The sequence below is a fragment of the Mus musculus genome, chromosome 7, assembly GCF_000001635.26.
Source record: "Mus musculus strain C57BL/6J chromosome 7, GRCm38.p6 C57BL/6J".
Lineage (NCBI taxonomy): Eukaryota > Metazoa > Chordata > Mammalia > Rodentia > Muridae > Mus > Mus musculus.
In genome coordinates, this window is record NC_000073.6 from 103,152,610 (window position 1) to 103,224,698 (window position 72,089).

General features: G+C 36.9%; 5 protein-coding genes and 1 pseudogene across 5 annotated transcripts; 4 read left to right on the forward strand and 2 right to left on the reverse strand.

The window, feature by feature from the left end:
- Window positions 1–2,182: 2,182 nt before the first annotated feature.
- Window positions 2,183–3,136, reverse strand: Olfr589 (olfactory receptor 589). The gene has a single exon (NM_147052.1). The coding sequence runs from the start codon at window positions 3,134–3,136 to the stop codon at window positions 2,183–2,185; it is 954 nt and encodes a 317-aa protein (NP_667263.1).
- Olfr590-ps1 (olfactory receptor 590, pseudogene 1) lies at window positions 13,277–14,138 on the forward strand (annotated as a pseudogene).
- Olfr591 (olfactory receptor 591) lies at window positions 20,082–21,026 on the reverse strand. Its single transcript, NM_001011847.1, has one exon. It carries the CDS (start codon window positions 21,024–21,026, stop codon window positions 20,082–20,084), a length of 945 nt encoding a protein of 314 aa, NP_001011847.1.
- A 12,967-nt stretch (window positions 21,027–33,993) lies between these two features.
- Window positions 33,994–34,932, forward strand: Olfr592 (olfactory receptor 592). The gene has a single exon (NM_207556.2). It carries the CDS (start codon window positions 33,994–33,996, stop codon window positions 34,930–34,932), a length of 939 nt encoding a protein of 312 aa, NP_997439.2.
- A 24,320-nt stretch (window positions 34,933–59,252) lies between these two features.
- On the forward strand, window positions 59,253–60,236 carry Olfr593 (olfactory receptor 593). Its single transcript, NM_146380.1, has one exon. The coding sequence runs from the start codon at window positions 59,253–59,255 to the stop codon at window positions 60,234–60,236; it is 984 nt and encodes a 327-aa protein (NP_666492.1).
- A 6,874-nt stretch (window positions 60,237–67,110) lies between these two features.
- On the forward strand, window positions 67,111–68,046 carry Olfr594 (olfactory receptor 594). The gene has a single exon (NM_207143.1). The coding sequence runs from the start codon at window positions 67,111–67,113 to the stop codon at window positions 68,044–68,046; it is 936 nt and encodes a 311-aa protein (NP_997026.1).
- Window positions 68,047–72,089: the final 4,043 nt, after the last annotated feature.

Consider the following 72,089-nt stretch of genomic DNA (forward strand, 5'->3'; position numbering starts at 1 on the left):
ACTGAGATTAGCTACTCTTAGAAAAAGTATGCATCTTCTAAGTTTAGCATATTAAAAAAAGTCAAAACCCCAAAACAACAATTGCAACAACAACAACAACAAAGCACTTACCTCACAGATGCAAAGAGTAAAATCATGATTATTATTAAATCCATGGTGTTGGTATATATGCTGCCTAAGTGTTGTGAATAGGGAGATGAAAAATATTGGTCAAGGTATACATACATACATACATACATACACACATACATATGTAAATATGTACATACATTTTGTGTGTGTGTGTGTGTGTGTGTGTGTGTGTGTGTGTTATTATGTAGCCTATGCTACTACTGATCTTACAATTTAGGCAATGATGACCCTGAGCTTTCAAATTTTCCTCCTCTGATTCCTTAATTTTGGAATTATAAGCATGTGTCACCAGGGTCAGTTTTATACCATGGTTAGGACTACATCTAGACTTTTAATATCCTAAACAAGCATTGTACCAACTGAACTACATGCCAAAGACTGTAAAGTAAAATATTTTATTTGGATTTGATGACTGAATTCCAGATATCTACTGTATAACATTGTGAATTGATTAACAAGAAAGTATTATAAACTTAAAAATTAGCAAGCTTCTGCTTATATGTTTTCACAATGAAAATAATAAAAATAAAAGTAATTATAAGTTTCTTAGCTTCACTTAACCTTTTCACAATTTATTCTTTTATCAACATTACATTGTACAATATATACATACATACATATTTATATATACATTTAGTCAACTATATTTTAATAATGAGAAGAATTAAATCCCATTATTGTAGGAAAATAAGTGAAGCTAGAAGAAATCATATTAAATACAAAAATTCAGACACAAACATACAAGATTCACAAGTTTTGTTTCACATATAACACAACAAACAATGAAAATTCTCTAATGAAAATTCTATGCTTCAAAAACAAAATATAAATGAAAGCAAGGAAAATAGGTATGTCAAATTTAAAAGCAATCCTAAGAAATCCTAGTTGTCTTTCAAATCAATATTTAGAGGGAGAATAGAATAAAATAATTTTTCCAAATATCTGAAAGAAAAATCTTTATTTGGAATTTTATATCAGCAAAATAATGCTCAAGTGAACATAAAATTGAATGATTTTAATTAAACACAAAATTGCCACATATGATATCTTATCAAAGAAAACATTATCTTGGGGTATAGAGAACAAGAACCATTAAAATAGTACATACTTGGAAACAAACAAGTGAACATTGAGCATCTATAATGGTAAGCAAAGGAATATAGAGTTGAATATAGAGTTGTATAAACAGCAACTATAAAAAGGAACATACATAAATCAACAAGTAAGTAGGTATACTAAAAGTTTTCAAAGATTCTTTATTAACAGAAATAGATAAGACTTATTTTATACCTTCTAGCTGCATAAATACCACCAAGACAATGGCTATAGTTATGGTAAAAATATATGCTATGTTGTTAAAAAAATTATATAATTGCAAATCATAAATTTTTTCTGAAGAACCAAAAGCTTGAGTTGAATTAAAGAACATATGTGTGTATTTTGATATATACAAATATGCATATATATGATAATGGGCTGAATGGAAGGGATAAGCATATTTTGTTAAATTTGAATAAATATAGTAGTACACTAAAATTGATACTCTGTTGCAATAGAAATTTATGGTCTTTGGAAGAATATAGTGATGTAAATTATCATAATATACAAGGCGCTAAAGGAAAGAATGGCACTTTATAAGGTGAATGTGCAAGCAAATTTAAAGCTTTGTAAATTTCAAAGTGAGAGAAGGTTTTGTAGTCACCATTTCATCTTCAAAATCCCAGTTATGAAATAAACACTCAGAAAGTTAGCACAGTCTCACCGCAAAAAGAAACTACAACAATGGTTACCTCAAAATTTTTTGCAAAACACCCACCAGGTCTCTGATAAAAGAGAGAAAAGGTACGCATTTCTCAAATCCAATTGTAAGGAAATTGAAGCATCAGAATAAAACACCATTTGTATCTTTTGTGAAGTAGCATGAAAATCCACACATTTAAAACACTTAGAGCAGAATGGTGACTTAGCTTCCTATTGGAAAGTGACTTTTACTGCAGAACATGTTCCTGGGTGAGCTGTGACACTCTGTGGACCCTCATACAATTATGTGTTATTCCTTTTCCTTTCCTCGTACTTGCAATAATATTTTCTTCACACGGTCATAGATTTGTTTGGTTCTCACCCCATATATGACAGGATTCAGCATTGGTGGCACTACAACATAAAGGTTGGCCAGAAGTATATGTATATAACGAGGTACATTCCTACCAAAGCGATGTGTCATGAAGGAAAAGAGGGCTGGTGTGTAGAAGGCAAGGATGACACAGACATGAGAACCACAAGTGTTGAGGGACTTGAGCCGGGCTTCCCGAGAAGGGAGATGAAACACAACACGTAATATTTGTATGTAAGAAAGAACAATTGCTACTATGTCAAACAGTAGATTACATATGGCACATAAGCCATAAATTACATTGGCCTTGACACTTGCACAAGACAGCCGTGCAAGACCCATGTGCTCACAGTAGGTATGGGGAATGATGTGATGCCCACAGAAGGGCAGTCTCAAAATTAGAAATATAAATGGAATAACAAAGATAATTGCCCTCACTAGCACAGCAATGCCAATCATAGAAACGACCTTATTGGTGAGAATGGTGCTGTACCGAAGTGGGATACAGATGGCCACATAGTGGTCATAAGCCATTGCCAAGAGGACTGTTGACTCCATAAGTGTGAATTTGTGGATGAAAAACATCTGTATCAGGCAGTCTTCAAAGAGTATTTCTCTAAGATTAATCCAGAAGATCCCAAGCATTTTAGGGATGGTTGCTGTTGAGAGGCCCAAGTCAATGGTAGCCAACATAGCCAGAAAATAGAACATGGGTTGGTGGAGGCTGCTCTCAGTTTTGATCACAAACAAGATGGTTAAGTTTCCTAAGAGAGCAATCATGTATACAACACAGAAAGGAAATCCAATCCAGATGTGAAGAGACTCTAGTCCTGGGATCCCCAGCAACAAGAAAGTGGAAGGGTGAAACTGAGTGTCATTGGGAAGGATCATCCTATAGGAAAATGCAGGAATCAGTCTTCAGAATTGCATGCTCATTTAACTGGTAGCTCTCTGGGTAGATTTTTAAAACTGAAGACCTGTTACTATTTAAAGGGATGAGATATAGCCTACACATGTTCTTCTGGAAGCGAATTTCAAGTGCACTGCATACCACAAGGAAAAATCTTGGAGGAAGCCACACATAATACAGTAAATAAAAGTAAAATATTGTGTTAAATCTATTGTGCAGTCATCTTTGTAGAAATCGATAGCCCTATAACCAATAATTAGGGATTTTTTACATTAATACTGCCTTTTATGAGTACTTTTTTATTTTTATCATCTTTAATAAGAGGGTATCCTTGTATGTTGATGAATTTAAGCTTCAACTAGCCCCTGAATATAGTACTGGGAATTAATCCAGTTGACCAAATGAGAGTACTGTGATGATGGGTCAAGATTGTTAGCTTGACTGTGTTACAAATCACCGAAGAGATTACTAAACTCACTTCTGGATGACTTTATGATAATCTCCAGACACAACTAAATCAGAACATAAATGAATTAGTAAAAGTTTTAATCTATTGGTACGTTACAAATTCGAATGTTTACCTGTTATACATGTTGAGCAATATCCTCTAGCATGCAGAATCAACACACAATCCTCCACAAACACTGCAGAAACACACAGTCCCTGTGAGCATCTCAGTATCTAGCTGAATGCTATATATTAGCATCTTCAGGTTCATCACTGAAGCAGTGATAGATTTTGGAGTCCAATGATTTGATCAATACATGAATATGTGTATGCAGAGAATTGTCTCAGAGAAATCTATTAGTAAAAAATATGTTTTAGTAATTTAAAAATAAGAATATATGATACTACTATATTTATCTGATAGATGTTACATACATAACTACATATAATATATCAGTCACTCCTTTTTAATTAGTTTTTATACAATATATTTCGATTATGTTTTTCACCTCCCCTATCACCTCCTAGATCAATACCACCACATAACCCAACCTAATTTTGTTCTTTCTCTGCTTCTACTTCTGTCTGTCTGTCTTTCTGTCTGTCTATTTATCTACCATCGATCCACTTACTTACCTAGGTTACATATGCATTTTTTACTTGTCTAGTTTACATACTGACTACTCAACCCATCTCACCAGCCCAAACCACCATACTATACTAGGAGACTAGTATACTATGATGATATTAAATACTTCAGAGTATGAAGTCTGTCCGCATCAGAATGATTTTCATAAAACAGTTTTCTGATTAATTCAATCTACATTTGAAGGAAATTAAGATCAAGTATTGTTAGTTTCCACAAATAATTTAAAGTCTCCATGTGTCTCTTATATGGACAATAGAGAGTAATTAAGGCAAATAAACTTTTAACTTATTATTATTTTTAGAATAGGTAATTCTTCCAAAATCAGTTTAAACAATATGCCAACAGTATGCTATCATTCATTAGACACCATGCAGAATAACCTTTCTAAAATGCATTGACTAGCATCTTCTATTAGTGTTACATAGTTTTCATTATCCATGCCCCTATTCCTTACCAAAGCTTCATTTTCAATTTCTAACTTTAATATGCCCCATGTCTCTATGCCTGTCTTCTGTTTTCTCTTTCCCTTTAATTGTCTAAAAGCTGAAAAATGAAAGACTCACCAGGTTGTGCTCTGGTATGGAATCTTGCCTTGGTTGTATGTTATTCTGGCCTGCATTTATCAGAGTTGTACAGTTTTCCAGGAAGAACCTTTTATTATTGCCATTTCCTCTAGAGCCAGCATTATATATATTAAAAAAAGAGGAAAAAAAACCAGGTCCCTATGGATTTCAGTTCTTATTCTTGCTTGATCAATGAAAAAAAAAATTGTAGCTTTTGGGCAAACCAAACTAGAAGAAATTAGTTTTTTGTGCAAGTACCTTGCGTATGTCTGTGAATCTCTTCTCTCCTACACTAGAAGCTTTCTTGGCACTCACTTCTGTAATTTTGTACTATTGTCTCCTTCCTGTACCCAAGGGATTTTCCTTTCTAGGAAATCACATGCACAAAGGAGAAAGAGACTTAGAACTCCTTTTTCTTATTGATTTAGAGGAAAATGTAATGAAAAAAATGGTAAAGCAAGAATATGAAAGATATAACATGGAAAAACAGTATATCTACACAATCTAACACTTACCTGGTAGCTTTGCAATGCCTTACAAATTGAATATTGGTGTTTTTGTGTGTGTATGTATAAAACTTCTTTCGTGATAGCTTCAGCAGAAAGATACTGGGAGACAAGAAATTCTGTCACTAGGGCACCATTGAAGAGGGGTCCGCACATTTCCTTGTAAGCACACTCAGAAAAGAAAATTTTATGAAATAAACTTTGCTGTTGCTCATAAATAGTGTTTCAAGTCAATGTCTCTCTCTGGTGCTAGTACCACGAAAGGGAGAAGTTAGAAGATAACTAGAGTTTGAGAAATGGTTTGAGGAACTTGATCAAAGTACACAAAGAGTAATTAAGTAATTTCCTTCAAATGTAGATTGAATTAATCAGAAAACTGTCTTATGTGTGTTTGTGTGTGTGTGTGGGGGGATCTATGTGTGTTTATCAGAGTGCAATGTATACAGAGGCTCTAGAAAAATTTATTACGACTCGAGCCCCGGGCTACCTTGCCAGCAGAGTCTTGCCCAACACCCACAAGGGCCCACACGGGACTCCCCACGGGATCCTAAGACCTCTGGTGAGTGGAACACAGTGCCTGCCCCAATTCAATCGCGCGGAACCTGAGACTGCTGTACATAGGGAAGCAGGCTACCCGGGCTTGATCTGGGGCACAAACCCCTTCCGCTCCACTCGAGCACGGGCTACCTTGCCAGCGGAGTCGCCTGACACCCGCAAGGGCCCACACAGGATTCCACAGGAGATCCTAAGACCTCTAGTGAGTGGAACACAACTTCTGCCAGGAGTCTGGTTCGAACACCAGATATCTGGGTACCTGCCCTGCAAGAAGAGAGCTTGCCTGCAGAGAATACTCTGCCCACTGAAACTAAGGAGAGTGCTACCCTCCAGGTCTGCTTATAGAGGCTAACAGAGTCACCTGAAGAACAAGCTCTTAACAGTGACAACTAAAACAGCTAGCTTCAGAGATTACCAGATGGCGAAAGACAAACGTAAGAATCCTACTAACAAAAATCAAGACCACTCACCATCATCAGAACGCAGCACTCCCACCCCACCTAGTCCTGGGCACCCCAACACAACCGAAAATCTAGACCCAGATTTAAAAACATTTCTCATGATGATGATAGAGGACATCAAGAAGGACTTTCATAAGTCACTTAAAGAATTACAGGAGAGCACTGCTAAAGAGTTACAGGCCCTTAAAGAAAAGCAGGAAAACACAGCCAAACAGGTAGAAATCATTAAAGAAAAACAGGAAAACACATCCAAACAGGTGATGGAAATGAACAAAACCATACTAGAACTAAAAGGGGAAGTAGACACAATAAAGAAAACCCAAAGAGAGGCAACGCTGGAGATAGAAACCCTAGGAAAGAGATCTGGAACCATAGATGCGAGCATCAGCAACAGAATACAAGAAATGGAAGAAAGAATCTCAGGTGCAGAAGATTCCATAGAGAACATCGACACAACAGTCAAAGAAAATACAAAATGCAAAAGGATCCTAACTCAAAACATCCAGGTAATCCAGGACACAATGAGAAGACCAAACCTACGGATAATAGGAATTGATGAGAATGAAGATTTTCAACTTAAAGGGCCAGCTAATATCTTCAACAAAATAATAGAAGAAAACTTCCCAAACATAAAAAAAGAGATGCCCATGATCATACAAGAAGCCTACAGAACTCCAAATAGACTGGACCAGAAAAGAAATTCCTCCTGACACATAATAATCAGAACAACAAATGCACTAAATAAAGATAGAATATAAAAAGCAGTAAGGGAGAAAGGTCAAGTAACATATAAAGGAAGGCCTATCAGAATTACACCAGACTTTTCACCAGAGACTATGAAAGCCAGAAGAGCCTGGACAGATGTTATACAGACACTAAGAGAACACAAATGCCAGCCCAGGCTACTATACCCGGCCAAACTCTCAATTACCATAGATGGAGAAACCAAAGTATTCCACGACAAAAACAAATTCACACAATATCTTTCCACGAATCCAGCCCTTCAAAGGATAATAACAGAAAAGAAGCAATACAAGGACGGAAATCACACCCTAGAACAACCAAGAAAGTAATCATTCAACAAACCAAAAAGAAGACAGCCACAAGAACAGAATGCCAACTCTAACAACAAAAATAAAAGGAAGCAACAATTACTTTTCCTTAATATCTCTTAATATCAATGGAGTCAATTCCCCAATAAAAAGACATAGACTAACAGACTGGCTTCACAAACAGGACCCAACATTCTGCTGCTTACAGGAAACCCATCTCAGGGAAAAAGACAGACACTACCTCAGAGTGAAAGGCTGGAAAACAATTTTCCAAGCAAATGGACTGAAGAAACAAGCTGGAGTAGCCATTTTAATATCGGATAAAATCGACTTCCAACCCAAAGTTATCAAAAAAGACAAGGAGGGACACTTCATACTCATCAAAGGTAAAATCCTCCAAGAGGAACTCTCAATTCTGAATATCTACGCACCAAATGCAAGGGCAGCCACATTCATTAGAAACACTTTAGTAAAGCTCAAAGCATACATTGCACCTCACACAATAATAGTGGGAGACTTCAACACACCACTTTCTTCAAAGGACAGATCGTGGAAACAGAAACTAAACAGGGACACAGTGAAACTAACAAAAGTTATGAAACAAGTGGACCTGACAGATATCTACAGAACATTTTATCCTAAAACAAAAGGATATACCTTCTTCTCAGCACCTCACGGGACCTTCTCCAAAATTGACCATATAATTGGTCACAAAACAGGCCTCAATAGATACAAAAATATTGAAATTTTCCCATGTATCCTATCAGACCACCATGGCCTAAGACTGATCTTCAATAACAACATAAATAATGGAAAGCCAACATTCACGTGGAAACTGAATAACACTCTTCTCAATGATACCTTGGTCAAGGAAGGAATAAAGAAAGAAATTAAGGACTTTTTAGAGTTTAATGAAAATGAAGCCACAATGTACCCAAACCTATGGGACACAATGAAAGCATTTCTAAGAGGGAAACTCATAGCTCTGAGTGCCTCCAAGAAGAAACGGGAGACAGCACATACTAGCAGCTTGACAACACATCTAAAAGCCCTAGAAAAAAAGGAAGCAAATTCACCCAAGAGGAGTAGACGGCAGGAAATAATCAAACTCAGGGGTGAAATCAACCAAGTGGAAACAAGAAGAACTATTCAAAGAATTAACCAAACGAGGAGTTGGTTCTTTGAGAAAATCAACAAGATAGATAAACCCTTAGCTAGACTCACTAAAGGGCACAGGGACAAAATCCTAATTAACAAAATCAGAAATGAAAAGGGAGACATAACAGCAGATCCTGAAGAAATCCAAAACACCATCAGATCCTTCTACAAAAGGCTATACTCAACAAAACTGGAAAACCTGGACGAAATGGACAAATTTCTGGACAGATACCAGGTACCAATGTTGAATCAGGATCAAGTTGACCATCTAAACAGTCCCATATCACGTAAAGAAATAGAAGCAGTTATTAATAGTCTCCCAACCAAAAAAAGCCCAGGACCAGATGGGTTTAGTGCAGAGTTCTATCAGACCTTCAAAGAAGATCTAATTCCAGTTCTGCACAAACTATTTCACAAAATAGAAGTAGATGGTACTCTACCCAACTCATTTTATGAAGCCACTATTACTCTGATACCTAAACCACAGAAAGACCCAACAAAGATAGAGAACTTCAGACCAATTTCTCTTATGAATATCAATGCAAAAATCCTCAATAAAATTCTCGCTAACCGAATCCAAGAACACATTAAAGCAATCATCCATCCTGACCAAGTAGGTTTTATTCCAGGGATGCAGGGATGGTTTAATATACGAAAATCCATCAATGTAATCCATTATATAAACAAACTCAAAGACAAAACCACATGATCATCTCGTTAGATGCAGAAAAAGCATTTGACAAGATCCAACACCCATTCATGATAAAAGTGTTGGAAAGATCAGGAATTCAAGGCCCATACCTAAACATGATAAAAGCAATCTACAGCAAACCAGTAGCCAACATCAAAGTAAATGGAGAGAAGCTGGAAGCAATCCCACTAAAATCAGGGACTAGACAAGGCTGCCCACTTTCTCCCTACCTTTTCAACATAGTACTTGAAGTATTAGCCAGAGCAATTCGACAACAAAAGGAGATCAAGGGGATACAAATTGGAAAAGAGGAAGTCAAAATATCACTTTTTGCAGATGATATGATAGTATATATAAGTGACCCTAAAAATTCTACCAGAGAACTCCTAAACCTGATAAACAGCTTCGGAGAAGTAGCTGGATATAAAATAAACACAAACAAGTCAATGGCCTTTCTCTATACAAAGAATAAACAGGCTGAGAAAGAAATTAGGGAAACAACACCCTTCTCAATAGTCACAAATAATATAAAATATCTTGGCGTGACTCTAACTAAGGAAGTGAAAGATCTGTATGATAAAAACTTCAAATCTCTGAAGAAAGAAATTAAGGAAGATCTCAGAAGATGGAAAGATCTCCCATGCTCATGGATTGGCAGGACCAACATTGTAAAAATGGCTATCTTGACAAAAGCAATCTACAGATTCAATGCAATCCCCATCAAAATTCCAACTCAATTCTTCAACGAATTGAAAGGAGCAATTTGCAAATTTGTCTGGAATAACAAAAAACCTAGGATAGCAAAAAGTCTTCTCAAGGATAAAAGAACTTCTGGCGGAATCACCATGCCAGACCTAAAGCTTTACTACAGAGCAATTGTGATAATAACTGCATGGTACTGGTATAGAGACAGACAAGTAGACCAATGGAATAGAATTGAAGACCCAGAAATGAACCCACACACCTATGGTCACTTGATCTTCGACAAGAGAGCTAAAACCATCCAGTGTAAGAAAGACAGCATTTTCAACAATTGGTGCTGACACAACTGGTTGTTATCATGTAGAAGAATGCGAATTGATCCATACTTATCTCCTTGTACTAAGGTCAAATCTAAGTGGATCAAGGAACTTCACATAAAACCAGAGACACTGAAACTTATAGAGGAGAAAGTGGGGAAAAGCCTTGAAGATATGGGCACAGGGGAAAAATTCCTGAACAGAACAGCAATGGCTTGTGCTGTAAGATCGAGAATTGACAAATGGGACCTAATGAAACTCCAAAGTTTCTGCAAGGCAAAAGACACCATCAATAAGACAAAAAGACCACCAACAGATTGGGAAAGGATCTTTACCTATCCTAAATCAGATAGGGGACTAATATCCAACATATATAAAGAACTCAAGAAGGTGGACTTCAGAAAATCAAATAACCCCATTAAAAAATGGGGCTCAGAACTGAACAAAGAATTCTCACCTGAGGAATACCGAATGGCAGAGAAGCACCTGAAAAAATGTTCAACATCCTTAATCATCAGGGAAATGCAAATCAAAACAACCCTGAGATTCCACCTCACACCAGTCAGAATGGCTAAGATCAAAAATTGAGGTGACAGCAGATGCTGGCGTGGATGTGGAGAAAGAGGAACACTCCTCCATTGTTGGTGGGAGTGCACGCTTTTACAACCACTCTGGAAATCAGTCTGGCGGTTCCTCAGAAAATTGGACATAGTACTACCGGAGGATCCAGCAATACCTCTCCTGGGCATATATCCAGAAGATGCCCCAACTGGTAAGAAGGACACATGCTCCACTATGTTCATAGCAGCCTTATTTATAATAGCCAGAAGCTGGAAAGAACCTAGATGCCCCTCAACAGAGGAATGGATACAGAAAATGTGGTACATCTACACAATGGAGTACTACTCAGCTATTAAAAAGAATGAATTTATGAAATTCCTAGCCAAATGGATGGACCTTGGGGGATCATCCTGAGTGAGGTAACACATTCACAAAGAAACTCACACAATATGTACTCACTGATAAGTGGATATTAGCCCCAAACCTAGGATACCCAAGATATAAGATATAATTTGCTAAACACATGAAACTCAAGAAGAATGAAGACTGAAGTGTGGACACTATGCCCCTCCTTAGATTTGGGAACAAAACACCCATGGAAGGAGTTACAGAGACAAAGTTTGGAGCTGAGATGAAAGGATGGACCATGTAGAGACTGCCATATCCAGGGATCCACCCCATAATCAACATCCAAACGCTGACACCATTGCATACACTAGCAAGATTTTATCGAAAGGACCCAGATGTAGCTGTCTCTTGTGAGACTATGCTGGGGCCTAGCAAACACAGAAGTGGATGCTCACAGTCAGCTAATGGATGGATCATAGGGCTCCCAATGGAGGAGCTAGAGAAAGTAGCCAAGGAGCTAAAGGGATCTGCAACCCTATAGGTGGAACAACATTATGAACTAACCAGTACCCCGGAGCTCTTGACTCTAGCTGCATATATATCAAAAGATGGCCTAGTCGGCCATCACTGGAAAGAGAGGCCCATTGGACTTGCAAACTTTATATGCCCCAGTACAGGGGAACACCAGGGCCAAAAAGGGGGAGTGGGTGGGCAGGGGAGTGGGGGTGGTTGGATATGGGGGACTTTTGGTATAGCATTGGAAATGTAAATGAGCCTAATACCTAATAAAAAATGAAAAAAAAAAAGATAAATTTATTAGAACCCTCAAAACTCGAGTTACAGGTGGTTGTGAGCTGCCTGACTTGGGTGCTTGGAACTAAAGGCTAGCATCTTAACATCTCTCTATCATCATTGCTCACTTTTAAAAGAGGAGGTAGATAGGATAAAACTCGATAGGATATATTGTATGAGAAAATAATCTATTACCAATAAAATGTAAAAAATAAGAAAAAATACGTAAAAGTAACTTTTTCTTTTGTAATTGTTATGTCAGAGGCTTATGGCTGAATAAGCTCACCCTTTCTTCTTTTTTTCTTTGTTTTTGTTTTTATTTTTTTGTTGTTGTTGTTGGTGTTTTGTTTTGGTTTTGTTTTTTGTTTTTTGTTTTTTGAGACAGGGTTTCTTTGTATAGCCCTGGCTGTCCTGGAACTCACTTTGTAGACCAGGCTGAACTCAGAAATCTGCCTGCCTCTGCCTCCGAAATGCTGGGATCAAAGATGTGCGCCACCATAGCCCAGCAAGCTCACCCTTTCTAGTTCTTTCTGAACTCTGGCTGGCTGGTTCAACTCAGCTGTTCTGGCTCAAACTCCCCTCCAAGCTGACTGATTGAATCTGGCTTCTTTTGGCTCCTCATTGAATTTTTCTGCTTAGCCTCAAACTAACTCTGCCAATTTGTTATAATCTTCTGGCTCCATCTTATTCTCTGGCTTCAACTGCCTCTGCTGACCAACACTGAATTGCATGAATTCACAAAAGAACTCAACTCTACTTCATTGCACTCAATGCATGGACTCACAACTGACTCATTCTCTCTCTCTCTGCTCTGTTCTTACAAAAACTCTTTTACTTGTGTTGTTCTCCTGAGAGTTGGGCATATCCTATCTCTGACTCATTCTGTCAAATCTTTCTCTGGTTCATCACTTTGTCCTTCAATTGGATATCACTTTCAAACAGGACTGCTTCTTTCTACAAACTAACTTTACCTTAAAGGTATGTACTAATGGCATGTCTGTATCCTAGCCAGAGGGAATTAAAGATTATGTGGCATGTCTGCATTCCAGCCAGATTATACTGATCTAAGCCTTTGGATATGATCCCTTGCCTGAGCAGCCATGCTGCTGGGTTAAAATTCCTCTACAGACACATTTATTTTTAGTCAAATATTAGATATATTGTACTTTCAACCTCTATGGCCAAGCAACCTGGATAACTATGATAGAAGTTTCTCTGATATAGTCTCTGGTTTGGTTTTATTACAGAAGAATATTGTGTACACAGTGAATGTGATGTATCGGTCTATGCTGTACTTTGGCATAACAATCACAGAAGGATGGCTTCATTCAACACTATTCTATTTCACTTCTAACTTCCTAGAAATCCCTGGATTAGAAAATATGCACTGTTGGATTGGTTTTCCTTTCTTTGCTGTGTTGCTGACAGCTGTACTTGGGAATATAACCATTGTTTGTGTAATTCAGACAGAGTACAGTCTTCCTCAGCCCATGTTCTACTTCCTGGCCATTCTGTCATCTACTGACCTGTCATCACATCTACAATCACCACAATTCCTGGAATAGTCTTGTTCAAGATAAAAGGACATCATCCAAATGTTCTGTATCTACGTGTTTTCTGGCATGGAGTCAGCTGTGCTTGTAGCCATGGCCTATGATCACTTCATGGCTAACTGTTGCCCTCTTCATTATACATTGGTACTGACAAACAAGGTAATATTTATCATTTCTTGGGTGATCCTTTTGAGATCATTGTTTTTTTTGCCATGCCCTTTGTCTTGCTCACCTTATGGTTACCATTTTATAAGCACCAAATCACCCTTCACCTTCATCAATGTCATCAGCATCTATGGCTTATGTGCTACCCCTATTCTGATATGTGACATTGTAGCCATTATCATTTCCTATGTTCAGATCTTCAGTGCTGCATTTCAACTATCTTCTCAGGATGCTCAGCTAAGGCACTTGGCACCTGTGGATCTCATGCATTTGTCATTTGACATTCTACACTCTTGTTTTCTTTTCATTTATGACACATAGGTTTGGCCATAATATACCACACTGCATCCATATTCTTGTGGCCAGTGTCTATGTAGTCATTCTACCTGTTCTCAACCCTTTAATTTATAGCATCAGAACTAAATGGATTATAGAACAGGTACTGAAAATGTTTTGTAAGAAATAAAACAGACTCTGGTATTAATAAAAAAGTAGATGCACAAAAAAGCCAGTGTGGTTAAATGTTCAAAATAAGAAGGGAACATTTATACATTATGCAGTCCTTAATAGGGAGGAGTTTGTCAATTTTGACAAACTGTCCTCCTCAGCATCTTTTTCTAACCTAGATATTTAGAGTTGGACCCATGTCATACATATTAAAAAAGATTTTCTAATTCAGGAAATAGTTATGATTCTTCATTTTGAACCAAATCTAGTCACTGTGTGCTTCTTAAATTCTAAGCACACCAACCATATGAGAAATAAATAAAACAAAACAAACAACCAGAATTCACCAAAAGCTTTTTATTCAGCATTGTTAAACCCTGATCGCAGATCAGCACTGACAGTGCTTACTTGAAAATTATGACATCAGAATATCTGCCATCTTTTGTCTTTGACTGTCAGTATAGTTTATTCTGAAATTTGCTTAGATAATGCCAGTGAATCTGACTGTATCACTGGGAACTTCATTTATGTGTGAGACTAAGAGACCTCTCACTGTGAACAAAATTATAAAACCTTTGAGTTCCTGGTACAATGTGCTGCAGTTCTATTTTTCCAAGATTTTCAAACAAGTATAATTAACTTGCTGTAAAAGTTGGAAGTCAAACTTAATGTTAACAACTCAGAAATAATATGTCCTTTTCAAAGACTGTTTTGTTTGTAAGGTTTATTATGTTCCATCCCAGTAGAGTGTCACTATTATATAATGTTGAAGTCCAATGATGGCAAGTCCAGCACTATCTTTGGCTTTGTTTGACAGTTTCATTGAAATGAGTCCAGTTAATATCATCCAGGTTATCTAGATCTGTGTAACATAAATGGCATTATGTTAATAAAATTTCCAGGCCAAAAAAAATCTTGGTGAAATTCTGATAAAGCCTAACTTTCTAGTAAGAATTTTATCTCAAAACCTGTACAAATTTGTAAACCGCAAAGGCCCACTTGCCATTTTGAGATGAGATTGGCTTCCAAACATCTTTTTTGAACTTTTCATGACATACTTATTCTGTAGAACAAACTTCAGGGACGAAATCATATCAAGTTATTTTGTCAATCATGCTACAATTAAACTAGATATTCTCAGGGAAATCACTCCACAGTCATGCTGTGTAATTAGACATAAATGTGACTCTTTAAGGACTTTAATGACTGATAGAACTATTTCTGTCCTCCTTTATCTATGTTTTATTCAGTTTATGGAATAACCTTGAAGTTTTACTGCTAGTCCCTTGGTTAGATAAGAAACCTTTACTCTCATATCATTTCCATATGATAAACATGTTTTGGTATGTTTGATAGCTTTGTAAGTGTAGCCATCTGGCCCTGGCATTTACTGTTAGGCTTCTATGTGCAGGTTTGATTTTTTTAATAAGTACTTGAGCACTCAGTCCATTCATTACGTCCAGATATGAATGTCATCTTTAGTAGATTTGTAGTCCTATTTATTTACCTCTGTGTAGGTTGTAGGATATGTCAGAGGATCTTTGTCAGTATCTACTCCACTCTTTAGTCTACTTCAGCGTCAATTTCCCCTCAATTCCTATTCCACGGTTGAGTCCAGGACCTATGTTTCTAAGGTTCCCTCAGCATATCATTGCCACTCCACACCTATGTATCTGGTACTGAAACATAAAGACACTTTTACTTATTGTGCTAGCTTCAGATACGTCTTAAGCAGGTGCAGAGACTTGATCCCTTGTTAAGAATACAGTGATTTAAATAAAACACCCACATCCTCCCTGATAATGATATTTTCTAAGAAGTTATGAATTCCTTCATACTCTATACAACAAAATTTCCAGAGTATACTGGGAAAAATACCTAATTTTAGAGACATTTAAGATTATCAATGTCTCATGATAAAAACCTAAACCTCCACAGTAATTTTTATCAGTAAGAAAGTTTATGCTTTAAACTCACATTTTTTTGTTTTATTCTTTGAAAATTCTATAGATGAAAATGTATATTAAATAATGGGTTGTTATAAAGCATGAATGTAATAGAAGTAATCTTCGACAGCCATGATGTAAGAAAGTGCATTTCTGAGAACTTTGGTGAAATTTGGCTTTAGATAATAATAAGATTTTAAGAAAATTATGATATCAAAGCCATATAGACTTTGAATGCTTGTTTATCTACTCGCTGGCCAATAGAATACACAAATGTATAATTATTAACCATTTGCTATTTGTGAACACTAGTCTAGATGAAGTCATATGAGTTAAGTAATGAAATACACAAAATGCATATTATAAAAATTTAAATCCAGTAAACAATTATTGATTCTTCTCATAATTTTATTTTTTTAAGAGATGAAGCTCTTGCCTTATATTTTCATATAGTCAATGGGAAATTTACTTGTTTTTCCATTCACATAGTGAAAAGGGCAGAAAACTTAAAAATCATGGATGTCAGAATGCAATTTCTACTGTAGTGTTGCCTTCTCTGTAGTTACATTTGAATCCAAACATGCTGTGAGTAGTCTTTTCTATATGGCTGTTATAATTTCTGCATAGTTCTGGTGAGAGTCACTCATGAGAAACAATAAATGCTATTGAAAACCAAAAGATACAATAACAGTCAAAGAGTAAGAGTGTTACCTGCAGATTCATGAAAATGTGTCTAGGAACAGATTTCCGTCAAGCCTGAAGTATGTGATAATGACTTCAGAAGCCTAAGAGAATATGATGACTGGAAAAAAATGGCATATCTATAAAAACAATTGTACAAAAATGGGGACAAATAATAAAACATTTATAAGGTATTTTAACACACATGCTATCATTAAGAAAATATTAAAATATGTATTTGTGTAATGTAGTGAACAAGACACTTATTAATATGATTATAAACAGCCAATCACAGATGTCACATGTTATTACCATTTTAAAATCCATTCTCACCCTCACTCAGATTTTTATCACATCCTATAAACCGTGATGTTTTCCATGTAATTAAAAAAACTAAAAAAACAACAAACAAACAAACAAACTAACTAACAAACGAAACAAAACCAAGTTTTCGCCTTTGCATCCCTTGCTCCCTGCTTAGCTTCAAGATTGGCTGCCACTCTTGGCTTGCCCATTCCTCTCAGCTAGGCTCTGGCAATGCCCAGCTGGCGCCTTTCCTGGGAGCTGTGATCTTGCTCCCAGCCTAGCTTCATCAAGCTGTCCTGGCTTCTCTTTCTCTGTCCACCTTTGCTCCGTGGTTGAAGAATACTCAGATAACTATTATTTGAGAATTTGCCTACTAGCACAATTGCTGGGCACAGAATCTCCTGCCCTAAAGTTATCAGCTAGCCTATATCAGCTACCTTCTGCCAACCTCCTTATCCCCTGCCCATGGCGGAGGTTGCAGGCCCTAGTTTCACAGAGGCCTTACTAAACTGCTGCTTTCTCCTTGTTCCTCCAGTGCATGGACGCAAAATCCTTCTCTCTTTCCTTGCATTTCTTTTTCTGCCTGGGACCTGCAAGACCCCACCTGTCTCTTCTGTCCAGTAATTGGTTCCAGGCCTTCCTTATTGACACAATCAAGAACTAAGTAGGGAGTCAGCACCTCCCCCTACAGTGATATATGATTTCAGTTGTGGAAGTAAATATTTTGATAGTTATTTCTACTTGAGATTGCAGCAATCCCAAAACTGTTCACTATGATTAATGATGTTACTAAGAAAAAAGTGCTTGGTACATAATAAGTGATGACATGTAATATATGTAAATATTTTCCTGGGTATCACTCTCCTGGAGACAAATGTACCCAGAATACTACAAATGTTAAAAAATGAATAAATCGCAAGACAAACATTATAAAGATATAAAATATGCAGTGTCAAGTAATTCTAATGGTCAAATTCTAGTAGCAGAAAGTCAGAATTTATTTTTATTTGTATAAAAAACAAACTTCATGAACATGTTTGTTCGTGGAAAGCAAATTATACTGGCAAAGCTATACTCACTGGAAACAGTGAAGTCATGAAACCAGCACAGCTGCTTGACACAGTTCCAGCCAAGCTGAGCCAAATGCTTCAATCACTGTCATTCTATCTCTCGCTTTTGGGTTTTGGTCTCTGTGTCCTGGATTCTTGGGGACATTTTACATTATTCATTTTATGACCTTTCCAGAGAAAAGTATGTCTGAGTCTTTCTTAGGAAGTTTCTAAACATAATGTTATCGGGTCACTTGTTTGGAAGTCTTCTTTATGCTCTGTAGGTTGTTAAACACAGATAAGTACTAATAAGCTGGGAATCCCTGGATGAAGCCATTACTCCAAATATCTTCTTGTGGTATCTGCCCATAAGCAAACTCAAACAGTAGAATTGGTACAGGGTAAACAGAGACAATTGACAAACTCTGATTGGCCAGAAGAACAGGTTACAGAATCAAGACTTCCCTTTAGAATACACTTAGAGCTCTCTGACAATGTACTTTAAAGATATAGGTCATACATGATACACCTCTCCCGAGGATAGAACAGAGTAAATAAGATAAACTGATATTCTTTTCCTACTTTTTAGCATACATGATGAAACATAGTAAAAGACGTTAGGTATTAGTATTTGCTATTCATAAAAAGATCTGTTCATATACTTTTTGTTTGTCTGTAGTGCTCTCAAAATTCAAACAAAAATGCAAAAAGCAAGCTGTCATATAATAAATGTTTGCTTTGGAGAAGAAATTCTTTAGATTCTTTAAATTTGAGTTTGGGGCTGATAATAAAAGTAAAATCTGTTCTGTATGTATTTTCAAATTATGACTGAACTTGTGACTCTAGGCATGTAATGAAAAATCAAGCCCATAATCTGTATTTCTTGGATAATAATTAGACTGTCTTTGTTCTGTGAAGCCTGTATAAATAAAGCAGTACAAATTGTTAGTCAGTCAGAACTGCAGGATTCCTAGACCACTTAAATCTGATTCAGTCCTTCACCTCCCTGACTCCTTATTTACTCTGCATGCCTTCAGTGCCAGCTGGGGAAGGCTCCTGGTACTAAAGGCTCTCAATGCTGTCATAATTTAAAATGTTAGAGGATATTTAATTTCAATCATCACTTGTACATTTTCCTTGTCCTATGATAGATGGGACAAAATTGTAAGTGAGCTGACTTTTAGAGTAGTTGATAAAGATCCCTTCAGAAATGGATGATGGACAGTAAAGTAGGTACAAGCAGGAAACAATCACACATTTTAGAAAAGGGCCACAAGTGTTGTCTAAATACCTAAGTGAAGGTAAGTAAAATGAATCATTTGCAAAGCTTCTTGCTTGTTTTAAAAACCCTGTTTTTAAAATATATCTATATTGATGTTTCCAATAGTGTTAATGCACAGACCCTTATGCTAACTTAAATATTTAAATAAACTTCATAATAATCTCAGTGATTAGATTCAAATGATCATGTAAAACCAGAAAATAAATCTCTCTGGGCTGGGTTGATGGTTCAGTGGTTACGACTGTTCTTTCAGCAAGTAAGCTAAGGTGTGATTCCTAGTACCAACATAGTGGCTCACATCTATTCATATATTCAATTCCAGAAGATATAATGTCCTCTTTTGAACTGTGTAGGCATTGTGCATGCAAAGAGTGACAAAATTTACATGCAAGAAAATTACCCATAAACAGAAATCCTAGAAAATAGTAAAGAAAGTGAGGCCACATTTTGAAGTAAAAAAAAAAAAAATAGTACCACCAAATTGGAATGCTTATATTTCATATTGAAAGTGTTCTAGAAATTCTCAGAAATGTAGTTAGGGATTGTTAAGAAGAAATGACATTTGGACCAGTTACTTTTTCAGAAAACAACACAATCACTTGATTCTAAAAGGGATCTTAATAAAGATACATGACAAGTAAAGTCAGAAGTATAATAATTTGTATTAATGTTATGCAAAAACAAAATACTTAACTTCAGACTCTTTGGAAAAGAAACAATTTAAGGAACCTGTCTCTAATCTTCTTGGTTCTTACACCATAAATAATGGGGTCTAACATGGGTGGTACAAGAAGATACATATTGGCAACAAGTATGTGTACATGTGGAGCCACTTTGTGCCCAAACCTATGGGTAAGGAAGGAGAAGAAGGCTGGGGTGTAGAACACTAAGATGACACAGACATGTGAGCCACAGGTGCCCAGAGTCTTGAGTCTGGCATCCTTGGAAGGAAGGTGGAAGACTGTGTTGAGTATGAGGACATAAGAGCAAATGATCAATATGAAGTCTACCCCACCTGTGAGGAAGGCAACGATGAGGCTGTAAGCTCTGCGGATGCTTGTCTCAGCACAGGCAATCTTGATGAGGGCCATGAACTCACAGTAAGTGTGGGAAATTATATTTGTCTTGCAGTAGGGAAGCCAGCGTAGCAAGAAAGGGTGAAGACTTAGAAAGGCTGCTCCACGAAGTACAATAGCCAGGCCCATTGCCCCAGTTACAGTGCGTGTCAAAATAGCTGAGTGTCTTAATGGGTTACAAATGGCTACATAACGGTCAAAGGCCATTCCTACAAGGAAACCAGACTCCATGGTTGAGCAAGAGTGAATCAGAAATACTTGAGTGAGGCAAGCTTCAAAGCGAATCTCTCCATCGTGAAACCAGAAGAGACTGAGAAGTTTGGGAACAGCTGTAGTGCACACTACAAGGTCAGCCACTGCCAACATACAGAGAAAGAGGTACATTGGCTCATGGAGGCTGGAGTCTGTCTTGATGATGAACAGAAGTGAACTGTTTCCCACTAATGCCAAAATGTAGCCCATGCAAAAAGGGATGGAAATCCACATGTGTGCTGCCTCCAACCCAGGAATGCCAATGAGAATGAAGGTTGAGGGATGGACATTAGTTTTATTGTATGTTAACATGATGAGTGTCAAAAGTTTGTGGATGTTACCTTGAAAGGAACAATATTAATTCATAAAATATTTAAGAGGAGGAAGTCAATACACAGGTGACTATATTCCACAGATCTCCTGGAATTCTTGTAAATATATACCTACAAATTATTTCATCTTATATGGAATCATCTAAAGTTGTAGTCATTCTGTTTTTAAAACAGCATCACCTAAACTCAGATTTAGGTTTTGCTAACAGTGAAGTCTGCGAAAATCATGTTATTCCTTTATTGAGATACATTTAATTTTTGTATCTTCCATGCAATGAAGAACCTTAATGCCTATTATCTATATGTTGACATTTTATTGCTATATTATTTTGCATTACTATTTTGCTTTTTGAAAAGTGAACTGGAAATTAGTGAGTATGTGAGAATGATGGTTATAGAAAAATAAGCATTAGTCAAAGAAGAGAGATATGTGAGAGCTAAAAGGAGATGTTCCATGCAGAATTTATGGTTTTAGATCTTAGTAATTATTTTAGTAAATGCCGGTTGATATATTACTTAGACTTTTGACACAGGAAAGCCAATACTTAGAAAAATGCTTCAATGCTATGAAATGATTGGAAGGAGATTCATTTACATCTGCCTGACTATCATTAATGTGAATCAAATCTAGGATGAGGACAGAGGTAGAAGGTGATCAGGGAAGAACATTATTCTTGGCCCTTCACTGGCTGCCAAACTGATGTTCACTCTTTAGCTTATATGGCAATTATTGCATAAATTTGATTGTAATTGGTGGTCTCTGCTCTCATAATTTCCTTTTATGTATCAAGTTAGTCAGGTGATTTGCTCTGTTCTACGCTGATTCTACAGTATTCTATTCCATTAAAGCTATTCTGATTTTCCCATTGCTCTGAAAATTTCTCTTGTATCCTTTGACACCATGGTCAGCTTCATATTGACATTTGCTTATTACACGACTTTTATTTTTAAAGCATGAGGATACTATTTAAGTTGCTGTATATAGTTACTTCTTTTCTTTTAATAAAGGTAATAGCAAGTGTCCTAACCTTTTTAGGATTTATTATAGTGGATCTATACATTATAATGTCCTTTAGATTATGAAAATCATCACTTAAGCCATTACTCAACACTGTCTGAACTGGAGTGTTCATAGGAGACTGAACATCATTAATGAATTAAAATGATAGTATTTTAGACTTTTATACTGTTTTTGAAGTTTTACAACCAAATACTTTATTTTACTTCATGATTTTACTTACAGAGACAGCAGGCATGTATATCCTTTTGAGTTTGGAACAGCTGGACACATGTATCTAAGAAGCCTCAGGAAGTCCGAGGGTATGGCATTTGTGAATTACAACAAACACTGAGCAGAAGAATCTAAGAAAACCAAATTGTTTAAAAATTATATAATGATACATCAGTTAACACTTTCATATTTTTCAGTAGATAGTAATGAGTCAGATTTTCTTCTGTAAACAATTCATATATTATGAAGTATATATTTTATTTATGTATTTAGCTGAGTATATATTAGGTCAGTTACATACATTTTAACAGCTTATAGAAAACAAGTCCTGTTTGTAGCCCATGTATGGATTTCAGAATCTTGTGCCAAATCCAAGTGCTAAATTACCCTAATTATGTAGCACTATACTGATGGCACTATTAACAGAAATGATGGGCATCACTTTATATACAGTATGAAGAAGAGCTCATGCCACTGCTTTTGATGAATAATTACTGGCACCCCTAGTTTTGAATGCAACAAAGAAGCAACTCTAACACTTAGTCCTTCTTTCTAATAAAGCCTTTTCCAATGTACCCACTCAACCAGTCACGACCATTTACTACAACTAACATGTACAGTGTAATGATACTGGTCTTACTGGTACTTTACTCTGTGATTGAGTTCATGTGTGCACATCCAGAACAATGTATTTTATTTATTTCCTTCATTTTGATTAAAATTAGGTCTTGTATATTTTATTCTACATTTTAGTGCTTTTAATATTTTTTATTGAAAAATTTCTGATCTTTTCCTGATCAAGGTTTTCTCTCCTTTAACTTCTCCTAGATCCTTTTTACCTCCCCAACTTTCCTATCTGCTCTTTCTCTAGAATTAAACAGATAAACAAACAAAACCCAAACAAGCCATAATAAAAAGAAAAATACAAGAAATACACACACAGACATACCAGGTATTTTTAAACTTTATTTTTGCTATTTATTCTTACCTTTATACAGTGTAAAAACATTGTTCTTAGTAAAAAGTAATGGAAAGCTATGAAGGAAAAAATCCACACTGTAGTGATTGCAAGTGTGCAATAACTTCACTTAAAGTGAGTTTAACCCTAGCTTCAATCATGAAATTAAAAATGAAAATAATATAAATCACAGGATGCCAAAATGAATGCTAAAACTAATTTTAAAAATATGAAATTTTATGATAAATATGAGGTTAGAATGAAATATCAATGCTTAAGAAAACTGATACATCTTTTAAAGGAAAAAATAGTATTAAAATAGTATTTTATTAGAGTAACCAAATGAATTGGAACTCTCTGAGTTATATATGTATATGTAAAGTTATGTGCAGTGAGTCCTTATCATAACACTATTTATAATAAATTATATTGAATTATTCAAAACATTCAACTATAAAGTGTTTAGGTATAATTGACTTTTTATATTATCTAGCTAGCATAATTTAATGGTACATGCTTCTATAAACTATTATAAAAACATATAAAATGAACATTAGTTTTCCAGTTGCATTGGATATAAACAGAAAACTTTAACATATATATATATATATATATAATATATGTTATATATATTATATATATATAATAAACAAATTTATACTGATCACTTTATAAGTAAAGAAACATAATTTAAATAGGACTCTGTAGTGGGTGGTGGATCAAAAGGAATGTAGACTAGATATAATTTACCTTGATTACTATGCTTGATTTTTAAACAAGAACATATTGCTTTCTTGTTTCCAGGTGGAGTTATAATAAGCAAATAAACAATGAAAACTTATGTTTGTATTCATCAGAAAGAAACCACAAACCAAGCTAATACATATAAAATATTTCAAAATATTAAGAAACAGTGATCACTTGAAATAAACTTCTTTCTACTCCTTTGTATACATAATTGGCTAGTTTTCTATTTATGAAATCAATGACGACATGAAGTTGTTCTTGGTGGGATTGCTACACATGAAATAGTTTAGTAACTACTAAGCAAAGTTGAAGATTCTATTTACATATCACCTTTGCATTATTTTTACAGCTTTCTTGAACTATCACTGACACTTGTCCCCGGTGCCCTTGTGATATGACACTTACGTGCCTCCTCCCTTTTATTATATTGTGTTTTATGTTTGTTCAATATTTTCTTATTTAATGTGTTATAGGTTATTGGTTAAAAAATGATATGTTTCCAGTGACTTATAAAAAATCAATAGGGGAAAAAAAGAAATTTGCAGGTGATAGAGTACATCATTTCAATATAATTTTAAGATAAGTGTTACTTGTGATTACAAATACTAAACCTTCTGAAGGAATCCCCAAACAATATTCCCTAACAATTTCTTGGTTACAGCACTAAATTTTAAGATATAGTGAAAGATTTTTCTCCAACAAAGTTAAATTCTATAACTATTGTTTTTTGACTACCTGAGAAAAAAACTTGGGAACATAGAAAAATTTTGATATGTTTTTGGAAAATAATAAAGTCAATGATGTATAATGTTGGTAAATCTTTCATCCTTGGCCCATCTTTTTAACAAAATGATGTAAAACAATATAGTGCTATCATTATTCTATTTCATTCTCAGTTTTAATATTTGCTGGGTGGTAATCCTACTTATGACATAGATAACTCTAAGAGATGACATTTATAAATTATAATACAAATACAAATGTCAATTCAAAAACTTGGGAAAATTATATTATTAAAATGTCACATAATAAGAAATCATAGTTACCATTTTCAAAGCTGTTGTAACCATAAAGTAGAAAACATAGGATTTGAAAACAAACAATTACAAACTTTAACTATACATTATACTAAAACAATGTAGAGAGGGATTAGCAAATAAAAATGACATAATGGATGCCAGACTGCTTTGAAGGAAGAAACATTGTTCAAGCATCATAGATGCTTGAAGTTTGCTCAGCATATATGCTGATACAACTCATCCCCATTTTTCATTAGTCTTTAGTCCACTGGGGTGCACAGAGAGGCCAGATAGTACTCATTCCTAGAAAAAGTTTAGCCTCCTCTCAGCATCTATCAAAGATATAAAAAAATAACTATTATTGCTTGTATGGCCAATATAGTCTAGACAGGAACTATAAACTAAAAAGAATTCATCATTCCAAAGAAGTTTTACAGAAGTCTGTTTAAGCAATTGGCTCCTCTAATTAAGAGTCCTCCTCCAGCCAGAAGTTTACCTAAGTCATGGCATAATGAGAGTTACTGTGAAGTTCTTACCTCATTAGTTGTTTTGTGTAGACCAAGGTGAGTCCTTGAGCAAACCCTGTTCTCTCATGACTTAATAGCTTTCCATTTAGACTTATTATGGACAGCTTCCCGGTCCTTCTGACTCTCATTGGCAGGGAAGGAGAATAACTTCTCCATGGGATCAGAAAGAGAAACCACAGGGATTTTGAAAATTGGGATCAAAAGGCTACCTATAGATACTTAAAGCAACAGTGTCTTAATAATAGCAGAATCCAAAAGCATAGAGGCTAGGGAGATTTCAACTCTCTGCAGCCTGATTCTCAGCAGGATTACTTAAGTCTCAGAAGAATTCTTTAAAGTATTATGTACATTTATGTATTGAACCCCCCTTTGGTTACCCAAAGTTTGTAACAGAAACACTACTACAGTTTAAATCACCTTCAAGTACTGAAAGTAGGGAATCTAAAAACCTTGCTCTCACAAGGTCATCCAGAAATGCCAGAGATAACAGAAATTTTAAACCAAATGAATCTAAAAAGATATTTACAGAACATTTCACCCAAACACAAAAGAATATATGTTGTTCTATCCATGGAACTTTCTCCAAAATTGAACAAATGCTCATACATAAATCAAATATCAACAGATACAAGAAAATTGAAACAATTCCTTATATCCTATCAGACAACCACATTAATGACAGAAACAATAGAACATGGAAGCTGAAGAACTCTCTACTGAATGACAAATGGGCCAGGAGAAAAATAAATCAAATACTTTCTAGAACTGAATGCAAATGAATAAACAGCATACTCAAATTTATGGGGCACAATGAAAACACTGGCAAGAAGAAAGTTTGTAGCAGTAATTACCTATGTTTAAAAAGGAAAACAAACAAAAAACTGGGGCGATCTCAAACTAGCAACTTAATAGTACCCCTGAAACTTCTAAAACAAAAAGAAGAAATTACATACAAAAGGATTTGATGGAAAGAAAAATAATCAAACTCAGCTAAAATTAAAAAAAAAAGAAAAGAAACTTAGAGAACAATACAAAGAATCAATGAAACAAAGATTTGGTTATTTGACATAAATAAATAAAATCAATAATCTATTATCAAAATTAACTAAAATGTAGAGAAAGAATATCCAAATTAACAAAATATGAAATGAAATGGGGAATATAATAGACACCAGGAAAACCAAGAGAATCATAAGGACACACTTTAAAAACCTATACTCCACCAAATTAGAAAATCTAAAATAAATGAATAATTTTCTTGATAGTATGACATACCTAATTAAATTAAGGTCAGATAAGGAATTTAAATATAAATTATAAGAATTTATAATTCTCTTAGGAGAATAGAACCAGTCATGTCCCAACCAAAAAATGTACAGTTTTACTACAGATATACCAGACTTTTTAAAGAAGACTCAACCCCAATACTTCTCATTTGTTGGTAGTACTGATATGGCAAAAATAGTCATCCTACCAAAAACAATCTACAGATTCAATGAAGCCCCCGTCAAAATTTCAACACAATTCTTCACAGATCTTGAAAGGTTAATTTTCAGCATCATATAGAACACCAAAACCCCATGATAGCTAAAACAATCCTGAAGAATAAAAGAACTGCTGGAAGTCTTCCCATTCCTGATTTCAAGTTATACTACATAGCTTAGTAATTAAAAAAGCATGTTATTTGCATAAAAACCCAACATGTTGATCAATGCATTCAAATTAAAGACTCATACATAAATCCACACACTTATGAACATCTGGTCTTTGATGAAAAAGAACAAATACACACTGGAAAAAATACTAGAACTAGAATTTGTGCTGATCAAACTGGATTGCTTCATGTAAAAAAGTGCAAATAGGACCATATTTACTGCCTATCACAAATCTTAACAATTTCAAAAATTCATCAAAGATCTCAACATAAATTCAGATCAAAGAGAAATCTACTGAACCTGATAGGAGAAAAAATGAAAATTAGCTTTGAATTCATTTTCCAGGAGAAGACTTTCTGAACAGAATACCTTTAATGCAGACACTAAGATCAACACTTAATAAATGGGATCTAAGGAGAATCAGAAGCTGCTGTAAGGCAAAGTAGACTGTCATTTGGACAGAACAGCAGCCTACAGAATAGGAAAATATTTTTAGCAACTCTACATCCAATATAGGACTAATATCTAAATATCCAAGATATATAAGGAACTTAAGAACTTGATATCAAAATCACAAATTATCTAATTAAAAAATCGGTCACAGCTCTAAACAGAGTATTCTCAATAGAGTAAACTCAAATGGCTGAGAAACACTTAAATGTTCAATGTCTTTACCATCAGAGATATTTAATGAAAAACACTTTGAGATTCCATCTTACACTTGCCAGAATTGCTAAGATCAATAAAAGAAATAATAACTCATGTTGTTAAGGATGTGCAATAAGCAGAATTTTTTTTCCATTTTTTATTAGGTATTTAGCTTATTTACATTTCCAATGCTATACCAAAAGTCCCCCATACCCACCCACTCCCCCTTTTTGGCCCTGGCGTTCCCCTGTACTGGGGCATATAAAGTTTGCGTGTCCAATGGGCCTCTCTTTCCAGTGATGGACCTTTAATAGCAATGCATGAAAATTCCGCTTATTCCAGTCGGCCATCACTGGAATAAGTGGAATTTTCATGCATTGCTATTAAAGGTCCAAACTTATACAGCCACTATGGAGAACAATGGCAGATACTCAGGAAGATGGGGATTGATTTACCTCAAGATCCAGGTAAACTACACTTGGGGACATAAATCTAAAGGACGTTTATACCATCACAAGGACAGTTGCTCAACCATGTTCATTGGTGCTCTATTCATAATAGCTATAAGCTGAAAAGAAAAAAAACCCTACATTTTCCTCAACAAAAGAATGGATAAAGAAAATGTGGTACATTTGCACAATGGAGTATTACTATCTGTAATAAAATACTATCTGTAATAAAAGAATGACACCATAAATTTTGCAGGCAAATAGATGGAACTAAAAAATCATCCTGACTGAGGTAACACAGACCCAGAAAAATATGGCATGTATTCACTTATATGTGTATAGTAGCCACTATACTATACTCTGAAGACCTAGGGAAGATACATATAGAAGAAGAGACACATAGATGTCCCTGTAGGGGTATAGAATAAATTTGGTGGGTGTATTGGGGGCTGTGGGGCAGGAATGAGAAGATATGACTGAGAAGAAGGAGATGAGGTTGAGGGAGGGAATGCATAAGAAACATCTAAAATGGAGGGACATTTGAGGTGTTCTATGGAAAGCTAGTGCAATGGGAATTTCCTAAAATGTATAGAAGCAACTCTAATGAAGTATCCATACAATGAAAACCAAGAGTCTCAGTTTGCCATCTCTTGCCACCAAAAAATGCTTCCAATACTTGGACTGGGTTACAACCAATTGAGTTGTTGGCCAAAGGGGTCATTTGGAAATCCCCATCAGGCTGATGTCAAGCAAATAGGTTGCTTTCCACAAACTGACAGCAAGGCCTCATGGCTGAGCAGAATATTTACATAATTCATTGAACATGGAGAAGTCAAGCTGGTGCCTACATCAAACCTTTACGCCTATGTTCTAGAGTTTTTGGTATGTAAAGGTACTTTCCAGCCTAAAACAAAACAAAACAAAACAAAACAAAACAAAACAAAACAGAACAAATGAAAAGAAAAAGAAAACAAAACAAACAATGACAATAAACACACCAACCCAGTCAAAAACCTATATATATAATAATATCCTGCCTGCAAAATATTCTAGGGCAATGGTGGCACAGAACTTATGGAAATAACCAACTAATGTTTGACTTGACTTAAGGCCCACTCCAGGAGATAGAACCCATATTGACATTGCTTGGGTAACCAAGATTGAGAGACTAGGTAGCCCAGAGACCTATGGAAATAACAAATACTACTGGTCTGAGAAAAGTAAAATTACTTCTACTGATACTCTGCTGTACTTATAGATCAGTGCCTTATTTAGTGATCACCAAAAAACTTCCTTCTGTAGCAGGTGGGGAATAACCATCTACTAATCACACACAGAGAGAAACCTTGGAACACACAATTCTAAATGAGAAGTCTCCATAAAATCCTTCCTCTTAGAGGTCAGGGAACCCTGTGGACAAGGAGGCAGAAAGTGTGTAAGAGCCAGTGGGAATGAACAATAAACAACAAGGCCCTCTAAATCAACTGAGCAATGATCATATGGCTTCACAATCTGAAGCAGCATGCACAAGCCCTGCATAGATCTGTACCAGGTCATATATGAATATATTTGTTTTAAGTTTAGTGTTTTCAAAGAACTCCCAAGTATATGAACTAGTGGGTATCTGATTCATGTGCCTTGTTTTGTAGGGTTTTTTTTTTTTTCATTCTATGGATTCAAATGGGAGGGGAGATAGGCAGTGCTGAGTTTTGTATGTTGTATGGTCACATGAAAGGGATGGCATGTCATGACTTTTGCCTCTGGAGCAGAGCCAGCAGGGTGTGGGCCTATGTGAGTGTTGAAATTTGCTAAGTGGTATAAGACTTGTTTGTATATTTTACTTTATGATCCTCCTTTGGAGGAATATTCTTCCTGCCAAGGTTAATGACTACAAGATAATTAGAGGCAGCAGGAGTCCAGGAAGAGAGGGTGTGTCTAGTGCACTTAGCAAAATGGTAAACCCTGTAATCTTCAGGACAGCCTGAGGGAAAGACATTTGAAAACATGAGTTCAATATAGAATTTCTCAACTACGCAAAATATAAGGATGCAGTATGAATTGTATGAGGGGTTTCATGGACATAAAAGAACAGAGGCAGTTACACTATGAGCCAGTTTCTCAGAAATTTTTAAGGACTAACACGAAAAGATTTAGGGAATGGTAATCACAGGACGGGATCCCACCCAGCTAAGTTTACTGTTTGTGCTTACAAAAGCAGTTAGATACCTGAGTTTAAAGTCAGCCTGGGAAAGAGCTAGTTTATGCCCAGGAGTGGTGGGAATGGTGATCTCAGAGCTGGGTCCCACCTAGCTAGCTTATTGTCTGTACTTACAAAGTCAGGGAGAGCTCTGAATGCATTGCTATGTTTTTTTTTTTTTAATTCTATTGTCCTTTTCTATGAATAAAGTGATTAAGATCACAAAATGCTGATAATTAAAAGGCAGCCTTGGGTTGGCAATTGAATTGATATGTAAATAAAAGACTAGGCTTTGGCCTAAGAGAGTTAAGCTATCTTGATGAGCTGTCTAGATATCTCTGGAGAGCTGTCTCAAGCAGAACACAAGGCTGTCGACTTGTACCCATGATTTGACTGAGCACTCTCTTTTGCCTCTCCCAAACACCCCTTCCTCAGAAACTCTCTCTGAGTCTAGCCTGGCTCTTGACAGGGAGGACATGGAAATGATAAGAAGGACATATTGTATGTGAAAAAATACTTTTAATAATAGGGGGTGGAGTAACTAGAAGAAAACAAAACAAAATAAAAAAGTATTGGAAAGGAGTCCTAGGGTGGCTAGATAACTTGTCTCCTTGAAAAAAAAACCATTGTGGTTAGGCAGTTTAAAGTCTGAAATAGTCATTGCTTCAGTTGGGTGTTTTTACCAGTTATCTCAAGTGATTTCACAAAATCTCTTCCTACTATATCAGTTATTTTCTAGCATACAAAAGAAATTGTAATTTCTTTTTTTATTAGGTATTTATTTCATTTACATTTCCAATGCTATCCCAAAAGTCCCCCACATGCTCCCCCACCCACTCCACCACCCACTCACTCCCACTTCTTGGCCCTGGCATTCCTCTGTACTGAGGCATATATAGTTTGTACAACCAATGGGCATCTCTTTCCACTGATGGCTGACTAGGCCATCTTCTGATACATATGCAGCTAGAGACACGAGCTCCGGGGGGTACTGGTTAGTTCATATTGTTGTTCCACCTATAGGGTTGCAGATCCCTTTAGCTCCTTGGGTACTTTCTCTAGCTCCTCCATTGGGGGCCCTGTGATCCATCCAATAGCTGACTGTGAGCATCCACTTCTGTGTTTGCTAGGCCCTGGCATAGTCTCACAAGAGACAGCTATATCTGGGTCCTTTCAGAAAAAAAAAAAAAAAAAAGAAAGAAAGAAAAAGAAAGAAACTAAAAAACAAAACAAAACAAAACCAAAAAAGAAGAACTCAAGAAGATGGACTCCAGAAAATCAAATAACCCTAGTAAAAAATAGGGTACAGAGCTAAACAAAGAATTCTCAACTGAGGAATACCAAATGGCTGAGAAACACCTGAAAAAATGTTCAATATCCTTAATCATCAGGGAAATGCAAATCAAAACAACACTGAGATTCCACCTCACACCAGTCAGAATGGCTAAGATCAAAAATTCAGGTGACAACAGATGCTGGCGAGGATGAGGAGAAAGAGGGACACTCCTCCATTGTTGGTGGCATTGGAAGCTGGTACAACCACTCTGGAAATCAGTCTGGCATTTCCTCAGAAAATTGGACATAGTACTACTGGAAGATCCAACAATTCCTCTCCTGGGCATATACTCAGAAGATGTTCCAACTTGTAATAAAGACACATGTTCCACTATGTTCATAGCAGCCTTATTTATAATAGCCAGAAGCTGGAAAGAACCCAGATGTCCCTCAACAGAAGAATGGATATAGAAAATGTGGTACATTTACACAATGGAGTACTACTCAGCAATTAAAAAAAAACAAATATTAAAAAAAAAGAAATTGTATTTATACACAATGAACTCAGTGGTATTTTTGTGGACATTTATTTTGCTTTTTAAAAATTTGTCATATTAAATGTCTCATTATTTTTTAAATTTGTTTTGGTTTTTCAGGTTTTTTGTTGTTTGTGTTTGATTGCATTTCTTTTTGGAATAATATTTTAACCCGTTCAAAGTGTTATAATTGGCTGTTCATTTCTTAGATTTCCTTGCATTGACTTTTTATTTTGATAGAACATTTTAGCATTAGTTGTTTTTTCTTAAATTTCTACTTATTCTTTTCTCATACAATACATCCTAACCTTAGTTTCTGCTCCCTCCACTAGTCCACAGCACTGGATATGAGAACTAGTCTAGATCTTGCATGCTATGGAGGGTGCATGGATATGAAGGGCTAGGGATATTCAGTGTGTATGAGATGTCAAATAACAAAAGCCAATGCAGGGACAGCGTTTTTATGGAGCAGAATGCCATGGAATTTCTACTGCAGTCAATGAGATATCCAAGTCCCTGGAACTTTTATATTCTTCTGGAGTAAAATAGTAATGCTTTATAATATTATTTGGTAAATTCTTAACTTCATAGCCATGTCTTTATAAATACATGTACTGGCATGTGCACACACACACACACACACACACACACACACACACACTATGAGTTTTATATGCATTAGTTATCATTTTAGCTTCATAGGTGGGGCTGTTTTTATCCTTAGCATTTTATGGTAGGGAATCCTAGTTTTTGTTTTTACTATATAAGCAGTCTCTGGGGATTCAGCCCCAGAGCTAAGTCTAAATCTGAGGATAAACTGTGATGTATTTTTAGAAAAGTCCTTACAGTACTTGAAACACAATATAAATGTGTCTTTTGTGTGCTGCTCAGACAGGAGTTTAAGTACTCTGCTGTCCATGGTTCTACAGAAGAGCCAGTGGAGTTCCTGCTAATTTCTGGTGAGTTATTAAGACAGTACTTGGAGACACATATGGGAAGTATGGGCTAAGATTCATTTTCATACATGTGTCTCTATAATGCTCAATACCTTTGACAAGTCAGAATTTAATTTCTGAGTTCAAACTTTCCTATAGGTCTGAATTCATAATTTATTTTCACTATAAATTTCATATGATATTTGTGCCTCCTCTATAGTGTATTCCCCTTTTCCTATACTGAATCCTACAACAGAGCAGATTCCCAGAATGAAAACATTCTGTATTTTTTTTCCAAAGGAAGAAGAGAGGTCTAGTAATTATACATCTGCCTTGAATTTGCTGTGGTACCTATGCCCAGAGGTAAATGAAAAATTGAAATATGAAGGTGGTCAGAATTATTCAAATGGCTAAGAAATTGAGTGAGCACTTAATCTGCTGTAACAGGCTGTGTTTTATGGTTAAAGTGAGTTCAACTCTATACATGTTGTTAACAATTCACACACTAGCCCCTTCATTCCCCACTGCCTCATCATCATTTTGTGTTCTCCACCCCCCCCATCCCGTGTGTGTGTGTGTGTGTGTGTGTGTGTGTGTGTGTGATCTGTCTTTATCTCTTGCCTGTTATCCCATTCTGGGGTGTGTGTGTGTGTGTGTGTGTGTGTGTGTGTGTGTGTGTATGTGTGTGTCTATGTGTGATTGTGTGTGTGTGTGTTTCTCTCATTTTTCTTAACAGGAAGAAGAACGTCACCTCTCCTGACCAGTGCAGGATGACAATCCATAATAATAGGAGCGTTTCTCACCCAGATACATTTTTCCTCATTGGGATCCCAGGTCTGGAGGAAATCCATGCCTGGATTTCTCTGCCTTTCTGCTGTATTTATCTTGTGGCCCTAATGGGAAATACCATGATCCTGGTAGTTATCAAGACAGAGCGTTCTCTCCGAGAGCCCATGTTCTACTTTCTGGCCATCCTTTCTTCAGTCGACTTGGCTCTTTCTACAACCTCTGTGCCCCGTATGCTTGGCATATTCTGGTTTGATGCCCATGAAATAAACTTCGGTGGCTGTGTGGCTCAGATGTTTTTGATCCATGCCTTTACTGGCATGGAGGCTGAGGTTCTCATGGCCATGGCTTTTGACCGTTATGTAGCCATCTGTGCTCCACTCCACTACACAACCATCTTGACATCTCGTGTCCTGATGGGCATCAGCATATGTGTGGTAATTCGTCCAGCCTTGTTTATATGCCCAATGGTCTATCTCATTTACCGCTTACCCTTTTGTCAAGCTCATGTAATAGCCCATTCCTATTGTGAACACATGGGCATTGCAAAATTGTCCTGTGGAGACATCCATATCAACGCTGTGTATGGCCTTTTTGTGGTCTCTCTCTTTCTTTTGAACTTGGTACTTATTGGCATCTCATATGGGTACATTCTTCGTGCTGTGTTTCGCCTCCCATCTCAGGATGCACGGTTAAAAGCCCTCAGCACATGTGGTTCCCATGTTGCTGTTCTCTGTGTTTTCTACATCCCATCAGTCTTCTCTTTCCTCACTCATCGATTTGGACACAACATTCCACACTACATTCACATTCTTGTTGCCAACCTCTATTTGGTCATTCCTCCCTCCCTCAATCCCATCATTTACAGTGTGAGAACAAAGCAGATAAGAGAACATGTTCTCCACATATTCACTAAAAGGTAAGAGTTTGTCATATTCTTTGATTTAACTAGGAAGACTCATGGTCTTAGTGGATAGCTCTTATCCTTCAATGTGGATGCCAATTTGCAAGACTACTTGGTTTGTCTCAGACTGTGGATTAATAAAACAGTTTTTTGGCACTTCATCATATTTCAAAGTTGAAGGACTGTTAGACTAGACTGGAAAGGCTACTCTGGGAAAAGGTCATATAGAAATTTCTTACATGCCCTCCCAAAGGATTCTGGTTTTCTTTCCTATTTACTTCCACTTGTGCATGTTTGCATTCATTTGTTTGATTTGCATTAGTATTGTGTCTTTTATATATCTTGAAACATTCTAATTTTGGAAGGTAAACCAAGAGCCAAATGCACTCAAATTATTTGGCTATGTAAACATTATGTTCCTCTATACTTCTCCAAAGCCACAATCCTGAGTTTAGAACAATCATTGCCAAATTGGTATCTTAACCTTGAATAATCTGCCAAATATATGAGGCTCAGTGGAGTGATAACCAAAGTAAATACTAATTTTCAAGGACATTTTCCACAGAGTCACCAGCAATGGATCGTTGACTAGCCTGCATTAACTCCATAGCCAAATGGAACTCAGCTCCAAGGAGTATTCACACCTACGTGACATGTTTGCAGTTGCCTGGTACTGTACTTAGTTTTGCCTTTTCAATATTCATTTTTATTTTAAATTACTCTCTTATTTTAACATCCAAGATGTCTTTCTACAAATCGGTGGCATAACTCTCACTTTCTTTAAAAAGGAAAAGGACCCTGTGAGAGAAGAATAACCTTGTTTCACATGGGGCTAAAAGAGTGACTTTCTAAAAACAAAATTGAAGCTTAGCAATGACATTTGTGTGGTTAAAAAAGCAGTTTATATTTTCAGACATTTATATTTTTGAAACTAAAAAATGGAAGTGAAGTGAAACATAAGGAATGGCTGTTGCTGTGAGCAAAAATGACCAACCTTATAGATTCCTTATTTCCAAGAGGGCTTACACAGACAGAAAGTGCCTATCCACCTAACTAGCATCTTCATTTTTTTTAAGCCCACAAAAGTCTTAGGTAGACCAATGACCTGAACGAGATAAAAGGATACAGGTAGAAAAGGGTGAAGTCAAGATACCCTGGTTTGCAGCTGATATGATTCTATTCACAAAAGCTCTTCAAGACTCCACCAGATATCTGCAACAGCTGATAGACACAGTCAGCAAAGTAAGATACAGAATTAATACACAAGACAGCATCCATCTATATTCTACCAACAACCATACCAAGAGAGAAATTATCCTATTTACATCAGCCTAAATAATAAATCTTGGAATAAACTTAAGCAAGAGAGTGAAAGACTAGAATAATAGGTTAAATTTTTTCTGTGTATTTACAATATTAATTCCATTTAAATATTCATTTGTCTTATTTTAATTACAAAATATGATACATATCTTTGCAGCATGTTTTGTATAAGTTTAATTAATTCTGCTTTTCTTTCTTAAGTAGAATTTCCAGGTGAAGGGGATATTATCAGAGAGAATGTTCTACACTTTGTCAATCTTTGTTTTAGAATCAGTATTTTCAAAATACTTTACATTTTCCAATAATTTCATTTTATCACGAATCTTGACTTATTTAATTTCTGTCTTTATTTAAACTACCTTCTTGATAAAGTCTTGGAAATTATAAAATTTATACCTATTATTTTGTTCACTATTATTAAAAGTTTCAGACTTTATTTTCTATTTTTTGTTAAAAACCAATTTGTAACTATTCTCTGTGAAATAAAACAAGCCTGTGTGTTATTTTATTTTTGTTTTTATCTTTATTTTTTTTTCTTGTGCATCTGTTTATCTCATGTTATAATCTGGAATTATAATTTCAGAATGAAGAAAGAAACGATAACTGAAGACTTTTATTTCTTGAGACATGTTTTTAACAATTTATTTTTACAAAAAAAAGTCATAATTATTTCCTTTCTTGGGGATTCACAAGTTTCCATGGGCTAGTTCACATATTCTAAATCATTCCACTGTAGCTGAACAGTTTCCCTCGGGCTTGCTATTTTTTAAAAAACTGGTCTTTATGTTCATATTAGCCTCATTTGCCTTTATATGTGAATCATAATTTTGATCATTCTATTCTACTGTTTTCTTACTCGTTTTAATTTCATATTAAATAATGCTGTTGAAAAATTCATTTATACAAATACAAATTCAGCTCTTTAAAACCACTTTCCCTGTTCTTTAGGTGACATTCTTTATTTTTGATGTTGTAACATTTACCAATATATTGATTATATACAAATGTATATTTTGACTAATTGTATAATTTATTTATAATTACTGGTTTGTGTGTTAGGGGGGGAATCAACACAGACATGTAGAGGTCAGAGGACAAATTTATGTTGGGTTTTCCATTTGTTGACCCTTATGTAACTATCAGTGGTTGACCTCAGACCCTGTCTTAGACACACACACACACACACACACACACACACACACACACACATGCATACACACATGTGTATGTGTATGTATGTATATGTATGTATTCATGTTCAGTATTCAGTAAAATTTATTATATTAAATTCTATTTATTTACCATTATAAGAGCTTCTTATGGTTTGTTTATATGTTTGTTACAACCTATCATTCAGTATATTCCTGTCAATAATGAAAAATAAAATTTGAATTCTTTTGTTCATGAATTTTAGCTTTCACCTTTAAGAATTACATGTTTTGTCTTTATCATTTTATTTTTTCTCTCTTTTCAATATAAATGTTTTCAAACACTAAAAACTTTTTGTAATTACTCATGATTATAATTTTCTCTCTTTCTCAAAAAATACATACATACATACACACACACGCACACACACAAACACACACATCTTTTAAGGACTCTAACTGTACATCTATCTTTAAAATACTGAAAGGTATCTAATACTTATTACACTTTCTTATCATATTGTTAACATTTAAAAGCTGTGAGTGATTTTGAAAGTATGTTTTTTCTTTGCCCTTTTGATTCCCTGTTGAACTTTCAAATCATCCTGACTAAGCACTTTGAAAGTAGAATTTTAAAAATGAGTATTCTGACATGGAAGTAAGAAAGTAGGAAGCTTACTGGGAGTGGTAGAATAATTAAACACATTACATTTTGTTGCAAAGAGAACTAATGTTAGAGACAGTGTGATGTTTGTCAGTTAATTTCAAGGTAAGAAAAATCTCCTGATTATCTAGGGGACCCAATACAATCACATGGAAAAGAGAAAGGTAAGATTGAGAGGAGATGCAATGACAAACGATGGTTACAGTCATGTCATAATAGGATGAGTCATACTCCTGAAGCTTATCTTGAAACCCTTGAGCCAAGACTATGGGCAGCCTACAGAAGAATGGAAAACAACAAAATGTGCTCTCCCTGAACACATGAAGGTACCTTGAAACATACAGCCATTTTTAAACAACAGAACAAGAAATGCTAAATCTGTATGCATTTATATCATTAAAATTTTGGATAATTGTACTCTAGAAATAGAAAACAGACACACCTACCTGTTCTCTCAAAATCAACATGACAGCAAGTTGTGTGAAAGAAGAAGGGAAATATTTGTGATGGTGTGAGGTAAAGCCTTTACAGTCAGAGCACTGAGCTGCAATGTCTCTTCATGTTGCTCTTGGCTTATGGATCACGAGAGTCATTAATCCTGAAGGATGAGTGTGCCACACTCCTGTCTTTCATGGGCAAGCCCTCCAAGATGAAGCATGAGTACTCAGGTCTGTAGCATCTTCTTATATCCACTATGTACTATATCTTATGTACTTTCTTCTGTATGATCAATGGCATTAGGTGAAAAAGAAAATATACTTATTTGAGAGATAAATTCACTCCACAGAGAACTTTCAAAATAGAGACTAATAAAATATTGACATGGTTTTATATTAATAGTTGGTGGAAAAACAACAATAACAATAACAGTATGGATCTTCTAGATTTTTATCTTATTTCAATTATTGATAGGAAAATCAATGAATCATCATGAAATGTTTCAATGCAATAAAAAATTTTATGAGATTGTTTTTGTTAGGGTAATACTAAATCCTTAGTCATAATCTTGACATCATGGTAAACCACATACTTTTGTAATTTTGGAATTAAGGAAATGGGTGGTGTGTTGTTGTATGATAAATTCCATTTGACGCTGTTGCTGACATGGACATTATGGGTGTGTAGACAACCCATTACTTTTGAGGATTTTAGGCCAAAGATCGCAGAATAAATTTAAGCTCTCTAATAGAAAAAAAAAATGTATAAGGTTAAAAAGTTCCCCTGATGGAAAACAAGACAGTTTCAACCTTGTGTGTCTAGTCCTACATCAGATCACAGGTTATTATTGTCTGTTAATAATCTAATGAGAAATACTTAATGAGGAAAGATAAATACTGTTCTGGTCTTTTTTTTTTTTTTATAATTTGCACTATCACCGGGCACTTCTAAAGACCTGTTTTGGGGGTTGTAGTTGAAGTACTGCTCCACTAAGCAAATGAAATATAGAAAAATACAAAGAGATTTTCTAACTTTGCCAGCTCTTAGAATTTCTATCTCCCTCTTGGGTATATGAATACAAAGATAAATGAGTGCTCTAATAGGGAAAGAAAGGATGACTTCTGATTGTGGGGATGGGATGGAGATTTGGCTGTAAGGATATATTGTCATAATGTGTATATATTTGAGAAACAGGTGGTCATTTTATTTTATAGTCTTACACAGCATTCTTGTGTAAGTCTTCTATTGTTATCTGTGTATTGCTAGTTTTCCCTGATGTGGAAGCTCTCTAATTACTCATTTTCCAATGTCCATTCTCTTCACATTATCTGATATTTGTGGTATCTGTATATACCAATGCATTCAAATTTTTAATATTAGATAAAAGGCCTCAAATGAACACTATGTTTCATACAGCAATATAGCAATATTGGAAATTACTTTAAATCATTCAAATTGTTTGCTCCCCACTAACTGATGGCAAGCTCTTGTTGCCGAAGACAACATTTACACAAATCATTGAATACAGAGATGTTGATCTGGTGACTACCTAGAGCCTTTACCCTATGGCACTGGAAGGAAGGTACTCTGCATTCTACAAAAGGAGATGCGTAAGCACCAACCAAGCCACAAACCCTTTGATCTACAATGATGACCTGCTTGCAAGGTGTGGTAGTGTAGTAGTGGCATAAAAGTTGTGGGAGTAGTCAACCATCATCTGATTGGATTTGAGGCCCACTCCTTGTGATTGACTCCATCCTTTTATGCTGCTTGTATGGCTAAGAATGTGATAATGTATTGACCAGGATCACCGGATAGCAAAATACTACTGTTCTGCTAAAAGAATGAAGTAATAAAAGGATACTTACAGGCATCCTACTATATTCATAGATTATTCCCTTGCTCAGACATCATTAGAAACACTTCGTTTTGTGGTAGATGGACAGATATAGAGCAGCCAGACAATGCTAGGAGACTTGGGAGACCTTGAAACACTGAGTTCTAAATAAGATGTCTCCAAAAATTCCTTCTCTCACAGCTCATGAAACTTTGAGGAAGAGGAGGTAGAAAGACTGTAAGAGCAGGATGGGATGGAAACAAGAAAGAGGCCTTCCAAACACAGCAGGGTCAACACACATATAAACTCATACATACTGTGGTAGAATGCACAGGGACTGCATGGGTCTGAAACAGAGTCCCAGTATTGACAGAAGTGGACACAAACCCCATACCAAACCCAGAAACTATCTACAATTAATAACCACTTGCAAATGAAAAATTAGTTTTCTCCAGAGAGTCTTAGTGAGAATGCAAACTACTTTCTTTTAAAGTGTCAGATATATATCTTTATTTTTATTTTTTACATTTCTTTTTATTTATTCTTCTGTCATACAATAATACATCCCAACAGCAGTTTCCCCTCCTTCCACTCCTCCAAGTCCCCCCTCATCTCTCTTCTTCCCCAGGTCCACTTCTCTGTTTCCCTTCAGAAAAGAGCTGGCCTCCCAGGGATATCAGCTGAACATGGCATAACAAGTTAAGATTAGGCAAAAACCCTCATACCAAGACTGAATGAGGCAGCCTGGTAGAAGGAAAAGTGTCCCAAAACAACTTACTCTTAAGAGCAGGCCCAATTCCCAACACAAAACAAAGGCAGTGACATCTTTGGAGGTTTTCTGTCTCATAAATTTTATTCAGAGCATTTATTTATTTATTTATTTATTTATTCATTTTCTATTTTACTTTTTCTTTCTATTTTATTGTTATTGTTGTTACTACTATTATTTTAGTTTTAGAGGTGTTTTGTGCATATCTTATGGTTTCCAATTTTGTGTTTCTATGGGATTCAAATGTGTGCAAACATGTGCCTCCATGTCTGTATGTGTTTCCTGTGCTTGTTCATTGGCTCTTTTTCTTCTGTTTGCTTATTTGTTTTGTTCTATCCCAATTCATTTGCTTTTATTTTATCTTATTTTATTAAGATTATTTAGATGTTGTCTTGTTTTCTAAGGAGAGACAAAAAAAAAAATTTGGATTCAGATGGGAGGGTAATGGGGAAGTTCCTGGAGGATTTGGATAAGGGGAAATTGCAATCAGAATATGTTGCATGAAAAAAAATCTCAATAAAAGAAAAACTGGTAATGCCTCTTATAAAGTCAGGAATAAAAAAGGATTTGAGCCCTCCACATTAAAAATAAAGAGGCAAAAATATATCTAGACTTATGAATAATATCTGAAGCAGTTGTCTCATTGGCATAACTATCAAGAAGAAATAGATCAGAAATTGAGACCAGAAGTTAACTATGGAGCCAGACTTGATTGCTCATGTCTGTAAGACTTGGACTGTGGAGGCCATAAAGATAGATTGTAATATCAGGGTTTATCGTGATTTCCTGTCCATGTTGGGCTACAAAAGAATAGCTGTTTTTTTGTTTTTTGTTTTTTGGTTTTTTTTTTTACTTTTTCTTATCGTTCTTTCTTTTTTTGTTAGAAAACAAGAGAGGCTAAAACTAAACAGAAAAACAAAACAGAAGAAGGATAAAGAATAAAAGAAATATCTGTGGGCTGAAAAGGCTTTAGGAGCTTAACCAGGAAGGAGGTCTTCTACTTACTCACTTCCAGGACGGATTTAGGAGCATAGACTTTGTAGTCTTATGGTTTACATGAAAGCTATATTGTGTCTGCATAACTCAGAAGCATCACCCATAAAGAATCCTAATGGCATTAATCTAGTGGAAAGTGTGTCCCATCCATAGTAAATACTCTAAGTATTCTTCAGTAAGTTAAGCCTAAAGTTTTCCAGGAGACTCTTTTTACATTTAGCAGATTACAATTTTTGGTCTTATTCATATTTCATTAATCAAGATCACTCACTCTGCTACCTGTTAAAGTCACTGGTGGAAATTGAATACCAAGGACAAACACAAGTTTCAACAGCTGCTAGACAGCAAAGCTACTTACCCACAGATTAATAACAACTTGGGTAGCAACGAATGGCTTCACAGCAATAATATAGTTCTGAGGTGCATGGTAATGGCTTCAAAAGCTAAAGGATGTGATAACTGGTATAACATAATTGTTTCATATATCTAAATAATGTATAACATTACTTAATGTGTTAACGGATAGCAATACTTTTAAGAGAGGAGAAAACAGAGTAGTTAGCATTTACATATTCTCAGTAAATAAGTTGAAGTACATTCTTGAGACAAAAGGCAATTTGCTCAAGAAGACAGCGATAAACACAAGAAATTTTTAATGTGTTCCAAATAGTGAATCACAGATCTGTGAAACCTTATCTGAGTACCACTTTTTCTCTCCCCCAACCTGGCTTCTGTTCTCTCTCCATTAGATGGTGTCCTTTTTTGTTTGTTTTTATTTTTTTTTTTTATTTTTTTTCTTTCCATTTTTTATTAGGTATTTAGCTCATTTACATTTCCAATGCTATACCAAAAGTCCCCCATACCCACCCACCCCCACTCCCCTACCCGCCCACTCCCCCTTTTTGGCCCTGGCGTTCCCCTGTTCTGGGGCATATAAAGTTTGTGTGTCCAATGGGCCTCTCTTTCCAGTGATGGCCGACTAGGCCATCTTTTGATACATATGCAGCTAGAGTCAAGAGCTCCGGGGTACTGGTTAGTTCATAATGTTGATCCACCTATAGGGTTGCAGATCCCTTTAGCTCCTTGGGTACTTTCTCTAGCTCCTCCATTGGGAGCCCTGTGATCCATCCATTAGCTGACTGTGGGCATCCACTTCTGTGTTTGCTAGGCCCCGGCATAGTCTCACAAGAGACAGCTACATCTGGGTCCTTTCGATAAAATCTTGCTAGTGTATGCAATGGTGTCAGCGTTTGGATGCTGATTATGGGGTGGATCCCTGGATAAGGCAGTCTCTACATGGTCCATCCTTTCATCTCAGCTCCAAACTTTGTCTCTGTAACTCCTTCCAAGGGTGTTTTGTTCCCACTTCTAAGGAGGGGCATAGTGTCCACACTTCAGTCTTCATTTTTCTTGAGTTTCATGTGTTTAGGAAATTGTATCTTATATCTTGGGTATCCTAGGTTTTGGGCTAATATCCACTTATCAGTGAGTACATATTGTGTGAGTTCCTTTGTGAATGTGTTACCTCACTCAGGATGATGCCCTCCAGGTCCATCCATTTGGCTAGGAATTTCATAAATTCATTCTTTTTAATAGCTGAGTAGTACTCCATTGTGTAGATGTACCACATTTTCTGTATCCATTCCTCTGTTGAGGGGCATCTGGGTTCTTTCCAGCTTCTGGCTATTATAAATAAGGCTGCTATGAACATAGTGGAGCATGTGTCCTTCTTACTAGTTGGGGCATCTTCTGGATATATGCCCAGGAGAGGTATTGCTGGATCCTCCGGTAGTACTATGTCCAATTTTCTGAGGAACCGCCAGACGGATTTCCAGAGTGGTTGTACAAGCCTGCAATCCCACCAACAATGGAGGAGTGTTCCTCTTTCTCCACATCCTCGCCAGCATCTGCTGTCACCTGAATTTTTGATCTTAGACATTCTGACTGGTGTGAGGTGGAATCTCAGGGTTGTTTTGATTTGCATTTCCCTGATGATTAAGGATGTTGAACATTTTTTCAGGTGCTTCTCTGCCATTCGGTATTCCTCAGGTGAGAATTCTTTGTTCAGTTCTGAGCCCCATTTTTTAATGGGGTTGTTTGATTTTCTGAAGTCCACCTTCTTGAGTTCTTTATATATGTTGGATATTAGTCCCCTATCTGATTTAGGATAGGTAAAGATCCTTTCCCAATCTGTTGGTGGTCTCTTTGTCTTATTGACGGTGTCTTTTGCCTTGCAGAAACTTTGGAGTTTCATTAGGTCCCATTTGTCAATTCTCGATCTTACAGCACAAGCCATTGCTGTTCTGTTCAGGAATTTTTCCCCTGTGCCCATATCTTCAAGGCTTTTCCCCACTTTCTCCTCTATAAGTTTCAGTGTCTCTGGTTTTATGTGAAGTTCTTTGATCCATTTAGATTTGACCTTAGTACAAGGAGATAAGTATGGATCGATTCGCATTCTTCTACATGATAACAACCAGTTGTGCCAGCACCATTTGTTGAAAATGCTGTCTTTCTTCCACTGGATGGTTTTAGCTCCCTTGTCGAAGATCAAGTGACCATAGGTGTGTGGGTTCATTTCTGGGTCTTCAATTCTATTCCATTGGTCTACTTGTCTGTCTCTATACCAGTACCATGCAGTTTTTACCACAATTGCTCTGTAGTAAAGCTTTAGGTCAGGCATGGTGATTCCACCAGAGGTTCTTTTATCCTTGAGAAGAGTTTTTGCTATCCTAGGTTTTTTGTTATTCCAGATGAATTTGCAAATTGCTCCTTCTAATTCGTTGAAGAATTGAGTTGGAATTTTGATGGGGATTGCATTGAATCTGTAGATTGCTTTTGGCAAGATAGCCATTTTTACAATATTGATCCTGCCAATCCATGAGCATGGGAGATCTTTCCATCTTCTGAGATCGTCTTTAATTTCTTTCTTCAGAGACTTGAAGTTTTTATCATACAGATCTTTCACTTCCTTAGTTAGAGTCACGCCGAGATATTTTATGTTATTTGTGACTATTGAGAAGGGTGTTGTTTCCCTAATTTCTTTCTCAGCCTGTTTATTCTTTGTGTAGAGAAAGGCCATTGACTTGTTTGAGTTAATTTTATATCCAGCTACTTCACCGAAGCTGTTTATCAGGTTTAGGAGTTCTCTGGTGGAATTTTTAGGGTCACTTATATATACTATCATATCATCTGCAAAAAGTGATATTTTGACTTCCTCCTTTCCAATTTGTATCCCCTTGATCTCCTTTTGTTGTCGAATTGCTCTGGCTAATACTTCAAGTACTATGTTGAAAAGGTAGGGAGAAAGTGGGCAGCCTTGTCTAGTCCCTGATTTTAGTGGGATTGCTTCCAGCTTCTCTCCATTTACTTTGATGTTGGCTACTGGTTTGCTGTAGATTGCTTTTATCATGTTTAGGTATGGGCCTTGAATTCCTGATCTTTCCAGAACTTTTATCATGAATGGGTGTTGGATCTTGTCAAATGCTTTTTCTGCATCCAACGAGATGATCATGTGGTTTTTGTCTTTGAGTTTGTTTATATAGTGGATTACATTGATGGATTTTCGTATATTAAACCATCCCTGCATTCCTGGAATAAAACCTACTTGGTCAGGATGGATGATTGCTTTAATGTGTTCTTGGATTCGGTTAGCAAGAATTTTATTGAGGATTTTTGCATCGATATTCATAAGAGAAATTGGTCTGAAGTTCTCTATCTTTGTTGGATCTTTCTGTGGTTTAGGTATCAGAGTAATAGTGGCTTCATAAAATGAGTTGGGTAGAGTACTTTCTACTTCTATCTTGTGAAAAAGTTTGTGCAGAACTGGAGTTAGATCTTCTTTGAAGGTCTGATAGAACTCTGCACTAAACCCGTCTGGTCCTGGGCTTTTTTTGGCTGGGAGACTATTTATAACTGCTTCTATTTCTTTAGAAGATATGGGACTGTTTAGGAGGTCAACTTGATCCTGATTCAACTTTGGTACCTGGTATCTGTCCAGAAATTTGTCCATTTCGTCCAGGTTTTCCAGTTTTGTTGAGTATAGCCTTTTGTAGAAGGATCTGATGGTGTTTTGGATTTCTTCAGGATCTGTTGTTATGTCTCCCTTTTCAGTTCTGATTTTGTTAATTAGGATTTTGTCTCTGTGCCCTCTAGTGAGTCTAGCTAAGGGTTTATCTATCTTGTTGATTTTCTCAAAGAACCAACTCCTCGTTTGGTTAATTCTTTGAATAGTTCTTCTTGTTTCCACTTGGTTGATTTCACCCCTGAGTTTGATTATTTCCTGCCGTCTACTCCTCTTGGGTGAATTTGCTTCCTTTTTTCTAGAGCTTTTAGATGTGTTGTCAAGCTGCTAGTATGTGCTCGCTCCCGTTTCTTCATGGAGGCACTCAGAGCTATGAGTTTCCCTCTTAGAAATGCTTTCATTGTGTCCCAAAGGTTTGGGTACGTTGTGGCTTCATTTTCATTAAACTCTAAAAAGTCTTTAATTTCTTTCTTTATTCCTTCTTTGACCAAGGTATCATTGAGAAGAGTGTTGTTCAGTTTCCACGTGAGTGTTGGCTTTCTGTTATTTTTTTTGTTATTGAAGATCAGCCTTAGTGCATGGTGATCTGATAGGATACATGGGACAATTTCAATATTTTTGAATCTGTTGAGGCCTGTTTTGTGACCTATTATGTGGTCAATTTTGGAGAAGGTACCATGAGGTGCTGAGAAGAAGGTATATCCTTTTGTTTTAGGATAAAATGTTCTGTAGATATCTGTCAGATCCATTTGTTTCATCACTTCTGTTAGTTTCAGTGTGTCCCTGTTTAGTTTCTGTTTCCATGATCTGTCCATTGGTGAAAGTGGTGTGTTGAAGTCTCCCACTATTATTGTGTGAGGTGCAATGTGTGCTTTGAGCTTTACTAAAGTTTCTTTAATGAATGTGGCTGCCCTTGTATTTGGCGCATAGATATTCAGAATTGAGAGTTCCTCTTGGAGGATTTTACCTTTGATGAGAACAAAGTGCCCCTCCTTGTCTTTTTTGATGACTTTGGGTTGGAAGTTAATCTTATCAGATATTAGGATGGCTACTCCAGCTTGTTTCTTCATACCATTTGCTTGGAAAATTGTTTTCCAGCCTTTTATTCTGAGGTAGTGTCTATCTTTTTCTCTGAGATGTGTCTCCTGTAAACAGCAAAATGTTGGGTCTTGTTTGTGTAGCCAGTTTGTTAGTCTATGTCTTTTTATTGGGGAGTTGAGACCATTGATGTTAAGAGATATTAAGGAAAAGTAATTGTTGCTTCCTGTTATTTTTGTTGTTAAAGTTGGCATTCTGTTCTTTTGGCTGTCTTCTTTTAGGTTTGTTGAGGGATTACCTTCTTGTTTTTTCTAGGGCATTGTTCCCGTTCTTGTATTGGTTTTTTTCTGTTATTAACCTTTGAAGGGCTGGATTCGTGGAGAGATAATGTGAGAATTTGGTTTTGTCGTGGAATACTTTGGTTTCTCCATCTATGGTAATTGAGAGTTTGGCTGGGTATAGTAGCCTGGGCTGGAATTTGTGTTCTCTTAGTGTCTGTATAACATCTGTCCAGGCTCTTCTGGCTTTCATAGTCTCTGGTGAAAAATCTGGTGTAATTCTGATAGGCTTGCCTTTGTATGTTACTTGACCTTTTTCCCTTACCGCTTTTAGTATTCTATCTTTATTTAGTGCATTTGTTGTTCTGATTATTATGTGTCGGGAGGAATTTCTTTTCTGGTCCAGTCTATTTGGAGTTCTGTAGGCTTCTTGTATGTTCATAGGTATCTCTTTCTTTATATTTGGGAAGTTTTCTTCAATAATTTTGTTGAAGATGTTTGCTGGTCCTTTGAGTTGAAAATCTTCATTCTCATCCACTCCTATTATCCGTAGGTTTGGTCTTCTCATTGTGTCCTGGATTTCCTGGATATTTTGAGTTAGGATCTTTTTGCATTTTCCATTTTCTTTGATTGTTGTGCCGATGTTCTCTATGGAATCTTCTGCACCTGAGATTCTCTCTTCCATCTCTTGTATTCTGTTGCTGATGCTCAAATCTATGGTTCCAGATTTCTTTCCTAGGGTTTCTATCTCCAGTGTTGCCTCACTTTGAGTTTTCTTTATTGTTTCTACTTCCCTTTTTAGGTCTAGTATGGTTTTGTTCATTTCCATCACCTGTTTGTATGTTTTTTCCTCTTTTTCTGTAAGGACTTCTACCTGTTTGATTGTGTTTTCCTGTTTTTCTTTAAGGACTTGTAACTCTTTAGCAGTGTTCTCCTGTATTTCTTTAAGTGATTTATTAAAGTCCTTCTTGATGTCCTCTACCATCATCATGAGATATGCTTTTAAATCTAGGTCTAGGTTTTCGGGTGTGTTGGGGTGCCCTGGACTGGGCGAAGTGGGAGTGCTGGGTTCTGATGATGGTGAGTGGTCTTGGTTCCTGTTAGTAGGATTCCTACGTTTACCTTTCGCCATCTGGTAATCTCTGGAGTTAGTAGTTATAGTTGACTCTGTTTAGAGATTGTTCTTCTGGTGATTCTGTTACCGTCTCTCGGCAGACCTGGGAGACAGATTCTCTCCTCTGAGTTTCAGTGCTCAGAGCACTCTCTGCTGGCAAGCTCTCTTACAGGGAAGGTGCGCAGATATCTTGTTTTTGGACCTCCTCCTGGTCGAAGAAGAAGGCCCAAAACAGGGCCTCTCTCAGAAGCTGTATTGCTTTGGCAGTTCCCAGAAGCTGTCAGCTTCTGTGGTGCAGACTCTCACCTGTGCAGACTAAAATCCTAAGTTCCAGGGAGTCCTGGAACCAAGATGGTGACCGCTGCTCCTGAGGCTGAGGCCGTCTCCCAAGCCAGGCTGACACCTGTCCTCTGGTCCGGATGGTGGCCAGTTGTCTGCGGCCCGCCCAGGCTGCTGCCTCAGCGGCTCTGTGCTTCTGCCAGTCCCAGAAGCTGTCCGGTTCTCTGGCGCACCCTCTAACCTGTTCAGACTAATCTCCTAAGTTCTGCTGAGTCCCGGAACCAAGATGGCAACCGCTGCTGCTGAGGCTGAGGCCGCCTCCCGAGCCAGGTGGACACCTGTCCTCTGGTCCGGATGGTGGCCGGTTGTCTGCGGCCCGCCCAGGCTGCTGCCTCAGCGGCTCTGTGCTTCCGCCCGTCCCAGAAGCTGTCCGGTTCTCTGGCGCACCCTCTAACCTGTTCAGACTAATTTCCTAAGTTCTGCTGAGTCCCGGAACCAAGATGGCGACCGCTGCTGCTGAGGCTGAGGCCGCCTCCCAAGCCAGGCGGACACCTGTCCTCTGGTCCGGATGGTGGCCAGTTGTCTGCAGCCCGCCCAGGCTGCTGCCTCAGCGGCTCTGTGCTTCTGCCCGTCCCAGAAGCTGTCCGGTTCTCTGGCGCACCTTCTAACCTGTTCAGACTAATTTCCTAAGTTCTGCTGAGTCCCCTTGTTTGTTTTTAAAATAAAGAATATTTTGATAAAGTGTTTGACTTGGAATCATATCTGTCTCAAAATAATGACTGTCACTACATCTATAATCAGTGTGCTTTCTTTGTATTTCTATTATGAAAATCTTTGCAACCTCTGGCCACAAGTATCTATTGGTTATATAGCCGACAAAGTTTTCTGCCCAAAGAAACAAATATGAGTAAAAATCTAGGGGAAATGCTTCTGAATTCATTTTTTAACATCCATCTTCTACAGGCCTAGGGCCCACCCTTAAATGTGGTTAATATTTAGTAAGAACCCATTGGAAAATATTAAGTTTTTCTTTGAGAGCAGCTGCCCATTGGGGGTAGCTGCCTAGTTAGTTATAGGAGCTCATGTCCACTTCCCCTTCTTGGTGCTGGGAGCCTATCTGGCTTGAACTTGTGCAGGTCATGTCTTAGTGAGTTCATATGTGTATCAGTCCTGTTGTCCCTGGAAAAAACCATTCCTTGATGGCGGTCATCATTTCTGACTCTTATAAACTTCTGCCTTCTCTTCCTCATAGCTTCCTAAGCCCGGAAGGGAGGGGTGATCAAAATATCCCATTTAGCACTGAATTTTCCAGAGTCTCTCACTCTGCACACATTGTCCAGTTGTGGCTTTGTGTGTTAGTTTCCACCTACTGAAAGAAGTCTCTGATTATGACTGAGTGAGGAACTGATTTATGTGTAGCAGAATATTTTCCCACATTTTTTAAAATTAGATATTTTCTTCATTTAGATTTCAAATGCTATCCCAAATTTCCTCTACCCTCCCCCCGCCCTGCTCCCCTACCCACCCACTCCCACTTCTTGGCCCTGGCATTCCCTTGAACTGGGGCATATAAAGTTTGCTAGACCAAGGGACCTCTCTTCCCAATGATGGCCAACTAGGCCATTCTGCTACATATGACACTAGAGACATGAGCTCTGAGGGTACTGATTAGTTCATATTGTTGTTCCACCTATAGAGTTGTAGACCTCTTCAGGTCTTGGGTACTTTCTCTAGCTCCTATATTGAGGGCCCTGTGTTCCATCCTATAGATGACTGTGAGCATCCACTTCTTTATTTGTCAGGCACTGGCAAAGCCTCACAGGAGACAGCTATATCAGGGTCCCTTCAGCAAAATCTTGCTGGCGCATGCAATAGTTTCTGCGTTTGGTGGCTAATTATGGATGGACCCCTGGGTGGGGTAGTCTCTGGATGGTCCATCCTTTCATCTCAGTTCCTAACTTTGTCTCTACAACTCCTTCCATGGATATTTTATTCCCTATTCTAGGGAGGAATGAACTATCCACTCGTTGGTCTTCCTTCTTGATTTTCTTTTGTTTTGGATGTTGTATCTTGGGTATTCTAGGTTTCTGGGCTAATATTCACTTATTAGTAAGTGCATATCAGGTGACTTCTTTTGTGATTGGGTTACCTCACTCAGGATAATATCCTCAGATACATCCATTTGCCCAAGAATTTCATAAATTAATTGTTTTTAATAGCTGAGTAGTACTCCATTGTGTAAATGTACCACATTTTCTGTATCCATTCCTCTGTTAAGGGACATCTGGGTTCTTTCCAGCTTCTGGCTATTATAAATAAGGCTGCTATGAATATAGTGGAGCATGTGTCCTTATTACCAGTTGGAACATCTTCTTGGTATATGCCCAGGAGAGGTATTGTACTATGTTCCTTCCGGTAGTACTATGTCCAATTTTCTGAGGAACTGCCAGACTGACTTCCAGAGTGGTTGTACTAGCTTGCAGTCCCACCAACAATGGAGGAGTGTTCCCCTTTCTCCACATCCTGATCAGCATCTGCTGTCACCTGAATTTTTTATCTTAGTTATTCTGACTGGTGTGAGATGGAATCTCAGGGTTGTTTTGATTTGTATTTCCCTGATAATTAAGGATGTTGAACATTTTTTTCAGGTGCTTCTCAGCCTTTTGGTATTCCTCAGTTGAGAATTCTTTGTTTTTAAGGGGGTTATTTGAATTTCTGGAGTCCAACTTCTTGAGCTCTTTGTATATATTGGATATTAGTCCTCTATCAGATTTAGGATTGGTAAAAATATTTTCCCAATCTGTTGGTGGCCTTATTGTCTTATTGACAGTATCTTTTGCCCTAAAGAAGCTTTGCAATTTTATGAACTCCCATTTGTCGACTCTTGATCTTACAGCACAGGCCACTGCTGTTTTGTTCAGGATTTTTTTTCCCCTGTGCCCATATCTTTGAGGGTTTCCCCTGCTTTCTCCGCTATAAATTTCAGTGTCTCTGGTTTTATGTGGAGTTCTTTGATCCACTTAGACTTGAGCTTTGTACAAGGAGATAAGAATGGATCAATTTTCATTCTTGTACATGATAACTGACAGTTGTGCCAGCACCATTGGTTGAAAATGCTGTCTTTTTTTCCACTGGATGGTTTTAACTCCCTTGTCAAAGATCAAGTGACTATAGGTGTGTGGGTTCATTTCTGGGTCTTCAATTCTTTCATTGATCTACCTGTCTGTCACTGTACCAGTACCATGCCATTTTTATCACAATTGCTCTGTAGTACAGCTTAGCAGAAAAGTGGTATTTAATTTTTACTAGGCCCACAGTTTATCTTGTCTCTTCTGCTGCAATAGAAAGTTTCTAAAATGATGGATGAGAGCTGCACTAATTATATGTATAATGATAATATTTAGAAAAGTTTGATGCTATTTTTATTCAGTAAAATAGCAGTAATAGGTACCCCTCTATGATACATGAGCACGACTGTCATGGTTCTTGGTTAGGTTTGTAAATATGAATTTCTACATGTGGAGTGGGAGGGAGTTTATAAACTACAAAGCTATTGGTTATCCACCACATTTGTGTCACCACTGCACCAATGGATGTGCATTGCCAGACTGGTCAATATTGTAGTTAGCAAGGATCATAGCTGGGTAAAAAATACTCATGATCCCCAAGAGGCCAACATTTCACCTTCTGGCAGTGTAAGGTACCCAAAATAGAGGAAGTTGTTAAGTCATTACCTGACTGATTTCTCCACATTCTTCGAACAAAATATGTGGTATCTCCAGCAATCGACCTTTACATTCAAGTTCTAGTAGAAGAAAAAAAGCAATGGCACCTGCTTATTTTACTTTATTTTAAAATCTCTGGGTTTCTCTATCCATAATCACTAACTTGGAAGAAATGATCCAACAAGTAACACTTTAAGTTTTGTTTGGTAACTTAAGCTTGACATATTAGAGGGCTTTTCTCTTCAGAGTTGCAATTTGATCACAGGGAACTTAGTACAAGTCACCCCATCCTGTCTTGGAAGGTCACCTTGTAAATCTTGTGAAGAACTTCCTATCCATGCATTCATCACACACGCTAGATAGATATAAAGATTTCCAGACACACATCATGTGTACAAATGGAAACCTCTCTTTCTTTGGGGACATGTATTGATGTTCTAACTCATAACGCAAATCACAGAGCACTGTTCATTAGTTATGAAGCTTGTCTAATGAAGTTACTTTTGTAACCAAACACATGACAAAATTCTGGCTCTTGGGAACACTTTACATCATCTCAGTACTATACTGATGGACCATTTTACAGGGAAAAGTAGGATGAGGGAGAAGAAGGATGAATAACAATGTACAAAGAATTTTGTGTATGTTTTGAGCTTTAAAGGCAGTGAAACCAGAATTTAAGAACATTACTTTGCCCATCTTCTTTGGAGAATATGTATATTGATTGGAACAGTCAAGTTTTTGGCAGATTTTTATATGTTCTTACTACTTTGAATGAGCTGCCTTTATTCATTTGGAACTTAAATTATTATAAAATGGAATCCCCGAATCATTATATATATATATATATATATATATATATATATATATATATATATATATATATATTACAATACATATTTAATACACATATAAAGAATATAATGTAATAAAATAATTTTATTTGATTCCAAGTTTTACATGTAACAAAATTAGCAAGGTTGACCTTTGTTATACTAAGGTTAACTTATAAGGTTATGCTGTGTTAACTTCATAGAAGCTAGAATAGATGTTATCTGACTCAGATTGGCTGTGGGTATGTGGGCAGTCCATTATCTTAATTAAGGTAATTGATGTGGGAAGGCCCAGCCCGCTGTGCATTGCTACATTCCCTGAAAAGGGGCCATGAACTATATAAAGTGGAGAAATCTGGCTAAGAACAAGCAAGCAAGGAGGTATGTGTGCACCTGTTCTCTATATGCTCTTAAATGTGAATGTGATGGGATTAGTTGTTTAAACTTATTCCTTGACTTCCTCACACTATTGGATTGTAACCTGGATTTGTAAACTGATATTAATGCCATCTCCACTAAGGTGTCAGTTTTTGTCCCAACACCCTGGATCAAGATATCTTATCACAGCAACAGAAGTGAAACTAGCACCTTGCTTTTATTAACAATACCTTAGTCTCTATCTTTCCATTTAATGTTTATTTAAAATTACATATTGAGATTCAAATAATCTTAAAATGCTGCTGTGAGGGTGGCTGCAGAGACAGAAGAGGAAGTCTCTCTGACCACTCTGCTTTTTGTAGTCTCCTGTAATTAAGATGTGAGTCTAAAGATCTAAAAGTTGTTTCTGACCTCAAATCTCCAAATTTCAATATTTTGTTCTGATTTTTCTTGATTACATGAGGAAGCCATACCCATTCCTTGGCCATGGGAGCCTGAGGTACCTGCAAATAATCCAAAAGGGGGTTCAATCATAGCACATAGTATGCTAAGGGAGAAACCACAACTCACTCAAGCCTATCAGATGTTTACCATGATGCTTGCAGGTGATGAATACACAATAACTCTCATTATTTGATCAGGTAAGTGTATATAGGTTAAATAGAAGATTCCTGGGTTCTACTCAGAGTATCTAGTCACATCCATGAGCATCTATAAGATTTCTTGGGACAACTAATTTCACTTGGTTTTGTGCTAACTATGTAGAATATATTTATCTTATAAGCAACAGGTACATTACATAATCATAATTGTAGAGATGAATAGAATTGAGAGAGAATGTTTAGTTCATTTTTTCCTCAGGTAAATGTTCATAATCTCATTTGTGATGGTCTAGTTTCAAAAGGAAAAATTTTGATTTGATTTCTTTATGCAATTTTTAAAAGTTGCACATTATTTATTTTTTATTTAAATATTTTTGTTACATATTTTCCTCAATTACATTTCCAATGCTATCCCAAAAGTCCCCCATACCCTGCCCCCCACTCCCCTACTCACCTATTCCCACTTTTTGGCCCTGGCATTGCCCTGTACTGGGGCATATAAAGTTTGCATGTCCAGTGGGCCTCTCTTTCCAGTGATGGCTGACTAGGTCATCTTTTGATACATATGCAGCTAGAGTTAAGAGCTCTGGGGTACTGGTTAGTTCATAATGCTGTTGTTCCTACATGGTTGCAGATCTCTTTAGCTCCTTGGATACTTACCCTAGCTCCTCCATTGGGGGTCCTGTGATCCATCCAATAGCTAGCTGTCTGTGAGGATCCACTTATGTGTTTGCTAGGCCCCGGCCTAGTCTCATAAGAAACAGCTATATCAGGGTCCTTTCAGCAAAATCTTGCTAGTGTATGCAATGGTGTGAGTGTTTGGAGGCTGATTATGGGATGGATCCCTGGATATGGCAGTCTCTAGATGGTCCATCCTTTTGTCTCAGCTCCAAACTTTGTCTCTGTAACTCCTTCCATGGGTGATTGTTCTCAATTCTAAGAAGGGGCAAAGTGTCCACACTTTGGTCTTCGTTCTTCTTCAGTTTCATGTGTTTTGCAAATTGTATCTTATATATCGGGTATACTAAGTTTCTGGGCTAATATCCACTTATCAGTGAGTACATATCATTTGAGTTCTTTTGTGATTGTGTTACTTCACTCAGGATGATGCCCTCCAGGTCCAACCATTTGCCTAGGAATTTCATAAACTCATTCTTTTTAATAGCTGAGTAGTACTCCATTGTGTAAATGTACCACATTTTCTGTATCCATTCGTCTGTTGAGGGGCATCTGGGTTCTTTCCAGCTTCTGGCTATTATAAATAAGGCTGCTATGAACATAGTGGAGCATGTGTCCTTCTTACCGGTTGGAACATCTTCTGGATATATGCCCAGGAGAGGTATTGTGGGATCCTCTGGTAGTACTATGTCCAATTTTCTGAGGAACCACCAGACTGCTTGTACAACCACTATGGAAAAAAGTTGCACTTTAAACATCACTTGTCATTAAATTATTAGTGAAGCATGTTTTAATATTGCATAACAAAATATCAATCATTTCTATTTATACCAATGTAATTAAATAGTATTAATTGTTAAATAAACTACAGTAGTAATTTAACAGTGTAATTTAGCATGAAGGTCCTGAAGTTAGTATGATATAGAATTCAGGTTTGTCACTTACTACCTTTTTAAATTTATAATGTTACTATGACTCTACTCAAGAAGAAAATTGAACAAATTTATGAGTTTATAGATGCAATGTTCTCAGGAAAACAACTGCCTTACTGTTAATCAATGGTAGGTTTAGAAACATGATAATATACACTTGAGTAACTTTGCAAGAATCTCTCTTTTCTTTATATTCTGTTTCTAATCTCCATATGGCATCATTTAGAAATTGCATTGCTTGAAAATTATAAAGCTTTGTTGACTTGGGGATCCAGCTATTTCTATAATCTGAAAAGAATAACCACTTCAAAGCTCTCTGGAAGTCACATAGGGGAAGTAAGCACACAATTTGAATTTAAAATTTCAAGTGAGAAAAGGAATGTAAAACATATTATATCTTTCCAATTTGATAGTGACAACAAGTCTGTAATGCATATTATAAACCTGATTCTTTTGTATACTGTTAATTTTTATTGTCATAAACAACCCATAACACAAGACTATCAATAATAGGAAATATTGTAGAAGTAGCACCAGTTGTGTTTCCAAGAGATTAAAAATAATTCATATATTACGAGACTGACACAATTTTCAAAGTTATGTTCTAATAATATGTTTAAAATTAGACAGGTAGAATCATCAAATAGATAGGATGAGTCTGGGCACGAAAACCAGGCAACACAGAAGATCTGTGAGCTGAAGGTTTGATAGAAAAGAATACCTATGCAACAACTTGACTCGCAAATAAGCGAAAAGAAGTTTCAGGAACTGAACTAATGTTCTAACTAACTTATTTCAAAAAGTTGCCTAGCAAGGTCAAAAATAAAAGTACCAAAGTCATGAAGGACCAAGGAAGATACCTTGCCATGTTTATCTCATAATACATATTTTTCTGATCAATAGCTCTCAGGTAGAAGTGAATAATGGTCTACACGATCAATCAGCCACTACTATTGACAGATGATTCCACATAGTAGCATTCCTATGTAATAGGTACGTGTACATGGTCATTTGGAATTTCTTGGAAGTATTCTGCCTAAAATCTACTTATTTATTTATGTATTTGCTTATTTATTAATTTATTTTTATTTTTAAAAATTTTTTATTAGGTATTTTCCTCATTTACATTTCCAATTCTATCCAAAAAGTCCCCCATACCCTCCCCCCACTCCCTACCCACCCACTCCCACTTCTTGGCCCTGACATTCCCCTGTACTGAGGCATATACAGTTTGCATGACCAATGAGCCTCTCTTTCCACTGATGCTGACTAGGCCATCTCCTGATACATATGAAGCTAGAGACACGAGCTCTGGGAGGTACTGGTTAGTTCATATTGTTGTTCCACCTATAGGGTTGCAGATCCTTTAGCTCCTTGGGTACTTTCTCTAGCTCCTCCATTGGGGGGCCCTGTGATCCATCCAATAGCTAACTGTGAGCATCCACTTCTGTGTTTGCTAGGCCCTGGCATAGTCTCACATGAGACAGCTATATCAGGGTCCTTTCAGCAAAATCTTGCTAGTGTATGTAATGGTGTCAGCGTTTGAAGGCTGATTATAGAATGGATTCCCGGATATGGCAGTCTCTAGATGGTCCATTCTTTTGTTTCAGCTCCAAACTTTTTCTCTGTAACTCCTTCCATGGGTGTTTTGTTCCCAATTCTAAGAAGGGGAAAGTGTCCACACTTTGGTTTTCATTCTTCTTGAGTTTCATGTGTTTTGCAAATTGTATCTTATATCTTGGGTATTCTAAGTTTCTGAGCTAATATCCACTTATCAGTGAGTACATATCATGTGAGTTCTTTTGTGATTTTGTTACCTCACTCAGGATGGTTCCCTCCAGGTCCATCCATTTGCCTAGAAATTTCATAAATTCATTCTTTTTAATAGCTGAGTAGTACTCCATTGTGTAAATGCACCACATTTTCTGTATCCATTCCTCTTTTGAGGGGCATCTGGGTTCTATCCAGCTTCTGGCTATTATAAATAAGGCTGCTATGAACATAGTGGAGCATGTGTCTTTCTTACCAGTTGGAACATCTTCTGGATATATTCCCAGGAGAGGTATTGCGGGATACTCCTGTAGTACTATGTCCAATTTTCTGAGGAACCGCCAGACTGATTTCCAGAGTGGTTGTACAAGCTTGCAATCCCACCAACAATGGAGAAGTGTTCCTCTTTCTCCACATCCTTGCCAGCATCTGCTGTCACTTGAATTTTTGATCTTAGCCATTCTGACTGGTGTGAGGTAGAATCTCAGAGTTGTTTTGATTTGCATTTCCCTGATGATTAATGATGCTGAACATTTTTTCGGGTGCTTCTCAGCCATTCACTTTACATACTACTTAGTGCCCCCTCCCAGTCCCACAATCCTTTCCCCAACCCCCTTCCTCTTCTCCTCTGAGCAAGTTGGGGGTGAATGGTATCCCCTCATCCAGGTGCATCAAATCTCTGTGAGGCTAGGGATATCCTCTCCCATGTAGGCCAAACAAGGCAGCTTAGTTAGAAGAACATCCTGTAGCCAGGCAGGAGTCCCAGTGGGACACCAAATCCCTCACAAAACTTTCCACCCAAAATTTATCCTTTCTACAATATGTGCAGGCATGGGGGATGGAGCAGAGAATGAGGGAATAGCCAACCAGTAACAGGTCCAACTTAGGAACCTTTCCATGGGCATGCACCAATCCCTAACACTATTAATGATAATATTTATTTTTTAAAAGAAAGGAAGAAAAACAAATCCTCTATGTAGTCACTCATAGAACGCTTTCCTTACTGAAACTGTTTGCTCCCTTATACCATAGGCCTTACACATTCTTTAGTTTTCAATAAGTATCACATTCTTTTTGATGGAAGACAATAGAATTTCCAATCATGTCAAGCTGTGGTTTTGTACTTACATGTCTTCCTCATTTGCATCTATACATCAATCATATTATAAAGCAGAAATATATGTAGCAATGTAAAAAGCATTGTTAATACATAAATATAAAGTATGAAAGTTGTCTGTGTGGTTGAGGAGAACTGAACTCTTTGTTCAGTGCATCCCATTAGAATGAAAGGCCTCCAGAACTCATAACAGATAACTATTTTTTAATCTGAGTGGTGACTTTTCAAAGGCAGTGTAATTCTGTAATTATAGCTGATTATTTTATTCGACAAGAAGATATCTACCATACATTTAAAGGTACAATAACTTATCCAGCATAAAAGGTATTCCCTGTACCTTTAACAAAGAAGAAATTTCAAATGTAGAATTTATTTTTGATCCTTTTATAGGAAACATCCATGAAGAGGAAGCTAAGACATTTAACAGTTGTTATGTCTATCTACAATAAATCTGATGTCCATCCCTCAACCTTTATCCTCATTGGCATTCCTGGCTTGGAGGCAGCACACATGTGGATCTCTATTCCCTTTTGCATGGTCTACGTTTTAGCATTAATGGGAAACAGCTCACTTCTTTTCATCATCAAGACAGACTCCAGCCTCCATGAGCCAATGTACCTCTTCCTCTGCATGTTGGCAGTGGCTGACCTTGTGGTGTGCACTACAGCTGTTCCCAAACTTCTCAGTCTCTTCTGGTTTCACGATGGAGAGATTCGCTTTGAAGCTTGCCTCACTCAGATCTTCCTGATTCACTCTTGCTCAACCATGGAGTCTGGCTTTTTCTTGGCCATGGCCTTTGACCGTTATGTAGCAATTTGTAACCCATTAAGACACTCAGCTATTTTGACACACACTGTAACTGGAGGAATAGGTCTAGCTGTTGTCATTCGGGGAATAGCCCTTCTCAGTCCTCACCCTTTCTTGCTACGCTGGCTTCCCTACTGCAAGACAAATATAATTTCCCACACTTACTGTGAGTTCATGGCCCTCATCAAGATTGCCTGTGCTGAGACAAGCATCCGCAGAGCTTACAGCCTCATCGTTGCCTTCCTCACAGGCGGAGTAGACTTCATATTGATCATTTGCTCTTATGTCCTCATACTCAACACAGTTTTCCACCTTCCTACCAAGGATGCCAGACTCAAGACTCTGGGCACCTGTGGCTCACATGTCTGTGTCATCTTAGTGTCCTACACCCCAGCCTTCTTCTCCTTCCTTACCCATAGATTTGGGCACAAGGTGGCTCCCCAAGTGCATATATTTGTGGCCAACATCTATCTTCTTGTGCCACCCATGGTCAACCCCATTATTTATGGTGTGAGGACAAAGAAAATACGAAACAGATTCCTCAAAGTTTTCAGGTTTTCAAAGCACACAAATTGAATTCATTCGTTGCAAAGTGAAATCTAAGTATGTTCCTTTCCCTAATTTAGGACATGAGTTTATTTTCTTCACTTTAAAATATTTTTATAAGATTCAAATGGGTTCAGTTGAAAGTGTCGTAAAGAACATAATTGTTTGCTAAAAATAGATAAAATTGCAGTTTTTCCTGTGGATTTCATACCTGTTTCCCAAAAAAGAAAGAGTTACTCTATAATGATACTTTCACTATTCTCTTAAAAATAGCTATTTAAATTCAGTTACTATGAGTGCAATATACAGTACTTAAAAGGTTCATTTTTCATAATACCTGCATTCTCACTATAAGAAATGAGTCTGTATTTGTGTAAAAATTGGGTTTATTGAGAAGCAGAAAACTATAAAGAGATCTTATGCTGAGTGTAAATTTCATTGCCCATTTTGCAACCCTCTTTAGTTATTCATACCCTGTTGTGGTTATTTCTCATTTGCTCAGTATTATTCTGTCACTCCTTTTTTTGAGAGGAATTTATTTATCATCCATTCTATTTATTTATATTTATTTTTATTTCAAATGTTGCCCCTCCTTCTAGTTCCCCCTTCACAGATTCACTCCCTTATCTGTCCTCTGTTTTCCTCTGAGAGGGTGGACCCCACTCTGGGTATTGTTCCACCCTGGAGCATCAAGGCTGTCAGATTAAGCACAGCTTCTCACACTGAGGCCAGACAAGGCAGCCTGGCTAGAGAACAGATATCAGTTAGACTACAGCATTAGGGAGAGATCCTACTCCAGTGGTTGGGGGACCCACATGGAGACTGAGCTGCACATCTGCTACATATATGCCACAGATCTCATTCCAGCCCAAGTATGTTGTGGGCTCTGTCTCTGAGAGCTCCCAGGGGTCCAGGTTAGTTGACTTTGTTGGTCTTCCTATGGGATTCTAATCCCCTACAGGGCCTTCGATCTTTCCCCCAACTCTTCCATAAGGCTCCCTGTCCTCTTTCCAATGTTTGGCTATGGGTACCTGAATCTGTTTCAGTCACATGCTAGGTAGAGCTTCTCAGAGGACATTTATGCTAGGCTCCTGTCTGTAAGCATAAAAGAGTATTGTTAATAATGTCAGCTTTTGGTGCTGTTGATATGTTTTGTATAAAAGAATATATATATATATATATATATATATATATATATATATATATATATATATATATATATATATCACTCTAAAAGTAATTTGTATTCCCAGTACGACTTTGTTATTGATTGGAGATAGCTTCTGGGTTAGGAGTGGGGTTTGTGTCTACTTCTTCTGCCATGACTTATAGAAAAAATAGCAATGCTCAGTGTGAGAACCTCTATTTGAGTTGTTGGTTGGGGAGTTCTCAAAACCCTCCCAAACAGTATGGGTTCCCTCCATTAATCTAAGTTGTTCATGAGAGCTTGCTGATATGCTCCTAATGCTGATCATACCACACCGTCTTGTCACAGGTGCTGAGCTGGAAAACTCTTCCACACCAGCTGTCCTTCACAGCTCCAGAAGATGCTATTCCAGTTGCTTGCGGAGAAAGGCATTAATGTTATTTTCAGTTCTGATTGGGACTGAACTCTGAGAGCTATAATAATGAATGACCTAATAGGCAAGAGGTGACCTCTAGACTTATAATGGCATAGTTATTATGGGGTTAGTTAAACAGCTGCCTTCTTATTGGATTTGCAATCTGTTTACTCCACAAGAGGGAACTCATAGATGGTCTTATAAATTTGGTTAAAAGCTACTGGCTGCAGGTTAAGAATCACTGGTTCTAAGGGGGAAGACTACTAATTGTTTTGCTAAGTAGGCAAGAATATGTTGTGAAACATCCTTCTAAATTCTTACTTTATGTCCAAAGGTTATCACTCACTGCAGCCTTCACCAAGATGTTTCTTACTGCATTAGTCAGTGGCTAAACACATAACTGGCCAAAGAGCTGAGAACTGGTGATGGTGGTATGATAGCTGTAAGACTCTGCCTACAGACAGGGAATATTGTGGAAGAGGAGACAGAGTAAAGATAAAAGCCAAGATGTGGATATGTGCAACAAATCATGATATCTTTTCAATTTGATATCCTTGCTGCAACAATGAACTTATTGCTACCCTGGTTATCTTTACAAGGTTTACAGAAAATTGAACCCAGATGCAGGGAGAGAGTACTGGGAGAGACAACTGGAAATGTGGTTAGGTGGAGGCAGCATCCCTGAGTTGAGCTGGAAACCTCGTGCAATGGAAAATCCCAGGATCTATGAGGGTGACCCTAGTTAAGACTCATAGCAGTGGGTGATATGAAGCCTGAACTGGCCATTTTTTGTATCCAGACAAGACTGCCAGAAGAGGATAGAGAGATTACAGCAGTCACAAAATCTTTGACCTACAGTTTGTCTTTCCTACAAGATGTGCTGGGGTAAAAATGGTGTAGAAATTGTGGGAATGGCCAACAAATAACTCCAGCTTGAGATCTATGTCATGAGAGGGAGTCCAATCCTGAAACTGCCTGGATGGCAAGAATGTACAGGTGGAGAGCTCAGATAGATAGATAGGTAGATAGATAGATAGATAGATAGATAGATAGATAGATAGATCGATGTCAACAAAATGATTCCTAATGGTATTCTATTCTCACAAATTGGTGCCTAGCCTAATTAATTGTCATCAGAGCAGCTTGGCCCAGCAACTGATGGAAACAGATGCAGAAGATTCAGAGACCCATAGCCATAAGGCAGAACTTGGGACATCCTGAAGAAGAAGCAGAAGGAAGATTTTAAGATCCAGAGGAGTCAAACACACCACAAGAAACTTACAGAATCAACTAACCTGGGCTCATATGTATTCAGAGACTGAACTTCCTGCATTTGACTGGCCTAGGCCCTAGGCACTTGTTATAGCTGGGTAGGTTGACTCTTGTGGCACTCCTAACAGTGAAAACAGAGGCTGATTCTGACTCTTTCATGACTCTGCCTTTGGATACTTTTCTCCTACTGGGTTACCTCAGCCAGCCTTAATAATAGAGAAGGTACCTAGTCTTACTGTAACCTGATATTTCATGACTGGTTGATATATCCATGGGAGCCCTGCTTTTTCTGAATAGAAACAAAGGATGAGTAGATGGGGGTTAGATGTGGGGTGGGAGATGAGGTAGAATGGACGGGCCTGGAGGAGTGGAGGAAGAGGAAATCCCCCCTGACCGGGTTGAAAATAAACAATAGACCCATCAACATTTTATTATGAATAAAGGAGACAACCATGAGACCCACATATCTCATAGAAGGAATATTTGCAGCTAATACTCTGAGAGGGGTCACTTTCTTCATTTATGTATCATAAATAACTTGCCCTTGGTCTGCTGAATAATTTCCCACCTAAGCTCAGGGAAATAACTGTAACTAAAATCAGTGTGCCATATACAAAAGCATTTCTCTGCAGCTAACATTCAACATATTGATAATGCAAAAATAAAAATATTCATATTTCTCATAATTAAAAAATCATTTCTTTTTATATTTCAGGATCCAGCCTCTTGTAAGCACTATTTTTCTTTCTGCCTGTATGTTCTAAATGATTTCATATTTTTATTTCATATATGTGACTAGAAAGAATTAATTTTTTATTCCTGGACTATTTATGTGAGCACAATATTCTAAAAGTTTAACCAGTTGTCACATATGACTAGACTCCTTTGAAAAGCTTAATTACATTTTCTTTGCTCCTTCTATTTTCTTTGAGACAACTCAGGGGCTAAGATATCTTTCTTATGATGGTCAGATAGTATTGAAACTTTTCATTTGGTGTTCTTACATTGTGCCTCACAAGGTTACTATAAATTCCATGTAAATTAGCATTCTCTTAGAAGAGTTTTGTCCATAGTAGTTTTTTAAATAGATGTTTCTGTTGTAAAAAGAGATCCAGAAACTTTCTGTTCTGCTATATTGCTGACATTGCTGACATAATCTTCTTTTTTTTCTGTCTTAATTTTGCTAAGCCAGAACTGTCCAATTGTACATGTTCTGCTCTTCAATCTAAACAATGTAAACATGCTCCTGTGTAAGGACTAGGCTAGAAAATAGACTCCTAAGAGACCCTCTGCCCTTACAAAATCATCTCTGGAGAATATCTCAGTGTAATTGTCTCTCCTGGAAAGAGCAGATTCTTAATAAAGGTGGAGGTCAGTGACTAAAGAAAAGAAACAGGGCTCTGTCCTGTTGCCAAACCTGGTAAGTCTGCCTGCCTTGTTTTCCACCTCTCAGATGGGCTTTATAGACGTGGGAATGATCTGACTGACACACAGACACAGACATACACACTCAGACACAGACACACAGACACACAGACACAAACACACACAGACACACACATAGACACACACAGACAGACACACACACACACACACACACACACAGAGAGAGAGAGAGAGAGAGAGAGAGAGAGAGAGAGAGAGAGAGAGAGAGAGAGAGAGAGGTTTAGGAGACAAAAGATAGAGGGAAGTATATATTTTCAAAGTCATTTGTATTCCAGCATAAATCCTTTCTATGTATATTTTACAAAAATTAATCTCTTAATATCTAAAGAATGATAGACTGAACATATTTTTCGATGTATTAAAATGATCACTGTAGCCATTTAGAGACATTCTTCCTTGTTATTTCAATTTTATACAGGAAAGGGAGACAAAAATGAAAAGATAGTGCAAATTTCCTGGTTGACAGTTTATGTTTTTTTCAACTTGTCAGGAAATAGGATTTCAACACAATATATTAATGGTTTTAACTAGGCCCATTTGTGTAGAGATAAGTGCATCGTTTTTAAATGCATTGGGGCATTACTTGTATTCTCTAAGATTTATGAGGACAAAGAACATTGTTGCTTAGACTTCTGACCTGGTTAGTGCACTGAATAATAGCAGTTTGAGACAGCTGTTGAATTTCACCATTCTGTATTGTCTTCAAGTTATATCTCTTTGGTGTACTGTCTACTAAATTAACTTCTTAGGTAGTATTACACCATTGAATATAAATTTCTATGTGTATATGCAATTTTTACATATTTTACAGTAACATTTTTGTAAATTATCAGTACTCCAATGATGTCTATGTGTTTTATGTATCCTTTACCATTAAAATTAAATAAAAATAAATCATGTACATTATTATCATGTATATTAGAAGAATCAATTTTCTTATTTACTGATATTCTTTTATAAGTGGGTACACCAGCAAAGGGAAAAAGTTAGCTTTTAGAGCCTATTAGCTGTTTTTTTGTTGTCACCAGTGTGATTTAAATGTACAGAAAGTTTTATTTTATAAATTACATCATTGTAAATAAATAATAAATAAGTAGATTTCACTGTGCTGGTAGAATCCTGCTTTAGTTCCTATGTAACAAATGTCATGCCTTAAAAAAGTGTGCTCTATCCCATTATAAGTCCAGCCATATGGAAAGAAATCTATTTGATGGAAATTTTAGTGTGTTCAATACAACCAATATCCCTTGTCCTAGGTTTTTCTTCTGTTGAAGTGTTTAGTTTTCTAGGAAGGAGTCCCCCATTTCCCTACCCTTGTCATATTGCTCCATAGTCACCTATTTATGAAGGATTCATTTACCAACCCACCAAATGAGACCATTTCTCTTCTCTGTGTCTTCTAGGTATTACCTTGGTTCTTATCCTGATAGTGAGTCTTGGTTAGAGTTGTTTTGTTCCTCTAGAATCTTGCAAAGATACACAGGGACAAGGACTACTTCTTACTGAGAAAGCATCAGCATAACAAATGATCAAAGACTTTGAAAACAGTCCCTGATAGTGTCATAAGTAAGGTGCATGAAAGTAGAAAATAAGAAGATAGTCTCAGACAGCTGGAGATGCACATAGATAGTAACTATACAGAACACATTTTTCTTTGTATTTAGTCTTTGAAAAGTGTTTGATATATTGTGGACAGTTCTTAAAATATTGATTGTCTTGGATTTAGGGGAAATTCACTTATACCTATTATTTGAATAGGCACAGTTTAAATATATGTATATGTATGAAAAATGTATATATATAAACACATTTGTGGGAAGGGTTCATAATGTGACACAATACAGTGTGATAATTATTGCTTCTTTTTATTCTCTATTTTAATTCACTTTTTCCTCATTTTCCCCTAGCTAAAATCTATAGACACTGAACATTTGAAAATCTGAGATAATGTGATATTTATTTCCTTTATAAAAGGTAAGACTAACTATATGAATTTATAAGAATTCTGTTATTTGAATAACACTTTATATGGTACATACTACCTCAATTGGGTTAGTTGATACAATTGCTTTGACTATATTACACCATAATTTTGAAATTATAATAAACATAAGCTGACAAATGAGTCAGTTCTAAGCTGTTAAATGATTTTTTAATGGTTGAGGTTACATTTCAATAAACTGTATTGAGAACATAATTTTGTCTGTGTTAACAGATAGAAATTGATGCTTACTAGAGAATATTTCTTGTCAAAGTGGAAAAAAAATTCTGTTGACTGTGATGACAGAATATATAATGGGAGTCTCCTAAACCAAGCCCTTACCTCAACATCAATACCAAAGCCGATGCAAATTAATAGAGAAAGGCACTAAAATAAATATATTATGACAATTTTTATCTTGATTCATGGCATAACCTCTGTTGAAGTCACCAAACATTTACTCTTATATATTGTTCTTTACATAGATGCTTTGAATTGTATGTTTATATTGAAGCACAGAATATGTACAGTTAGTATAATGTTCTTACATGAGGTCTCTAACTCTACAGATTTTGACCTGCAACCCTGAAGACTATTGCATGTTTGTTTCTAAGGACCATGGACTTAGGCATGACCAAGCAGGATGCTTCTTTCCAATGATACCCAGTTTCACCCTTCCTCTTTCCTATTGCTGGGGATCCCAGGACTAGAGTCTCACCACACCTGGATTGGCTTTCCCTTCTGTGCAGTGTATCTGATTGCTCTCCTTGGAAACTTCACTATCTTGTTGGTGATTAAGACTGAGAGCAGCCTCCACCAGCCCATGTTCTACTTTCTGGCCATGCTAGCCACCATTGACTTGGGCCTTTCAACAGCAACCATCCCTAAGATGCTTGGGATCTTCTGGTTTAGCTTCAGGGTAATACTCTTTGGTGCCTGCCTCACACAGATGTTTTTTATCCACAACTTCACAGGCATGGAGTCAGCAGTCCTCTTGGCAATGGCTTATGACCGCTATGTGGCCATCTGCAACCCACTTCGATATAGCACCATCCTCACCAACAAGGCTGTTTTCATGATTGGTCTGGGTGTGCTAGTGAGATCATTTCTTTCTGTCATCCCATTTGTATTTCTCATACTACGGTTGCCCTTCTGTGGGAATAATGTCATTCCTCACACCTACTGTGAGCATATGGGTCTTGCTCGTCTGTCTTGTGCCAATATCAAGGTCAATATAATCTATGGTCTGGGTGCTATTTCAATCCTGTTTTTTGACATTATAGCCATCGCTCTTTCTTATGCACAGATACTCCGTGCAGTTTTCCGTCTCCCTTCTCGGGAAGCCCGAATCAAGTCCCTCAGCACTTGTGGTTCTCATGTCTGTGTCATCCTTGCCTTCTACACACCAGCCCTCTTTTCCTTTATGACACACCGCTTTGGTAGGAATGTGCCTCGCTATATACATATACTTCTGGCCAACCTTTATGTTGTAGTGCCACCAATGCTTAATCCTGTCATATATGGGGTACGAACCAAACAAATCTATGACCGTGTGAAGAAAATATTTTTACAAAAATGAGAAATATATATTTATATATATGAATATATGAATAAAGTACTTGTCAGATGACATGACAGAGGGGCAACTTGTTGTATTGTGTAAATGTAAATATTTTTGATAGAAAGTTTTGTTCTCTTGTGTGATTTTGAGTTTAGAATGTGTGTTGAGTTTGTATACACCAAGCATTATTGTCCAATTCATATGGTAAATGTATTCATATATGTCAACTCATGCACAAATATATACTCGTTTTCATGGCCTGAACACATTATTTACATATAATTAAGGGAGTTCTTCATGACCTGCAAAAGCTGCTTACATTTTTCACTCATCTATTTGTTCTCATCTTATTTTAAAATTAAAATTAAAATCTGTAGTTATTTTACCCTGTGTCCCAACATTGCTCACATGCCTTTAATATTTAAACAAAGATTGCATATCATCATGTTATTTCTTTAATATATATTTTAATTTTTCTCAGTAATTTATTTTACAAATGTAGTCTTGGCTACCTTGTCATAGATTAATTGTGAGTGATTTAAACAATTTATTTATTTTATATCTCATGACTAAGGGCATTTTCCCTGCATGTTTGTCTCTGCATTGCATGCAGACAGTATCCATGAATGCCAGGAGAGGTTATCAGATTCCCTGGAACTGGAATTACAGATGTTATCCTCCAAGGGGATGCTGGAAACTTTAGGACTCTAACCTGATCCCCTTCAAGAGAAACAATTACTCTTAACCCACAAGCCATCTCTCCAACCAAAGCATGAGGGATTTAATGCAAAATGTTCTACTGACATTATAATTGCTTTAATACAGATCAATCTTGGCAGCTGCTGGCATCACTACTTATACTATCCATTTTCTTTGTTTCTTTTCTACACTAGTGAGCTTTCCCTCTATTAATATCTTCTGAAGTTGTAATGCAACCAAAGAAGGTCCTAGAAGTTGTTGCATGCTGCTTTGTCATTTGCCTCATTCTCCATGTCTAGGGTTCCTTCGACTTCAATTTGCTCAATACTTTTAATATTCCTCTTATTTTGGAGCTACAAGCCAACTCCTTTAAAAAAACTTTTATAATACCAATATACCTATGTAACTAGGTATTTTTTATTTCCATTTCACATGCATGATATTTGTTCTGGCACTGGCATTTTTTATTTGCTTTTTAAACATTTTTTCTCAAAAGACATATTTATATCAGAACAATGTCTCACATATCAGTATCTTGAGTTATAATTAGAACAATATGCATACAGGCTATAGAGTAAAGGGTTGCTTTCGAACACTGAGCTTGTGAGAATATGGCTTTCGTATATTCTATGTAGCAGAGCATGACACTGAGCATCCCAAGTTCTCCCCTCAGCCTTCTGTGTGCTGACATTTTATTATCACCAGGCTTGATTTATGCAGGGGTAGAGACTGAGCCCAGGTATTTATCAATGTCAGACAGTCTCCCAAGTAACCCACATTCCCACTCACAAATGAGTAAATTCTAAAGGCATTTAGCATGTAAATGAATTGGGTTGTGGTGTGTCTTTTCAACGTAAAATTTATTAATGCAAAAAAATGTAAATGGTATAGTTTGTGACAAGTAATTTTAATATTATATAATAGTTATTTTAAAGATATTTATCCTCATTATCCTGGCAAAAATTTCTCAGGTGGCAAATAAAAGTCATATGGATTACATTTATGTAAACTATAACAAAATATAACCTTATGCAACAATAAATCAATGTCTGTAAGGCAGGCTTCAAAGTTGGTCATTTTCATGGTCCATGATTAAGATTCATGATTGACACAAAGCTCAAGTCCAAGTGGATCAAGGACCTTAACATAAAACCAGATACACTGAGTCTAATAGAAGAGAAAGTGTGAAGGAGCCTTGAACTCCTTGGCACAGGGGGAAATTTCCTAAACAGAACTCCAATGGCTCAAGCTCTAAGATCAAGAATTAATAAATGGGACCTCATGAAGCTGGAAAGCCTCTGTAAGATAAAGGACACTGTCAGTAGGTTAAATCAGCAACCTACAGATTGGGAATAAATGGTCACTAACCCCACATCCAATCCAGGGCTAATATCCAAAATATTTAAAGAACTCAAGAAGCTAAGCCCCAAAAAAAAAAAAAAAAAAAAAAAAAAAAAAAAAAAAAAAAAACCAAAAAAACCAACCAACCCAATTAAAAAAAAAAAAAAAGGATATAGAACTAAACAGAGAATTTACAACAGAAGAATCCTGAAAGGCTGAGAAGCACTAAAAGAAATGTTCAAAGTTCTTAGTGGTCAGGAAAATGCAAATCAAAACAACCCTGAGATTCTACCTTACACCAATCAGAATGGCTATGATAAAAAAAAACTCAGGTGACAACACATGTTGATGAGGATGTGGAGAAAGAGGAACACTCCTCCGTTTCTGGTGAGATTGCAAACTGGTACAACATTTCTTTAAAATAGCTTTTTTTTTTCTTAACCTTTTATCAATCTTGAAAGATATCATCCCTATCATTTCTGTTTCATTTCTAGTATTATCCTTGATATAAAAGGGTAAAAAATTAATTTACTTATTTACTACATAATTGTATTGATCCTTTTGTGATATCAAAACACACTCTATTCTCTAAATTCTATACTATACATATCTTCAAACTAAAAGTTATATTTTGTTGGTTTTTCCATTATCTTTTTTTAAAGTGTGTTTTAAGTAAATATTCAAACTCCCTCACTAGAGAGAGTCTGCTTTAGCAAAATATTCTTTTAGCCATGTGTCCCAGCAAAACATCATTTGACATAATTGAGTTCCTAAAGAAACCAGAAGTTTCCACTTCAAGGAAGCCTCCTGCTGATAATTGGGCTAGGCACTCATATATGAATATAATAGAATATCATTAGAAATCATTTCATTGAGTTTTTTTTCTCGTTGTGTTTGTGTCTATATGAAGTCTAGGCCATCCAGATTCCGGTTCCTGGCCATGAAGGCAGTGTTTGGCATTCTCCCTCTAGTGTCTTGGGCATCAAGTTAGGCCAGTCATTCGTTGGCCACTCCCAAAAGCTCCTCCCACATCTAGCAGACAGGACAGGTTGTAAGTGGAATGTATTTGGCTGGGTTGCTGATCAAGGCTCATCACTGAATGCCTCATATGGTTACAGAAGATGGTTGGTTCAGGCTCCATATCTTCCATTACTAGGAGTCCTCATTAGAGTTACCCTCATAGGTTTTAGGAAGTTTTGTTTTTTCCAGTTTTTTTAAATTAAGTATTTTCTTCATTTACATTTCCAATGCTATCCCAAAAGTCCCCCATACCCTCCCCCCTCCCCTACCCACCTCTCCCACTTCTTGGCCCTGCTGTTCCCCTGTACTGAGGCATATAAAGCTTGCAAGACCAATGGGCCTCTCTTTCCACTGATGGCCGACTAGACCATCTTCTGATACATATGCAGCTAGAGACTCGAGCTCCAGGGGGTACTGGTTAGTTCATATTGTTGTTCCACCTATAGGGTTGCAAATCCCTTTAGCTCCTTGGGTACTTTCTCTAGCTCCTCCATTGGGGGCCCTGTGATCCATCCAATAGCTGACTGTGAGCATCCACTTCTGTGTTTGCTAGGCTCTGGCATAGTCTCACATGAGACAGCTATATCAGGGTCCTTTCAGCAAAATCTTGCTAGTGTATGTAATGGTGTCAGCGTTTGGAGGCTGATTATGGAATGGATTCCCGGATATGGCAGTCTCTAGATGGTCCATTCTTTTGTCTCAGCTCCAAACTTTGTCTCTGTAACTCTTTCCATGGGTGTTTTGCTCCCAATTCTAAGAAGGGGCAAAGTGTCCACACTTTGGTTTTCGTTCTTCTTGAGTTTCATGTGTCTCGCAAATTGTATCTTATATCTTGGGTATTCTAAGTTTCTGGACTAATATCCAGTTATCATGTGAGTTCCTTTGTGATTGAGTTACCTCACTCAGGATGATGCCCTCCAGATCCATTCATTTGCCTAGGAATTTCATAAATTCATTCTTTTTAATAGCTGAGTAGTACTCCATTTTGTAAACGTACCACA

Coding starts and splice junctions, on each gene's coding strand:
- Olfr589 (NM_147052.1), bottom strand. CDS start 3,136: ATGATCCTTCCCAATGACACTCAGTTTCACCCTTCCACTTTCTTGTTG.
- Olfr594 (NM_207143.1), top strand. CDS start 67,111: ATGCTTCTTTCCAATGATACCCAGTTTCACCCTTCCTCTTTCCTATTG.
- Olfr592 (NM_207556.2), top strand. CDS start 33,994: ATGACAATCCATAATAATAGGAGCGTTTCTCACCCAGATACATTTTTC.
- Olfr593 (NM_146380.1), top strand. CDS start 59,253: ATGAAGAGGAAGCTAAGACATTTAACAGTTGTTATGTCTATCTACAAT.
- Olfr591 (NM_001011847.1), bottom strand. CDS start 21,026: ATGTTAACATACAATAAAACTAATGTCCATCCCTCAACCTTCATTCTC.